Here is a 71,508-nt window from a genome sequence, read left to right as displayed (position 1 = left end):
GTGCTGCCCAAGCATTGAAAGAGGAGAAGACAGAATCTGCTCCAGCCAAGCCATCCGGGCCTGTTGCAGAAACATTCAGAGTTATTGAGGGGGCCATGACGGAAGAGAATGTGAGAAGTACTCAGGGCGTCTTTCAGTTTGAATTATCTGGTAAGAGCATCAAATGGGAAACCTTCCCTAGCAAAAGGCACTCAGTGATTTCAAACAGAAGCACTCACCTTTTCAAGTGGATGCCGAAACAGAACAGCTCCTCTCCTGTTCTGCTGTGATGCTCCTTCTCAGGACCTCCAGCAGGCACAGGGAGCTGCTGCCACTCCCGCCGTAGGCGGAGCCTTTGTCACTGTCGCTGCCCTCCCTCACAGGGTTGGCGTGAGGACAGGCAGGGGTGCTCCCAGGGTCTCCTTGAAACACCCGCTGCCTCCAGGTCTGTGAGCGAAGGGCAGCCTTTGGGCTCTCCTGCCCGTGTCCCCACATGGGCACGTGGGGCTGGGGTCACCTGCCAGGGGTTGGCTTTGCCTGCCCCCAAATGGGAGGGAGGGCAGAGCGCCTTTGCTGCCTCCTCACCTCTCTTCATTCTCTGTGCAGGTGACGGTGGAGGCACGTGGTATATCGACCTGAAGAACAAGGGTGGGAGCACTGGCTTTGGGAAGCCTCCTGGGACAGCTGATGTGGTTATGAGCATGTCGAGTGCTGACTTTGTGAAAATGTTCACAGGTGAGGGACAAAGGCCTTTGTCAGACCGGTGCCCAGAAAACCTTCTGCTGATGGGGGAGGAGACTGGCATCTCACTTTCTGATCTGGGATGGAGGAGCTTTCAGCTTTTTGTGGCTCAGGAGAAAGTACAGGCCAGAAGTGCTTGCATTTTTCTGGACTCCTGTGTTTTGTGAACAGGAAGAGAATAAAAGCTTATTCTGCTTTTATTAACCAGGTATTGACATTTTAGCAGCCAGCGTAGCTTCAGAAAGAATCCAGTCAATGTGTTGTATCTGTGTTCTGCGCATCTCTACGCAGTGTTTCCTAAATGTGCACTGCTTTTACAGGAGGACTTGGTAGGATAATAACCTGATTTCTTTCACTTCCCCTGAGACATCTGAGTTATATGGTCTTTTCTCCATTAAAATCAGTCATAATCTAATAATTTCACTAAGTAACAGGATACAACTGGCCCTCTTACAGTGTGTTTTCTGGCTCTAGAAAAGGTAGGTATTGGTGAAATTCTGTTGGACAAGAGGCAGTATCAGAACTTTCACAATGTTAAATTGCTACACTTCTTTGTAAGTGTGATTTTTGCATTTATCACTATTCAAAACAATTCTGAACCTTCTTTAGCAAGCTTCAAAATGAAATCAGAAGAGAACAGATTATTCATGAAGAAAGAATTTATCCATTAAGTTAATCATTATAATCAAGACCTCAAAATACTTCTACAAATGAACTGGAAAAGTAAATTCTATTTTAATTAATCAGCCTCATCATTTTCAGCAAAGGGCTTTCCTATTGTGAAATATAGATAGATAGATAGATAAATACATTGTTAGACTGAGAGATTTTAATTGTATGAGATTTAATTGCAGCATCTGATTTTTACCCCATGGATAAAACCATGAAGTATATTCCAAAGCAGAATTTCTAAAGAACTTGAAGATCTTACTCTAAGAATATTACTGTTTCCTCTGCACAGCCTATATCCAGGTCCTTTCCATTTTCTAATGATTCTGTTTCTCTTTTTAGATAAGCTAAAGCCATTCATGGCTTTCATGTCAGGAAATTCTAGTGTTAAAGGTGACACAGTTCTACCGTCAAGTCTGCCACAGATAAATTTTGAACACTAGCAGAAATACTGGCCTTTCATATATAATTACAGTGCTTTTTTAAAGTGCCAGTCATCATTTCTTTTTGATGGTGTATAAGTATTCAATAGATTTTATAATTTTTAGAGAAGTTACAACTCAGTTTGAATATAATATCCAACAGAGAACATTTTTAATAACTTGCTGTAATGATTAAAATAAAAACTGTGTCCCAAAATTCTGATGTTTCAAGCTTATAGGAACTGACCACCCCTATCAGATGTTATTAAAAAAGGCTGATGATTTCAAGCTATTGGAAAACACAGTGTATGTGCTTGCATGAAAAATATGGCTACATATATTTTATTTCTTTAGGGAGCCACCTTGAAATACTTGAAATACATCTTTTGAAATCTACTGATTCTAGAAAACATTTTTCAAGTGAACATGTATATTCAAAGTACATTTTCAAATGCCGCTCTGTGACACTTAAAAAACTGAAGCAGATGACAGAACTTGGCTATTAGGAGCAAGCTTGTTTAATTTCATACCTGTTTCACAAGCAACCCCATGTCTTTGCAATTTTCCTTTCTGTGCAACTTTTCTGCCAAAGAATTTTTGCTTTTCAGGGTTACTGGGGTGGAGAGGAAAGGTGTGCAGCATCCAGTACGTTAACTGTGTCCTGGCACCTGAAGACAGAATGTGTTTATTTGCTTCCCTGGCTATGTGGGTAGTTAATGGTGCATGTGCTTCTTGTGTAGTCAGTAATACTGCTCTTGCATAACATGGCTGATAACTGTAGTGTCATTTGGCGAGGTACTGTGATGCCTGTGACACCTAGAGAAAGGTATCATCTTCAGAAGAAAAGTGCTTTTGTTTCAGATGGATCCAGAGCAGCACAACCTGCCTCCAACTGGCCACTGTGTTTCTTCTCTCTCTAACATATCAGCAGTGGTGCTTGCATGGTGGAGGAGTGGGAGCTCACCAGGGTCAGAATCTTTAGAATAAGTGGTGCGGTGGCTGTGCCTTGCCATGGGTACTGTGGGACCCAGTGATCCAGAGTGTTAGGGATATTCGATCCTTGCATTACAAATTCTCATATTATGCCATTTCTGGAGTTTTTACTGTAAAAAAAAACATGACTGAAAAACGAGCCAGTCCACTGTGCACTGTGAGGACAAGAGCTAGAATGGGTGCTACAGTAGAGGAATTACTGCAGGTATTCACATTCTGCAGAGGATTTTTACATGAGGTCAAAACTGTGTTGCTTTTTAATCCATTGCTCACTTCACAGTTTTTGATACCCATAAAAATGAAGTGGCTAAACAAACTGTGATTGTTTCGCTACTGTGGGTAACTGGTTTTCTGGATGATGGTAAAACTACAGGTTTTCTGGGTGATGATAAAGGAACAGAACAGCTCCAGGACCTACGTAAGGCACAGACACGATCTGTTTGCTGCTGACGGTAGTGAGCAGGACTGATGGCTCATCCATCACACTGGAAGGAGATGTAAACTCATGCCTCATGTTCTCAAGGGATTTGTTTTGATGTCTTCTCTCCCCCGTCTTCAGCACAGTTCCAGCTCCTCCGGCGGAGTTTAGAGGCGCCGGTACCGACGGAGCGGCCGCTGCCAGCAGAGGGAGCAGGCAGCCCACTGCAGAACCTTGCCTTTGGGCACCCAGCGCTTCCGAGCGCTGCCAGCGTTGCGCGGGCGTCCTAAAGGGCCAAACTCGCCAAAGTGCAGCAATATCTTTTCTGCTCAAAGCAGGGGTCAAATGTGCGATAGGGTAGGATACCCAGATTTGCGGCAGCATCAAAATCTGCGTCTATGCCTTGCAGCCTCTCATGTCCCTCCCCCTGCTTTTGGTACAGTCCCTGCTCCAGAAGGGAGAGGGTGTACTTCTAGGTGACAGAGCACCAAGACTTGTCATTCTTATCTCTCCCACTAAAATAATCAGCGAGGGTGTAATACTTTGTTGTTAGGGACAGCCTTGGTTTGCAAGAATATTGGTCTGGATGCTTAAAACTTTGACAAAAATTAAACCCACTGAATCTCAGTCCATATAATGGAGTGTTGCTTAATCTTAGTTCTGTGCAGCATTCTATCCTGGAACAAGATGTTGCTTTATATAACAAAGCTAAGCTTTGACTAACTAAATATAATTAGCTCAAGCAATAGTACATAGAGTCAGTATTTTTACTGGGGTGGACTATAGCTAGCTCTGCTTCCCTCTGTTTCCACAAGGGGCTGAGGATAAGACCTTGCCAACTATAATCACTGTATCATCACACCTCTTGAGGCAGGTTTACCTGCACAGACTTTTATCGGTGAAGTCCACACATCAAGTTGGAGTTACCATAAGGAAAATAAATGGAAAGAGAAGGAAGTGCCTGACAGTAGCCAGCCAAGAAGTGAAGCAATGTGACCCCAAGAAGAGTGTCCTTTCCAGAGCCTGCTAGCAGTAAGGATGAGGAAGATGTATATAGTTATTCTTTTCAGGCTTTTTCCTCTTTTAACTCTGTGCTTGGTATTAGGACCTAGCCAAGCTACCTCTGGGTTGTTCCTGTATGTGATGCTGTCAGTGCTGACGAGATCCCATTTAATCAGTCACAGGTGGTGCATGTCAGTCACTCCACTTAGTGCATATTTATGGCTGGTAATGCTCACTGAATATTTACCTGATTATTATATACTTTTCTATTTGCTAGCTCTTATTTTTCCCCTAATGTAACCTAAAGTTACAAACCAGATATGAAACACAGGGGAAAGAAATGGTGGATTCTCAGACTATCAGCAGTTGCTTTCTATGAGAACTTATTAGAATACTGAGGTTTGCAAGTGGAAGGCCATGAGGATAATATCACAAAAGCAATAGCACAGGAAGGAGAAGGGAAAAAGCCTGCACAGCAATTCAGGTGGAAGGCTGCAGGGCTGCAAGTGAAAGGCAAACTATGCAGGGTGCATGGGAGGCCCTTGGTGCAAAGGTGAAGGCACTTATAGTTGTCTTTGTGCAGCAGCTGATGTGTCTGGCGTTTGCTGCTCAGTGCTAAAGGAGTGTTTATGCAATGAAATTGTGATCACAAGGTTGGTCTCAGAGGCCACATTAGAACTTCATAACCAAGGCAGCAGGAAAGTGCACACAGTGTTTCTGCATGGCTCAAGCTCTATGGTTAAGCTCAAGTTCTATGATTAAGCTTACCAGAAAGTGAAGCAAGAAAGAAAAAGTATGTTCTGTTAAATTTCTTGAATGGTGTGAATGGTGATTTTAGGCTTATTTCCCTGTTCTCACTCTCCCACTGATAGGAATCACAAAGCATGAGCAACAACTCTGAAAACATACCTTTCAATCCATGGTTAAAGCTTTAGCAGGGTGAGGGATAAATATCATATCATCATTATCTTCAATCGTTATCTTTGTTCTAATGGAGTGTGAGTATGTGTGAGATGTGGTATTGGGTGAATAAATAACACAAAATCAGGGTATGGAGTTCTAGACTTTTTTTTACCTAGAAACATAATTAATATGATTCATAACATTTTGTCCAGAAGGATATTGTGAGCTCTTTCTTTATAAGGTAAGAGCTTACTATTTCTGCTAAATAATTAAATGTGATAGAAGAGAATTTTGTGATCCAGAATTTACTGTAAAAGCAGAGTGTCTAGGTCACATCTATTCACTGAAACAGGTCTCTCAAACTTTGAAGTTTACCAGGCCAAAAATGGAGGGAACAAAAGAATAACATGGTTGCCTCATGTTGAGCAATACAAGTGGGTGAAGAGCATGACCCAGTTATGTTTTAAAGCCATTCTCGGTGTTGTAAAGTGCATTAGGGAATAACTTGAGGCCACAGGCTGAGACCAAAGCATCCTGGTTTCTTAGACATAGAAACAGCCATTGTCCTTATCTCATATACAGAAATTACACACTGTATGTTCTTGCTGTCAGCCAAATTTCCATTGTATAATTAGCACATCTTATAGTGACAAGTCTCCTGGTTGCTTTCAAGTGGGTTTCTTGTTAAGCTGTTATTACACACTTTTACCATACTCATTATTCAGATTTTTGTTTAAATTGCTCTGCCTTACCTGTCATGCAACAGCTGACACTTGCACACTGTTGCCACAAAAAAACCAGGTGTTTCTACTGTCATTATGGGAATTCCCAAAGCAAAAGGAAGTTGCTATCCAGTTAATGGAGAACTCCAGTCCTGTTTTTTTCTATCTCAACCGCCTCTTGCAGATGGCTGCTCTGGGGAAGCTGTACAGTATACGCAGTTCGTCAAGGCTTTCTATGACTCTGCTTTTTTATTTTGCAGGTTAGTCTTTTTTTGCCTGTGAGACATGTATGTTACTCACCTATGACATCACCTAAAACTGAAATAATTTTTAATACTGAAAGAAGATAATTCTTTACATTTTAAATAATTTTTGTAAAAGCTCTGTCTTCTAAGCAAACATTGAAGAAATCAGATTTTCTGTAATGCAGCAGTTCGTATTCTGTCTGATTTACACACAGAGAGCATTGTCAACATCACTTGTTCTTCCATGAGAAAAAACAATGGAGACTGCTTAATTTGTGTAATAAAAGTGTAATGAGTACTGACAATTCGACTTCTTGGACTCTGTGAAGCCATAGCAGACAAGAGGAGCCTGGAAAGTAAACTAAATTAAAATCCACAGGAACTTAATACAAAACAGAATTGTATGGTGACAACTCTGAAAATGCACAGACTAGCTTCTCAAGGGTATTTCAAGCCTCTCATGAAGCAGCACAGAATTTTCACAAGCACCATGGGGGCTTATCTTCATATTCCTTTTCCTGTGTTACTACTAATTGTTAGTTGCAGCGTGGTACTATAACTAACAAAGGAAGGACCAGCAGCAAGTTAGTTCTGCTCTGATATGCTCGGGTGTTACTATGAAATATCCTTGTGATGACCACAAGGACAGGATTTGTCTGCAGTGTTTCCTACAGCATTATGCACATGTGAAGGAAAGGTGGCTGCCAAACATGACAATCCGAGGTCTTAGCGGAGAAAACTAACAGGTACTTCTGTCTGGTTGTCAGCTGCCCCAGACAGGGTGCGAAAAAATTTAGAATGGACCCAAAGGCTGGGTGTTTTTCCTGGGTTACACCAGCCTAGCTTTGCTGCACTGCCACTGAAAACACAGGGATACAAAGCCCTCTGCATGGTCCACAATAGAAGGACTCCTTATACACTAACCCCCAATGTTCCAGGAGAGTGTTGTAATACCCCACCTCCACTCGTCACACCAGTTGTCTGCAAGTCAGACCACTTGTTTTCCTGCAGTTCTGAAGGAAAGTGCCACCTACCTTGCTGTCCTTGACTTCCAGTCCTCATGGCTGGGTGTCTGTGATTGTACCTGCCCCACAGACATGCCTGTTGCTCTGCCTTCCAATGCACTGATGTCCCACCAGGGAACCCACCCCTTGTCCAACCCATTAATACTGGATGGCAGACACCTGTTTCTCACCAAGCCCTTTCATCCAGAGAAGTGTGTGAGCAAAGGCTGGGTGGATCTACCTTGTGTTTAATCCTCTGAGAGGGACTGCAGGAGTGTTCCAGACTAACACACAGACTTTTGGGATGGGAAGCTGGCTCCCCAGATTTTTTTGTGCTCATACCTTTGCAATCCGTGTTGAGGTGGAGGAAGCCTCAGTGAAGATCCAGGTGTCTGCTTGCATGCTGGAAGGCTGTCTGAAACAGGCATCCCTCACAGTGGTACAGAGGAGGAGGCAATGTGGAAGACCACAAGGTTCTGCCAGGCACTGAGCTCTTCTTGGGCTTTCTGAGACCCTCCAGATACTACTCTCTCCATGCTCCAGCTGACCGATGGGATAAAATCATGCTTGGGTCACAGCTAATGAAGTCTAAAAATGAAGAAGAATCTTTTAACTCACACTGCTGTTTCAAGGGGTTGCCTTTTTCAGCAAGATATTGGCCGTGCAGCAATTTTTCCTGTCTCAAAAATTGTTCCAGCTTAACTTCTTGAAGCTATTTTGGTTGGGCACACATTCCTCTGAGGAATATACCTTTGAAAAACACAGCAGGGTATTCCTACTGTGATGAGACAGTTTTGTGATCTGCATTTGGCTGATGCCAGCCACAGTCAGCAGCCATTGGAGGAGACATGCTAATGGGAACCTGTGGTGAACTGATGCAAACAACAGCCTATTGTGGCAGTGGCCTGATCCTGCTCTTCCTCCTGTGAAGTAATCAGTCTTGATTTAAAACCTACATCTGGTCAAACAGACCGTTCTTGACCTTTCTTGTTTTTCGCTCTCAACCCAACTGCTCTCGTCCTATGCTTGGTCCGTAGCATATGGCCAACCTTCTGCTAAAAACAGAAGTATTTCTGATTGCCCCTGTCTTCATCCCAGGTTGTTCATCACCTCCCAGGGCAGCTTCCCTCCTGTGAGAGCTGGGGGATTTTACCTGGGGTGCTGTTTCACCTTTGTGTTTCAGCTGGCAAGGTGTCTGGCACAGGATCAGGCTCATGACTGCTGGTGGGGACCGATGGAGAGCCTATGGGCATGCTGACACACCCTTCTCATCTAGGCAGGAGGGAGCAAGCACAGCCAGGGCACAGACTATAGGGGTGTGACTCATTTGTTGCTTTCTTGCTGTGTGGGTCAAACGCAGGGTAGAGCTGGGTGGCAGAAACAAACCACTCAGCTTGAATCCCAGTTCACCTACCAGTCCTGCATGAATGAGGAATATGCCCAGTCGGTGGACATCTTATCTCACAAAGGGTATCACTGGGAAAAGCCAAGCTCTGCTCTGTTCCTGGTTGATCAATGCGGTGCTGAGGGGATGCTGGGGAAGCTGAGTGGGTTCATAACAAAGCCATGCAGTCACTTGGTGTCCCCATGTTTTCTAAGAGGTGGTGGCACCTGCACTCTGATGTAGATGTCAATCACAATGGCTTTTGGACCTCTCTTCAAGCAGACAGTCAGGTGTTTCCAAACAAGAGGGCAGTGATTCCTTTCTCTCCTGTTAGACAACTTGTGTCCTATTTCACAGGCACTGGCCCAGCCAGTCTTTCTCCGCAAAAGGCTTGGTTCTTGTGGGATCTGAGATGCTTTTGCACTTGCCCCTTGTTTTTGCCCTCCTGGTGGCATTGGTGTTAATGGGATGGCAGGTTACCTGTCAGGGTGCCCAGGAGTTCTGATGGGCAGAACATGAGCTTCCACTGAGCACCATGAGCAGTAGTTTTCCTGGCACTGGGGCCTGAATGAGACAATTTACCCTTGTCACACAGCCTGATAGGGCTAATAAATGGTCATAGTACAGATGGGTACACACAGGTTAGTAAATTATCAGAGGTCACAGAAAAAAATTCATGTCAGATCTGGAATGACGATGTGATACACCTTCTTCCTCAGCCCACTGCATTAATGACAGGACCCTGCTGCCTCAGCTGGGCCTGCAGAGGTGCTTAGCACCTCCAGCAGGTGTCCATGCCAACACTCAGACCTCTGCCTCAATGTGTTTTATGCCAAGTGAGGAATAGGAGCAGAAATGATCAGCAATAACACCTCCTCACCACAGCAGTCCCTCAGCTTTGCAGAGGCAGGGCAGTCTGTCTGCCCACCTTAGAGCAGCCAGCACAGTTCTGTCATGTCAATAGCAGCAGCTTTCCTTCCTGGAGAAAACCTTGCTTTCTCTGAAACCTCGGCACACATGATCGCTGCCCTCCCAGTGCAGTTACCAATGCAGACTGTGAGCTAAAATGAGCTCATGCAGAACTGCAGTTCTGTGCCTAGTGCTGGTGACATTATTCCAGGCTAGCTGAGCTCTTTGACAGCAAACACGATATGAACCAGAACACTCTGATGCAATTACAGCCCTGTGTACAACCCCATGATGATAATAGGGCACAATAGCCAAGCAACCATGTCAGAGGTTTGAGAAGCATTTTCAAACCTTCTTTTGATTAAAGCGTGCGGAGACAGCATTGACCTGGGGCTGTTCACAATGAGGAAGTGAAGAAGGAGTAGGAAGAACTGAGGAAGAAGGTGCAAGGAAGGTAGGCTTGGAGGTACTTTGTCCTGTTGCCATAAAAGAGCATGATAGAAAAAGAGAAAAGCAAAGAAAAAAATACAAAGGAGTGAACAAGATTGAAGACCAGTGGTGAAGAGCAAACCCCTTGTGTTGCCTGAGCGCAGCTGATGTGCCTGATTGTAAGGATTCCAGAGATAAAGGCAGTCCTTCTCTTCAGGAATTCCTATTGTCATAATTTTTGAAAGTGTAACTATTTGACCTTTAAAAGGCAGCCCAGCAGCTCCCATCTTGGAGGCAAACAGAGCACTGGTTTCAACCAATATAACTCACGCACTCTCTTGCCCAGGAGATGTGTTTGATGGCCCATGGAGTGCTGTGGGAGCATGTCCCTGAAGAGCAGCTCATCCCTGCCCCTGGCAGGACCTTGTGGGCACAGCAGAGTCCAGGAAGGTTGTGGTCTTGTCCTCAATATTGCCAGTGCTTTGACTATAGGTCTTCACACTAAAAGCAAGATGTGGAAGCAGGGTGTCACATGTTTGATCATGATGGACAGAGGCAGACTCTCCCTTGACTCCCTGGAGTAGTTACTTTTTCTTACATTTAGGGTTCTCTGTCTTTAGGAGTCTACCACCGAACCCTTGATTTTAAAGTATTAAAGGCCTTTGCTGAGGTGCAGCAACATGACAATGACATCTTACTAAAAATTAAAAGAGCAGAAGGGATGGCAATCTTCCCTAAGCAAGCCTAACACTGCTACCAAATTCCCCTGCTGCATCACAGGCAAACCCAGAAAGAGCATTACTTTTGGCATGAATACACTTCCAGATTGCCTCCATTATACTCTTGCATAAGCATTGTTGCCATCGTAGCTGGTAGCATGTGTTAGCCCATTCAAGTTTTGCAAATGTTGGCATAAGGAAGATGAGGAAAGGAAACCTCTGGGGCATGAAGCAGCCGGCTTGGAAGGCTGATAGCCAGGCCTGTCTCCTTCTGGAGTGATATAACAAGGCAGAGGAAAAAAGCCCAACTGAGGAGATGAGTAGAGTTTGGCATGTACCTTACTTATTGTGGGAGAACCAACACCCAGAGAAAATGCTGCAAGCACACGTGAGCCCTTGCATGATTAATTGCAAAAAAATCCAAGTGTGAGTAATGTTGCTGATAGGATCTGTACTTGCAGGCAAATCAAGAAAGTTGTCATTTTCACAACAAATAAACTGCAGTTTTGATTGCCCTATATACAGGTGGAGGATGAGTGCACGTGTGTGTGCACATGTATATACTCCACGTAAAATTAATGCATTGTGCTGTACCTATGATCTCATTAAAAAAAAAAAAAAAAGATTAAGTAACAGTAAATCGTGTATCTCTGTACCTGCACGAAGCAACCGAGTGGCAGCTTTTTGGACACAACTACTTTGAGTAACTCAGCCGCCGTTAAGCCAACAGACCTTCACCAGAGTAATAAGAATTACGTTGTTTCATGTCAGTGGAGAACGTGTTCCTTAGTGGGACAGCCCCCGTCTTCACGTGCACGCATTTCCCCCTGTTTTCAGAAGGAAGCACCCCTGCCCACGGCAACGGAGGGAACGCGGCTCCCTTCGCCCGTGTCCGCGCAGAGCGGCACGGCGACCACCCCGTCCCTGGCCCCCGGGGGTCTGTGCCGCCCCGCGCCGCACGCAGGGAGGGGCCGTGTCCCTGCCCTGCCCAGCGCCGGCCGTGCCGCTCCTCCCGCCGCCCGCCCGCCCGTCGCGGTGCGGGCCGTGTGCGGGGCCGGTGTGCGGGTGTGCCATTGCACACTTCCTGCGGTGCGGGGCACCGGGAGCCGGTTTCCGGTGGCTGACAGGAGCTGGAGCCCACAGCTGCCTCCTCCGGCGCGGAGTACCACACACCCCCGCACACACCACGGGAAAGGAGGAGGAGGAGGAGGAGGAGGGGGAGGAGGGAGCGGAGCAGCCCCCCCGCCGCAGCCCCCGAGCGGTATCGCGGTAACCCCCCCATGCGATACGGGCGGTGCAGCGCAGCCTCCCCGCCCCGCGCTCCCCGGACAGGCACCTGCAGGTACGTGACCCGCACCGTGTGTGTGGATGCGTGTGCGGGGGGGTGTGCGTGGTGCATCCAGCGCTGCCCGCCGCGGGGGCGGGCGACATTCCCCGTATCTCTCTTTGTGCGCAGCCAAGGGCTCTCCGGGAAGCCTCACCGGGCAGAGGCAAGGCCCCCCCGGCCTTGTGGCCGAGCTCTGTGCGGTGGCAGGGGTCGGTGTGCCCCCCTGGGCTGCACAGGGGGTGCCGGTGCAAGGAGAGGGGGTGGGGCAGGAGTGCCTGAGGGGTCGTGGTTTGGCAGGACGTAGGGAGCGGGGAGACACCTTCCCTCCCAGCCCACATTGCATCTTCTTGCGAAAAGAAAAGCGACCTCCCTCCCCACACTCTACCTCTCCCCCCCACTTTCCCCCCAGGCTGAAATGGAGGTGGGCAGCCGCGGTTTGGGGACCAGGAGTCTGGCGGCTGCACCGAGAAGGGGGCACGGGGCCAGTGCCTGGCGATGTAGTTTGGCCCCATTCGAAGTTCAGGCCCTCCGGCACCTCCTGCAGAGGGGCACAGAGGGGTCTGTCTCGTTCCTAGCCCGAGCAGGCAGTGGGGTGAACTCTGGGAAAGGCAGCTCCTCACAAACTTGGCTTGCCACTGACACGAGGCAGGAGCGATAAGGGAAGCCAGAAAACTGTGAATTAAGCTCGGAAAGGATGGTTCAGTGCAAGGAAAAGAGTGAAAACGATGGGGAGCTACATTGAGCCTTCTGCAATTCAATTGCAGCTGTGAGAAACAGAGCCACTCTCCAGCCAAAGGAATAACTATGACCTATAGGTTAAAACTCACCTTCCATCTACAGTGTTAATGGTTATAAATATCTCCTGAACGCAACTGGCAGTTCAGTAGTACTAGAGTAAGGCTGTTTCCATTCCAGCGAATGAAGATCTATCATAGAGACAAAACAATACACCTGGTAAAATGACGTCCCTGTATATGGCTGGCTTTCAACATTTGAATTGTTATCTGTGAAGTTTGCTTTTGCCTGCCTTTTCTGCCATTCCCATACCATCCTTCTCAGAAATACACACTCTGCCAGCAGTGTTGCAATGGTAAAACTGCGATAGATGCTAAAGCTTGGCTTTGAACTGGCACAGACTGTAATGGTTTTCATTTTTCTGTTGATTTGAAGAGAAATGGGACCAAACGCTTAGCATGCTTGATAGCAGCAATGAGAATTTGCATAAAACACATGATGACATCCCTTTGCTACGTTCAGGATCACAGCTTTTCAGGTCAGGAACTAGGCTTGTTTTTCTTCACTTTTTTTTCTCCTTTAAACTGAGTAACCCCAAAATGCCTTTTCAGGTCAGGAGTGACCAGTTCCTGTTTCCCTCGTGGCTGCTTCTGTTCTCTGTATAATTCATAGCTCAGACTGACAGAGCTGTATTCGTGTGGTAGTGCAATTAACCTAATAACCTCAGCCAGCAGCATGCTGGGCCTGCGCGCCTACCCCACAGCACATATGCATCGTTTCAGACTGCTTCCAACTGACTGGCATTACCAGGAGCTGGGTAAAACGGCTTTGGGGGTCAGATCTGCCAGTTTTCTCAGGCTGATTTTTCAAAGGTCATTTTAGGCTTGGCTAAACCTGTTTCTCCCCACTTCTAAAGCCACTCAAAAGTCAGAAGTCACGTGATTCTTGCACTCACCTGCTGTCTTGTGCTCAGCCTGGCACTCAACCTGGCTAAATGATACCCAGATCCCCTCTTCCCCTTCGGCCTATGGATTTCAGCAAAACACTGTTTTTCAACAGTGTGCTCAAGTTTGTCAGCTCTTTGAAGTCCTTCATAGGTAAACTAATAAAGGAACATAGTTTAAAAACCTTGCATCCAAAAGAGTAAGAGAGAAAATAATTGGCAAAAAGATATTGTGTGATCTAAGTATTATCAGAAAGTGTCGAGGGGTTAATAGGTGCTGTTACATGCAGTGTAAAACTTGTGAGAGAGATACACCGTGGAGTTACTATGTCTACTGTTGCCAGTAGCTAATCTCAAGAGTGTAGCAGAGGTCTTCTTTGCGTTCCACTAAAATAGCTAGGTTTCCAGGAGGTGACCTAAAACTTGTGGAAAAACTGTTAGATCTCACGTACTTCTCTAGCCATTGTTAGCAAGCTGGTATTTAAGTTTGGCTTGCTGTTTGTTATTTTTGAGTTTTTTTTAGCAAATATATATTGGTGTTGTTCCTATGCAGATGCATCTGTGCACTGGTAGTTGGTGTTATACCAGGAAGTTTCCTATAACTGAACTTACTGAAAGTTTCAAAAGCACGGTATAAGTCTGTGAATTTCATTCACGCAGTGATAGTGGGTTTATAGTCACAAGTTCCTAAAGCAGCAGCAGTTTGCTGCCTTAGCAGTTCACACCTGGCAGTCACTGGGGGTACCTCCCTTAAGTGGCCACCAAGCATCGCCTTGGTGCCACTTTGAATGGGCTGCCATGTGTCCAATGCACTGCAGCTCCATGGAGACTCCTAGAGTTTCAGCAATAACATCTTCCAGTATTTTCGGTTTCCCAGCTTTATGCCTCTCTGCCCCCCTTTCCTGTTAGTTATAAAACGCAGACAGAAGAGGTCTGAAGGTCTTAAATGTGAACAGACATGTAATCCCAGCCTTGACATTCACTTCCACAGTGCCATTGTGTTTTGACATCTGCATTCTGGGAGGGATAACCTGTCCATGGACGGCTCACAGAGGTGGTGTGAAAATAAACTGCTCTTTATAAGGCACTTTCGCAGAATGGTGTGTGGCAATTAGTCCTCTTGAGGACTGTTATGCATCTGGTAATTCAAGTGTAACTGGCTGAACATAATGCTCTGCTTCCAAAGGTTATCACTGCACACCTCTTTGCAGAGTAAAACAGGGTGAGATGAAGGGTAGTGACTTAAAAGTAGAGCACATTTTTATTGTCTTTCTGGTACTTTTCTGTGAAAAATACTAAAAAATGAGTGTTATTTTGAGTCAAATACTTCCTTGATGGATCTGCATCATAAGTCATAAGTCCAAGGAACTTGAAAGACTTGTACCTTAGTACTATTAATAACAAAGGAGACCCATGGAGCCTAGCTGCTTCATATTCAGTTACTTGACCTTGGCTCTGATTTGTTGATTTACTAACTTTATTTATTGGCCGGGCTGGTATATTCTCTTGCAAGACAGAAATTACAGCTTGTCGTCCCTCTCTTGTTTCCATGGCAATGAATACACCTCACAGATTCTGTAATGAGACCCTTGGCTGGCCACTGGTTTGTCTGCGTTTTTCTAGTTTGGTAGTTCCAGGCCCTGAAATAAATAAAAGGTCTTGTTCATGTGACTGTCCAAACTCAAGCATTCAAAATGGAAACAGAAATCAAATAATAGATGACTTCTGCATGGTGATAATGTGTTGTAACTTAGCCTCAGTCATACACGGTTGGGATGTAAGCAGATAGATAGTGTTCAGTATTGTTGTTTCTTCTGAGAAGGGTATGGTGAAAGGGACCTATCCAGGATCTTGGGTTTAACTTGATCTTTGTAGAATATCTTCTGTGGCTGAGTGATATGCGTGCAAAGAAGTTACTTTGCATGATCTGGGGGCCATTCTCAATTACAGGTGTTTTCCACATTTTCTGGGCAGTCAGTTTTTATCACAGTTTTTATGTTATTAGAGAGTTTGTTCATATTGCTTTAGAGTTCGTTCATATTTATTCATTCTCTTTTCTTATTTATTGTTAAGCAATAGGCAGGATCTGCAAATTTCGTTCACTTGACTGATGCTAGCTCAGAGACATCACATGAGTTCTGTTGGACCCAGGCACCTTAGGGTTTTAGTCCTGTGAAAAGTTACAGGAACAAAAGTTTTCCTTTAAGTGCAGAATCATGGGATTAGATTCATGGTATTCACTGAATGAGCACTGTGACATTCTGCCAGTTTTTATTTCCATTGTTCAAGGTAATTATTTTCTAAAAGAAATCATTGTACCTTAAATATTTTACATATGTGGTTTACAAATAGTATCTAAGATAACTGGAAGAGATAAGGGGAGGAAAGAGATTCCTTTCCCTTTTTCTCTCCAGCTTTGTTTATTTCATCGATTTTTTTCATCATTCTTTTTTACATGGTCTGCCCTATTGTTTTCCTCTGTGATCTTCAGTATACTGAATGTCTTTGGTCGGTGTGGACAATCAGGCAAAAAAGCCCCAATAACTTTTTTTCAAAACAGGAACATAAGCATATAACAGTGATCAAACATCCAAACGCACACGATAATTTACTGTCATCTCAGCTCATCTAGTCCAGCTGACAAAACTCGCCAGCACTATAGTTTGAAAGCTTTATTGTTCAGTCCCTTCACCTATGAACAGCTGCATCTTAATGAAAGCAATAGGCAAGAAATGTATCCATGATATAATTATCTTCTATAGCAGTTTTTTTTCAGAATATGTGTAAAGCTGGCAGCAACTGAATTTAGTAATTTCAAATTTTATTGTCTATCCTGTCATGGGTTAAGACTGAACGAAAGAAAAACCTACTGATGATCTAGTAGGTTTACATTTTGTGAGGGGCTAACAAAAAAGAAAAAACTCCTCAGGACAAAGAAAGGACACGGGGTGTCCAAGACCCTTTGTAGAAATGTCTCAAACGCTCTTAAATGGAGCAACTGGAGCCATACCATGAGATACGCCATAAGATACATGACTAGGGGATTTCCATGAGGCGCCATGAGATGTGTTGATGGTGTGCTGAGGGGCCGTCTGACCCTCATCCCTGCAATCAGCCAGGTTAAAGGAGTAGTGTTAAGGTGACTTCCGGCCTTACGGAAGACCCAGTCTTTGTAATCTCTTTGTTACTCCCGATATTCCTCATTTACATATAAATTGGCTGCCACCCCCCACCCCACTTAGGCACGGAGGAGGGGTTGCCCGAAGCAACCAACATAAAAAAACGACAGGGAGCTAGCGTTATGTGAGACTTCAGGACATCAAAGACCCCCAGGCTGGCCCAACGCTGGATCCAGGACCGGTGATCTCTCTCTCTCTCTCTATTTATTTTCCTTTTTATCAAAGTTTGTCAATACAGCCATTTGCTAACCGTGTGCCTTTGTCATTTTATTAAGCCATTGTGAGTTTTCCTTCAAATAGAATTGTTACCTGTTAAAGGACCACCAGTGTTGTTTCACTGCATCTCTAGCCAAAGGTATTTTCAAATCTGAGTAACTTTCTTTCACCTCTTGTGTTGGACAGTCCTAAGGGATACCGCTGGTCTACCCAGTAAGTGGGGAGGGAGAGCTGGGCATTAGCCTCTCAGCTATAAACCAGGAGAGGTTTGAGCAGTACCAAGACAATGGCTTCCCAGGAAAGGGCAGCTTGACTGCTACTGTGTTTGAAGTTATCTCCCTCTTATATAATATAGTCTATTAGTATGGTATATATGCTTTATCACTATGCATTATTATTATTAATAATAATAATAAAATGATGATGATTATGTTCTATTCCGTAGTCAGATGAGAGAAAAGATAGATCTTGCAGAGAAAGTGTCTGACTTACAGGGTGAGAGAGCTGTGGTTCTGCTGGAATCTGTTGTGCTCCCAGTCCTACCTGGTGTTTTCCCCAATGATACAGTGGAAGAAATAACTAATCTCCCTCTGTGTTGCACCTGTGCAGAGCATGAGGCCAGAAAGAGACATAAAGACATGAGAGCACAGATTCAAATTTCAAACTCATCTCAACAGGTTGGAGATCTGGACTGGAGATGACAAAGTGTGAGTTGTAAAACTGTGTTTACCAGTTGAAAAACTGGTTCTGCTCTATGGAAGGTGAAGAAAATGCTGAAATTACAAGATGGGTAGCAATTTTTTGGTGTTGGTTTGTTGGGTTTTTTTGGTTTTTTTTAAGAAACAGGTGCTCTGCAAAGGGTAGGGAGTAACTTTGGTCCATAGCCATGATGGATGGGAAACAATCGTTTTTGGTAGGAGGGAAGGTCAGGGCTAGGGATCAAAACATGTGCATGACACAGTGTGATGTGGGGATGGGTGTACAGAGAGATGTCAGTGGCATGAGAAGGAAAACACTGCGATGAGATGAAAACACTTCTTAGTTGGCATATCTTCAACTTTGTCCTTGTCACTGTGCTGAAATCTGCCTGGAAGCCATCATGGTGCAGAAAAGTGCCAAAACAGTTAGAAACCTCCTCTGTTTTTTGAACAGTAGACTGGTTGGTATTTACACCTTATCTGGGTTACGGTCAGGTACTTCCATGCAGTTGTACACTGCAAGTTTCCAGAATGTCAGCCAAAATTAGGGAAAGATTAGCTTTTGGTATGTGCCTTGTGTTTTCTTAACTTTTCTCTTTGTCTGCTCTTCTTAAACCTGAAGTCAGAGACTGTAATTTCTATACTTCTGGTATCTCTGAAGTCTAAGTATGGAGGGGAGAGGATATATTTATGTTCTCTGCTAAGTGTTCTCGTGAAGCTCTAGAGAAAACCCTCATCGCCCTGTGATAGTTTGCAAAATCTGCTGCAACACACCATAAGGAGCCAGCATATTTTAGCTGGTAACACTCCAAATGTCATAGCTTAGAATTTGCAAAATATTGCAACATGAAAAAAAATTAATGAACTATTCTCAAAATGTAAAAGCTGACACTTTTTTTTTTTTTTTTATCTATGAGATTTTGATCCTTGCTGTTGAGCCAGCCTTTCAGAGAAGACACTGAACTACTCATTCAGTGGAATATTTTCTGTTCTCCATCATGTGGATCGTCCCTACAGCAATCCATAGTCATACCAGGTCATGCCACTTTACTCTGTGAGGTTAAATATCTACTCAGATTTTGTCATAACTGAAAGCTTTTTATGGAGTTGGGGTTTTTTTCATATTTAACCAGGAAAGTGAGTATTTCCTGTTCAAAATTTAGATTTCATACGGTCTTTTTTTAGCACTGTTAGGGGAAAGAATAATGTCTGGTTTCTTTTTTTTTAACGTTCTTATCTGCAACTATAAAAACAAGGGTGTGTTTTTAAAAACCGAGCTCTTACAGAGCTGGCTTTTAATTTTCTAAACCCAAGAGACAAACATTTGTTGTGTAACCAGTAGATTGCAGTTGAAACTGTTCTATGAAGTGGTTGGCATATTCTTTGCCAGATGTGTGTATCCTAGCAATTTTACCAGACTTGATGAGTGCTGATGACTTAATTTCAAACCACTCAAGTTTAACATTGCCATGTCTGATTTCCAAAAATACAGATAACTATTGTGGAAATAAACTGGTTAAAAAGAAGTGTTGTGTTTGTAACAATTGATTATTAACTATCCACTGTCAGGTGGATCATTTCCAAATCTTCCAGATTTCAAGTTACATTTCAGTGTAGATTCTCCTTACAAGTTTAAAACTTGTACCTCCAAGCTAAGACATGCAAATACCCTGTGTCCAAAACCTCTTTCAGTTAAATTCCGTTTTCTGCACACAGCTTCACTTCATAACAGTATACAGCTAAGAACCCCATAAATGGCAGATTTTCTCCGAACTCAATATTGTGAACCAGTGTAGGACTCCACCCACTTTGTCTGACCTGGTGCTTGGCATCACCCTAAAAATCAGGTACAGTGCTGAGTGTTTGCTGAACAGGCAGTGTGGTTTGATAGAAATATTGGTGACGAAGATTTTTTGGCAGGGGAGAGCTGGGTCAGATATTCTGATTTTACAAATCTGTCTTGATTTGAGGAAGACAATATACTTATTGTGAGGGTGCGTGGAGGAAGCCAGAAAATTATATATGCAATATATATATATAAAAAGTAGATTCTTTTCCCTTTGTCTAAGGATTCAGTCCTCTATCATATTAGACATTATGGCACTATGCAGCAAAATACAGGTGAGTTATTCTCCCAGAATTAATGCTTGCAAGTTTTAATAGACAATTGAGTTCCACTTTTTTCCTGTTTGTTGTTGTTGTTGTTGGTTTGTTGTTTTGTTTGTGTTTTTTTTTCCCCAAATAGTCTGTGAATATGTTTCCCCTCAGCTAGTTTTTTCGCTCTGGTTAGATAATCTATTCTGAAATAATGAGACTGATTGCAGTATGGAAATCCACAGAAGCCTTTCTTAGTTATGCATTCACATGTATGAAGAAAAAAAAAGGCTGTCTGGCAGAGAAAAAAAAATTGTAAATTTGGATTTACCATTTCTTTTGGACCACAAGGGAATACATTATACCGAGCGTCGCACATAAGTCATGTTTTGGAACAGCTCCACAAGATAGTGGAGCATTACTGAAATACAGCATCAGGCAATTTATATGGAGGATGGTTTTTCACCTGGCCCTTTATTTGCAAGAAACATTCCACACTTAAATTGAGCTCTCTTCAATATGCTGCACCTGCTTTAATGTGCTGTGTTTGCTGTATGCATTGAACAGTCTCATAAAGATGGTCAGAATTCGTTTTGGTCTAACCAGGAGTCAGGAGAAGTAGGAGCTCGGAGCCATATAGCAGAGATACGCACAATTAACCATTACAGTTTAATTTTGTGTTTGTATGTGTGTGTTAACATTCAGTGCTCTCCTGTTGGATAGTTAACTCTGTAAAGCTAAGTGGCCTCTTTCAGTCAGGTGTCTCTAAAACTGTCTTCACCTCTGCTGACCTCCTAGATAGTGATTAAACTGTTTGAATGTGTTTGATTAGCTTAGTCTACAGACCTTTTAACTGGTGCAGAAGTATTTACATGGGATAATATTGTGAAGATTAGGATGGAGGAAGTAAAAATGTGGAACCACTTCAGCAGGTTTTATGAAACAAAGACGTATGAATCCAGCACGTATCTGTGTATTTTAAGATCTCAGGACTTGCCCTTTGGGGTCAATGTTTTATTTTTTCCTCTGGAGGAGAAATCGCTCCTTCAGTGGAAGGTAATGGTTTCCCTCATTGCAGCAGTTCTCTCATGGCTCTACCCTCATGCTGGTGCCCTGCCTGTGGCTGTGAGATCCACACTGGGCATGAGGAATATGCTTTTTAGCAAGGTAAGAGCAGAGCAAATTGCTCTGTGTTTTACTTCATTAATATTGATGTGCTACCACTGTCATAGTACAATTAAAAAGCAGAAAGTCTGAGTGAGCACATCTGGACATCAGCTGTTTGGTGTCTTTCCTTGTCTGCCTACACCTGTGAATTTCACTACTTGCCTACACTGTGTTGTGTTGGAAGATAGGTTTGCTTGTTCCCTCTGGCATAGATGGAGTAAATTTGTAACATTATGTTATGTCTGTCCTTTTCATTATTCCAAGGGAGTTACCAGTCCTTTCAGTCTTTTTTCCTCTCTTGAGGTTTTTGTTTGTTTTGTTGGGGTTTTGTTTGTAGACCGTAGCTCTTCAGAAGAAATTGGGGTGATCAGTGCACATTCCCTTTCCTACTAAGGTTATTCTTCACAGGGCACTTCATTTTGCCTCTCAATAAGGAGATGGAGGCTCTTGAAACTGCTGTGAGGAGGAGGGAGCTGGAGTTTTTGTGTAGATGAAGTTCTGACCTGGCTCTCACAGATGTTATAGTCAGAGTTTGGGAACTGGGTTGGCAAGTCAGTAGGAAGGCTTGCAGGACATACCTGTTTGCCCTGGTACCAAATGAATCTTCCCACATAATTAAGGCAGCCTTTGGTAGACTCGGGGTGGAGGGACAATAGGTGAGAACACCCTGACTGTGCAGAAGGACTGGGACTTTTGTGCGGATGAACCTAGTGTTCCTCTGGGTTTTGTGTGGATTGCTGATCTTGCGCGCTGCAGTTTGGAGGTGCACTGAGTTTCCTGCAGTCTTACATGGGCTTTTTGTTCAGGGCTGGTGTTCCAGGAAAAGCTTCTGGGACTGGGTTGAGCAGAGGTCTGCAGCACTGACTAGTGTAAAAACCTCCTCATAGCCAACCAGCAACTGGGAGAGTTGGACCCAGGCCCCTGTCATGGTTTAATCCCAGCCAGACATCAAGCTCCTGCTTGTTCACTCCTCTACCACTGGGATCAGGGAGAGAATTGGAAGGCTAAAAGATAGAAAACTTGTGTGTTGAGATAAAGAAAAGTTTAATAGGGAAAGCTTGTGCACAAAGCAAAGCAAAACAAGGAATCAATTCACTGCTTCCCATGGGCAGGCAGATGTTCAGCCATCTCCAGGAGAGCAGGGCCCCATCATGTGTAAGGGGGACTTGGGAAGGCAAACATCATCACTCCAAACATCCCCCCCTTCCTCCTTCTTCCCCAACTGTATATACGGAGCATGATGTCATATGGTCTGAAATGTCCCTTTGATCAGTTTGGGTTACCTGTCCTGGCTATGTCTCCTCCCAACCTCCCATGCACCCCCAACTTCCTTACCAGTGTGGCAGTATGAAAAGCAGAAAAGGCCTTGGCTCTGTGTAAGCCCTGCCCAACAATAACAAAAACTTATCTATATCATCATCCTTGTGTTCAGCAAATATCCAAAGCACAGCCTGATACGAGGCACTGCAAAGAAAATGAAGTCTACCCCAGCCAAAACCATTACTAATGCCAGAGCCCTCTGTCAGGAAGGTCCTGCTCACACATCAGGAAGGTCTACTGTTCCCATTGCAGAATGCTCTTTCATGAATTAATGCCTTCTTCCTAAGGCATGAGGTATATTGTCAAAGTTTTACTGAGGTTCAAGTAAATTAAGTTATATAGGTGATTTTTCATCTGCACGATTCACCTTTCCTCTCTACCTAATGACCACTTTGAAAGACTCTCAGAGCCCTCGGCGGTCTAGCAGTTTCCCCCTGCGACTGTTGTACAAGTGTGATCCTCTCTGGTTGCATTTGCTCTAAGTGCTGCACTACTTTTAATGATGCTCTGCCTGTGCAAGACACTTTTTCAAAAATAATAGATGTGTATCACTTTTGCTGAATTTATAATTATACTATAAGGAATCCAGGAGGATGTCAAAGTAAAATTTCTCTTGATGTGACATGCTATTTGAGAAACAATGTCTTGGTTTTGTTGTGTGGGATGGATTTTTTTTTGCTGGTTTCTGTCAGGGACTAACAAAAGAAAGCGGCATTATTGTTTTTCACATGGTTTGACCCATTAGATTGTTTGGTAGAAAGTATTTGAGTAGGTGACAAATTGAATTGCTTTTACATTTCCAAGACGCTTAAGACAGAAAATAGAAAAGACAGCACTAGATAAACATGCAGCATATATAATAATATTACTGCCAAGGAAATTTAATTCAGTCTTCAGTGATGGGTTTGGGCAGACGTTTTGCATTCAACTAGAGATAAGGTCATGTATGCAGTGCAGTCTCAAGTAAGTAGGAAGAGAATGAAACTGATATTTTGCATTAGTTGTGTATTATTTATTGTATTTGATAGAAGTGTAGAGCAGACACCTGATACTAACTAACACCATCTGCCTGGTATCAGAAGAGTAGGGCAGTGCTGTATAAGAGTTGCCTCAGAAAAACTTTCATTTTGTAAGCTACTGCTTTGCCAGTGTTTTTCTGGTTAATTTGCTTTCTTTGCTAAGGGTGTAGTTCTGGCATTAGAAATCAAGGCTGGCATTAGTAGTTGACTGTTAGTGTGCAGTGGTCCCAGTATTTTATATCAAGACAATGAAAAGCAGTGGTTATGATCAACTGCAGTAAGAAACCAATATTTTTGTTCTCTGAGGGCAGGAAACTGCAGGAAGACAGTTTTCACAGAATCATAGAATCAAAGAATATTCTGATTTGGAACTGATCAGGATCACTGAGTCCAATCCCTGACCTTGCACAGGACACCTCAGGGATCACACCATGTGACTGAGAGTATTGTCTGAATTCTGCTTGAAATCTGTCAGGCTTGATGCTGTGACTGCTTACCCAGGGAGCCTGTTCCAGTGCCCAGCCACCCTCTGGGTGAAAAACCTTTTCTTGATATCCAACCTAAACCTCCCCTGACTCAGCTTTGTGCCATTCCCTTGAGTCCTGTCACTGGTCATGAGAGTGAGTTGATCTGTACCTGCCCTTCTGCTTCCCCTTGTGAGGATGTTGAAGAGAGCAATGAGGTCTCCCCTCAGTCTCCTCCAGGCTGAACAAACCAAGGGACCTCAGCTGCTCCTCATACGGCTTCCCCTCCAGACCCTTCACCATCCTCATTGCCCTCCTTTGGATGCTCCAAGAGCTTAATACCTTTTTTGTGTTGTGGTGTCCAAACTGCACACAGTATTTAAGGTGAGGCTGCCCCAGTGCAGAGCAGAGCAGGACAATCCTCTCCCTCAACCAGCTGCTGATGCTTTACCTGATGCCCCCCAGGACACGGTTGCCCCTTCTGGCTGCCAGGGCGCTGCTGACTCAAGTTTTGGGATACTTTGTTATGAGAATATACTGTGGAGGGGAAGAAGCCAGAAGTTTTGAAAATGTCCTTTACTTGAGTGCTCTGAAGAGATAGGTGTCAGTAATATCCTTAGACAAAGAATGAAAGAAGGATGAAAACAACACAAAAATACAAAGAAGTTTCCAGCTGTTCAAGTCAGAAATAATCTGATGGAATAAACTATCTAGGTCACTGGGTAATCTGATGGTTATGTTCCACTGTGGTGTTTAGGTGGAAGGATGAGGTGGCACTCTCAAACTTGAGTTTGTCTCAAAAGCCACATGGCTCACGACTGGTGCTTCCAGAAGGAGCTTACTGTATTTTGGTATAAATCTCTTAAGGGAAAACCAAGTTTTGAATCAGATTCTCTGGATGGGAGACTAGTTCCCTCTGAAATGGTGCACTGCACTGCCTTGGTTCTGTCCACTCTTCATCCAGGTACCCCTGTGGTAGATGTGAGACACAAAATGCCCTTCACCACAAACAGAGCTAAAGCAACACGTTTTTTTTAGTCAGAGAAGGTAACAATATCCAACAGTGTCATTTTGGGGCTGGTACCTTAGTCAGTGGTACGTTAAGGAGAAGGGAACTACAGCTAAACATCAAAAAGACAAAAATGGGCAATGGAAGGCCTAACTGGTGCTGGCCGATGCTTGTCAGGAAGTGCAGCTTGCTTTGTGTGATGCATGTGACCCTTGTGCAATCCACTGCACCTGCAGCATGCAAAGCACTATGCCTGCATTCTGCTGACAGGAATGAAAAGGTTTATTGCTCTTTCTTATGAAATGCATTGCTTGTGTTCGTAAAGGTTGCTGACGTGCATGCTGGGGATTGAGTGGGCTGTGAGTGTGAAGTTTCAGACTGGGGGAGAACAGTTTTTCAGGAACTGCTGCTATGGCCTGTCTGGCTGCTTCTTCACAGTTAACAGAGAAGGTTGTCTAGAGACTGCCATAAAGGGGAATCCTTGATTTTCTGTGACAAGGGTGATTTCAGAAGATTTATGAGGATTGTGAATTTAATTTTAAGAGGTGTGTGTGCATGTTGGGCTCACTAAGAGTGCTCTAAACTGCTCCCTCTCTGCTGTGTGGCATGGAGAACACTGATCCAGCACTTGGACCTGACCAAAATCCTCCCTAATTTCAAAAGTGTGCTGGCTATCACACTAGTAAGTTACATCTTGTTATGTTAACCTCAGTGACAAAGGGGTTTAATGTGGGGTTAATGGGAAAGTGCAAGGAAAATCAAGTGAATCTCCTCATTGTGCATCACTTAGTATCTGGCATATGACTTGACAGTGACATGCATGGCAGCAGCATGTGTGGTGAAAGTGCAGGGAGGGAGCTCCCGAAGTTGAGCCAGGCTTGAAACCTTCACATTACCTTCCACTAGTCCCTCTGGATGAACCTAGATGTCTCACATATTTCACCATGCCTTTTTGCCTAATGGTAGAACTGCTAGAAATGCTGAGTCAGTCAGATGCTATGAGGAAGCATTAAGAAAGTTACAGGCACATGTGAGCCTTGCTGAAACTGACAGTGACTATTTGAGTTAAACAGCTGGGGAAAGGGTGAATTTCTCGATAGTAATTTTTAAAGTGGGTCTTTAACTTTCTGTGGAAGCACGTGTTAAAGCAGAGGCAGGTGACAGCATTGTTCAGTTTCACTGAGCAGTTGAGTCCAGTGATAATACTACAAGGGACTTTTGTTTAAATATTTATCTGTGTTTTGCTTTTTTGCTGGGCTTTTTGCTGACGTTCATTTCTTCAGTCGGTCTTTTCCTGATGTTAACTGCTGGTACCTTGGACATTGTACATTATTGGCATCAAAAATATTCCATAGGTAACAGAAATGAACTGCTTGTTTTTAAAGAAAGAAACTCATAAATACAGTACAACACCAAAACAGGGAGCCCTGAATGATACTGCTCTAGCCAAGCCCAACATTGGATGTTGCATAGCTATGGCTGTGGTTCAGATTTGCATCCTGTTTGAGTGATAAACATTTGCAGCCATCCAGATGAGCAGGTGAGTCTCACCAGGAGCACCACCTGCCTAGTGGCAAGGTAGTCTCTAATGCTGTCCCACTCTCTTGCCCCTTGATACTGGCCTGATGGCCTCCATGCATTGGAGGACAACGGCAGAGAGGGTTTCTTCTGCATGTCTTGTATTTTTGCATGGTTGGTTCTTCAAGTATCACTTTGAGTTGCTGGCACAGCACCAGTACTGCCTGCCAAACAATGTATTTATCCCAGAGGCTGGTCTCCTTCTCCTTGCCCCACACTGCCCTTCTTGCCCAGTCTGTTGGATTGGATTCTGGATGTGAACAATCAGAAGTTTACCTTTAAAAAAAATATTTTTAATTGCTGATTGCCAAACACAGAGCTCTTAGCTATGAAATGTTTAACTTGTGCAGCTGTGCTGTGGAGAGAGAAATCTGTTGACTGCCCTTTCCCTATCTATCATCTTTCAGAAGTGTACAGCCAAGAGATTTTCATTTCTTGCCTTTTTATCTTTGGCAGATTTATCCTTGTGCTGTACAGCTATTCTAAACACAAGCCTTTTAAAATGCTCTGAGAGGCCTTATTTTTGTTTGTATCTCTTTTAGAAGTATTCCTAGCTCCATTTGTTCCAGTCTGGCAGGCAGCAAGTAGGCTAAATTTCCCCTCACATTTGTGAATGTTTTGCTTGCTTTAGCAACCACGAGGATAGACTCCTCTCTAGTGTGTTGTTGGTGCAGCTTGAAATGAAAGCTGGTTTTAACAAAGGTTGATGCACCTCCATCTCCAAAGGCCAAAGCGAAGAACATACTTTGTTTTTAACTGCTCTAAAAGCAATTTCATAAAAGACATTCACAGAATCCACAGGATTACAGAATCAGCCAGGTTGGAAAAGACCTCTGAGATCATTGAGTCCAACCAAGGGGAACAGAGCTGTTCAGTTTTGTCTCCTGCTGCTGCTGGGCTTTATGAAGCTGGTAATGTGGAGCTGGCTCTTTGCAAGTATATTTTGGGTTGCTTGAACTTCTCAGATGTCTTGTGTTTTGTAAAACCTTTGAGTGTTTTGTTTCAGTGCCATTATTTCTATGAATGTTGGTGGTTGTAATTCAGCTACAGACAAGCACAGTTAGAGAAGGGCTAGCATTCATGCCCCATCTGAAGCAGCATTTCAGTACTTGCATTTCCACTCTAGTGAAATGGTTAAATTTTGAAAGGTGATTGCAGAAAGGTCAGCTTGTCGATATTTTAGATGGCATAAGGAAAAACAGGTATGTCAGTCCTACAAGATTTAAGTGTTTTCATCTGTCAGGCATGGCAAGATTTCTTTTTCTAGCACTACAGGAAAGTGTGGGTCAGAAATTGCTTCCAGCCTTTTGTCTAGACAGAACCAGGGCATGCTGAGCCCCCCAGGATAGTAAGTGAAATGTGCCCTTCCATTTGGCACACCAGCAAAGACCCCACATAGAGAGCTGCTTTGCTAAGGGTTGGCTCACAGCATCGTCTTTGGCTTTGTACATGTCATGCGACTGTGGCCGGAGGTGCCAGCTTGCTCTGGCCCTTCGATGTAATCTCAGTAGACAAACGTTGTTGAAACCTTAGACTGAACTGTCAGGATGAGGAGCATTAGTAGGTTGAACATAGCAGGGACTCTGCGAATTTTTCAGTGATTGCAGTGGTGTATTAGGGAGGGTTCGAAACGTACTGAAACTAGAAAACCATGACACCGTTAAAAGCTTAACAAAAACCAGTATTTATTACCAAGAGGTGGCCAACAAAACCAACAAACCCAAAAGGGAGGAAGGAGGAGAGAAATAAGCCCCCAGCACAACCTCCCCAGTTACCCAGCTTTTGCCCATAAAGTTATCTTACCAATCTAGCATGCCTATAATTACCCATAGCAGAAACTGCATCCTTGGAGAGTCAGTGAGTTCACAAACTGGCAGGTGTCCCTGCCAAAAGGCAATGTTGTCCTTGGTGTGAAGTTAACTCAGCTTCCAAGAAAGCACTATCTACTTTTATACAATTAACTGAGTGACCACAACCTCCCAGGTGTGGCCAGCACCGCCCAGCCCGAGGCCCTCAGTCCCACCTCCTGGTTATGTCAGTGCATCTCTTCTGTGCACGCGTGAGAACTTTGGAAATTCCCTCACGCACGCGCAGTATGCTTTGGGGGTCTTTCTTAATTGAGTCTGGGGGCCTACTTCATCCTCCTCCTCCTCAAATTCTCCTTCAAGCGACCTTGGAGGAGAATTAGCCAATCACAGAAGACCAATTAAAACAGTTTATACAGAAGTTCTCCCTCCAAGGACGAATTCACTGTTTTATCAGTGAACTTGGCAGGGAGAATACAAACTACTGCAGGTGGCTGGGGCCAAACACAGACCAAAAGTATCAGCTTAAATTCCCCCTGGTACATGTGGTAATACTCAATCAGCACTCCCACCCTTCTCTTTGCTGCCAACATGCACCTTTTACTAGCAATTGGGCAGGTGGAAGTGTGTGTGTGTGTGTGTGTGTCAATGTATGACTAGACTTGCCCTTCAGATCTGGAGGATCTGGTTTTCGCTTTTCTTGCACATAGCAAGTGACTGTTGAGATGCCTGAAGGTAAAGGTGAAATGCTGTCAGTGCAAAGCAAGGGTGAAAATCAGCTCAAGGCTTAGATGTGATATAAGGCAAGGGGTAATTGTCCCTCTGGCTTCTTTCTGAAGTTGCAATGGATATTGCAATTTGCAGCAGGCTGAAAGGGCATCTGCCTTGGCAAAGTCAGAAGAAGTGCTGTCTAGAGAGATATGACAACAACATCACTGCTGAGTTTGCTGGTAGTAACTCTCACTACTCCCCTCCCAACTCTCACTAGTAACAGTTTGCAACTGGAAGGAGCCAGCCAAATTTTCAGACACCTAAAAAAATGGTGCAAAACATTAATACAATACACAATACAGATTTTTCTGTTTTGGACTCAACATACTGGTAAATAGTCAGCTGCTCTGACTGAAGCAGCTCTTTCTGAGATGAGATAAAGCTGTCCTAGCACATTGCCAAAGCAATCCTATTGGAAAAATGTCAGCAGAATTTAAAGAAAACTGGTCATGGCAGTTCAATACACTTAGCCCCTGTATAAATGTCAACATGTTCTTTTTCACCTTTTCTCCTTTTTGTTTTAATTTCTAAATAGAAGCTGGTGTCATCCTCAGTATAATTCCAAAAATACCCTTCTAGGTTCTGTTTTATTTCTCCAAACAAGACATGACCAGGTATCTGCTGGATCTGCATTAATAGATAAGTGTGACAGACCTGTCTGGCTTCAAATGCAAATACACTCCATGACACAGTTGGATGAGTGAGCATCTAGTGTGTGCATGTCCTTGCAAGAATTATAGGTTATTCATATCTAGAGAGAGTTAGAAGAAATTAGATATTGATATCAACGTCCCTGGAATGCCCATAGGGTATGACATTTCAGCTCATATTTGTGGGACAAAGCTGTGGGTGGGTTTTGCCCCTTTTTTTTTTTAATGAACGAAGGCTTTATGTTTTCTGCTGGTTTATTCGAAGGCTGGACTAAATGCAAGCACAAGAAAGAATTCGTTGAAAACCCTGTGAAGTTGATACAGTAAAGTATCTTCTGATATCTTTGAAACCTACTGTATTTTAATAATTATTTTAGTTTATTATCTGTCATTTAATTGAGAAGAGAGAAGAGAGGAGGAGAGGAGAGTCTGAAGTATCAGAGATGGAAAAAATTATATTTTTAAGAGTTTTTACATGTGGTATTATCTTTGGAGAGACTAAGAAGTTTGCCTGGATGCATTTTTTGGAGGAGGATAATGGAGGATAAACACCTTAAAATAAATTACTATGCTCCTGGTAATTACTTTCATTCATCTGTTTTTACTAGCCTGCATTTGTCCAGGGCCATTTCCCACTCTAATGAGATGAACCAGTATGAACAGAAATGGGTAATTTTGAAAGGACTTTCCTCATCTATTTTTGGTACAATAAATCCAGCACTAATAAAGCATAGCAGGGACAGACTTTAATGAATCACAGAATCGTGGAATGGTTTGGGTTGGAAAGGACTTAAAGATGGTGTAGTTCCAACCCCCGTGCCATGGGCAGGGATGCCACCCACTAGATCAGGTTGCTCAGAGCCCCATCCAACCTGGCTGTGAACACTGGTGCGGATGGGGCATCCCCAGGTTAATGAAGACATGCAATGCAACAATGTAACAACATACGCAACACTATATTGAGTTTTTTCCTTACACACCCGTTTCCATTTTACCGGTTGAGTGATTTTTAAAGTAATATTTTCACTTGCTTTACCAAATATTGAGCAGTGTACGTAGCATATTGTTCTGAACTCCAGTTGTCTGAAGGCTACCGTTGAGGTTCTGAACCTCCAAGAGGACATAAGGGAGAGTTCTTGAGACTCAGTCCTCCATGATAGATAGAGCTCTTCTTCCAAAGACTTTTGCATGCCAGCTGCCAGTGCCTCTATATGTAAAACATGAATATTCTGGGGTTTCTCTCTATTTCTTAATCATGCACCATCCCTAAATCTACATGTTGTACATGTTGAATCTTGCACTGATGTTAATAAGAACTATGCTTGCTTGAGAATACACATTTAACTCTTTTGGCCGAAGCTTTGGAACTTGCCTAGCTAAAGCTTTCATCAGGGTTTTAGACAGTCAGGGTCAGGTTTTATAGATGCTTAGTTTATATGTCTGCATAGACCTCCAAAGATCCCATTTGGTGCTTGTCCATCCTTTTGATTACATAAATGCTTCTAAGAACTGAGGCCTGGGTTGACTGAGCCAGATAAGGTCAAAGGGACCTTTTCCATGTCCAGCTGTTTAAGCCTCTGCAGCTCCAGTCCCACTGAACTCAGACCTGTAAGCTTTCAAAGTGCAGTGCAGAGTGGCCTGAGGAGGATCAGTCCCTCAGAACTTCATGTTGCACTGTGACTCACTCCCTGCTTTCTCCATCAAGAAAACAGTAGGTCAGGCTGCTTGTCCTGTGGGGTTGCCACCAACTCCTCACCTGTATGTGGGTAAGCATTATGAGATGTTGGTCTCTTTGTGTACTTTCAGGGAACCCATCTCAATAATCTTAAAGTGTAATCTATTTTAAATCTTGGTTTAATTTTAATCTGAATTGATCAGATGCTAGAGGTACACAGCTAGATATATATATATATATATAATATATATATATATATATAATAGAAAATTTGGATGGAGCATTTCTAATTTTTTTATCCTGTGGCAGTTGACTACAAGTTGTTACCCAGTATTTCTGGCTGGTTTATTTCTGAATGAAAATCCTTCCTGGTGCATTTCTAGGGCAGCTTTCATATTACTTGTTTTTCTACATCATGTCAATTTCAGGTCTAGGAACTTTATTAGGGACTTGTTTGCATGTGATCTATAATGCACAGTTGGATACAAGCCTACCAATCAAATAATCTGCTGTCTTTATGCTTCTTGTATGTTTTTCAAGTCCATTCTCCAAGAACAACTCTTTTCTTCATGACAGAGAGTTTTTTTTAAAGATTTTAAAAAGCAACTGCAGGAGAGGATGACAGTCTGATGCCAGTGGTTTAATGATAGCAATACTTGTTGATATTTCAAAAAGCACATTCTAAAGACAGTTTGAGAATGTTTTTCTCGCTGAGAATTAAGTCCTAGGAAAATCATTTAACATCCAAAACTGTCTCTGTGTCAAAAACAGGGAAAACCTAAACCCTTAAATTCTAGTATAGAAAGTGGAATTTCATCCTCACACTGAAATACTGAGTTTCTGCCCTCGTTCTTATTTTCTGTAGGAAACAACTCCCTTGTATTTTGTAGATATTTAATACTGTGGTTTCACTGACACTATTTAGGCAAGTAGTGCATGTTTTTAATATTGCCATAGTGGCACTATTCCAAATTCCCTTTGGTTTAGAAAAGCCTTGAAATGAAAGAAATCCTACAAATAAAAAATGCAAACCAAATCTGGCACAGTAGAGTCTTTCATCCACAGAAGCCACTTGTGTTTGCTTGTAAGGAATAGCATGGAATAGTTAAGTTGTCTGGGCTGGAACTGAAGGCATTGGTTTCCCTCTAAGAAGATGGGAGAGTTTGGTGTTCATAATTTCTGTGTAAGTCAATGTTAATATTCCTGTTTTCTTTTTAGTAAATTATGCAGACTTTTTCTTAATACAATTTATAGGAAAATGAAAGGCCAGGGAAAACATCTTGCCTTCAGGCTGTGTATGCTTCATTCTTCTCATTGTAATTTTAAAAGTAAAGAGGGTACACACACTTTGTTGTACACTCAGGAAGTGATGTGTTTTGAAGATTTTCCAAACATGTGGTGCAATTTTTCCGTTAAAGAATGATTGTGACCTGCATGCTGAGGCAAATGTTAGTGTGTCTAATATAATGCAGTTTTATATCCAGATCATCATAAGAAATGGTGTGAAGACAGATGCAATTTTGGAATGAATTTTAATTAACAACACAAAATATCCAGTCCATTATAGATAAGCTCTCTGGTAACTTAAGAAAATTTAGACTTTTTCTTTTTTTTTTTTCCCACTCAGTGCTCAGCACCTTGAAATCTTATCGTCGATATACTGTTCAGTAATTATTTTCCAGAGAATGTGTTCTTTCTTTAAAAATGTTCTTTGCTGAATACAGAGCTACTAAAATATGAGAGATGGCTACAGTAAAACTCCCATGTTTTGCTAATCCTAACGTGCAGGCACCTTCTCAAGTACTCCTCTGTTCTGTCCCATTGGTTGCATGGTGTAGCAGTGTGCATTGCATTGGTGTCACCATCACATTTATGCTGATGTTGCCATCAACACTCATATTGACAAAGCTCATGGAGGCACTGTGAATACCAGGTCTTTACCCTGGCACTGCTTCAGCAGAACTGTTTAACTATTATGGTGTTGACTGGATGCAGAGCTCCTTTTCACTGTCATTTTTGCCATTTCACAGAGCAGGTTTTATCCCAGAGGCTCCACATTTAATGCTAGATGCACCTGAGAGTCCCTGCTCGGTCATTGCAAGACCCAGTTCTGGCAAAAGCAAAAGTAAATAACTTATCCTGCTGGCTTTTTGTTTTGATTTGGATTTTTATATTGTATTTTGGTAGACAAAATGTGAACTCGAAGCAGGAGAATCAAGATTACTAAAGGGAAGGACTGGTGACTCAGCTAAAAAATGCCATCTACCAAAGATAATTATACAAAAATTATATAAATTTAGAGGTATATTTGAATCAGTTTTGGTTTGCCAAAAAGCAGATATCAAAATTACAGGATGACAAAATCAATTAGGTTGGAAAAGAGCTCTGAGATCATAGCGTCCAACCTGTGACCAAACACCACCATGTCAGCTAGACCATGGCACTGAGTGCCATGTCCAGTCTTTCCTTGAATACCTCCAGGGACAGTGACTCCACCACCTCCTTGGCCAGTACGTTCCAATGTTTAATCATCCTTTCTGTGAAGAAATTCCTCCTAATGTCCAACCTGAACCTCTCAAGAGACTGTGTCCTCTTGTCCTATTGCTAGTTGCCTGGGAGAAGAGACTGACTCCCACCTAGCTACAACCTCCTCAGGCAGTTGTAGAGAGTGATAAGGTCTCTCCTGAGCATCTTACTCTTCCGGCTAAACAACCCCGGCTCCCTCAGGTGCTCCTCATGAGACTTACTCTCTAGATCCTTCACCAGCTTTGTTGCCCTTCTCTGGACACACTGCAGCACCTCAGTGTCTTTCTTGCTGTGAGGGGCCCAAAACTGCACACAGGACTCGAGGTGCAGCCTCACCAGTGCCGAGTACAGGGGGACAATCACTGCCCTGGTCCTGCTGGACACACCACTGCTGATCCATGCCAGGATGCCATTGGCCTTCTCAGCCACGTGGGCACACTGCTGGCTCATGTTCTGCTGCTCTTCAGCAGCACCCCCAGGTCCTTTTCCTCTGGTCAGCTTTCCAGGCACTCTTCCTCCAGCCTGTAGCACTGCCCGCAGTTGTTATGACCCAGCACTTAGTCTGGTTGAACCTCATACAATTGATCTCAGTCCATCTATCCAGCCTGTCCATTGATTCACCCATCCAGGGAAGTGACTGCAGTGGCATTATTCCTTGGTCAAGTCCGAGCTCATAAAAGAGACATTTGGATCTGGTTCTATGGTTACTGAGCTCAATAGAGTCTTCACCTTGGTAGGTATTAATTAGATCAAGCTCTTCTATACAAATTTGGTAGTGGATAGGTTGGCTGTGTCACAATATCTATTTCTTTCTGTGCAACAGTGATCCTACCTGTATTCAAGGAATGAGCAACAGTGCAATAATAAATATGTCAGAGCTGGAAATGTTCATTTTGACTTTGCTGTAAAAAGACACTTTATGAAATCAATGGATTGGGTTTGAAGATGTGGAAAAGTTTAGTGTCAGACCCATTATAACCTCAATGGAAAACAGAGCCAAATTCAAACCATTCAAGTGGTAGTTGCACAGTTTTCCAAGGGCTTTAATGCAGGGTGGATTTTGCAGTGACTGTCATTCTTGCGACATCATCTCCACTGTTCCTAGTGGAGAAAGCCATGAATACAACTGAAAATGTTTGCCCTTGCAATGCTTTTGCTCTGGAGAAGTTTCTACTGTTCTAAGAGTAAATGCTGGAATGAACAGTGAGTATATGATTTGAGCTGCCCCAGATGGATTATTTTTATTTTAAAAAATTTATTTGTATAGAAGCATTCCTAGTATATATGTGTTGGATCATACATACATTTGGTCATTTTTGGCCATTGCAGCAGGCAGCATTCTGAAATGTAAATGTAAATTTGATAGGAGCTCAAAGAGATGCAGGGCTTGATTCATCCTAACTTCAGGAGGAGTCTGGTGCTTTAGGAGTTCAGTTATGCAGGACTTGGTTTCTGGGTTCATTCAAGGCCACATAAAACTGATTGTGTTTTCCCTGTATCAAAACTCTGCCATTTTTTAAAGTGCATTGAAAATTGTTATATGGGAGCAGCCTTCTGAAAACTGGTTGGAGACATGATGAAGACTTGATAGTTCCTTTCTACTCCTTTTCCCTCTCCAGGCTTGGAATATGACGTATAGGCAGAAATAAATCCACATAACTGCACTTAGCACACAGTTGTGCTCATTCAAAGGTACAAATATTTGCAAAAAACCCCCAAACCAGCAAGCCCCGAACAGTTTTCCAGGAGTGTGCTTATTTATTAAATTCTGACACGGAAATGCTACTTGAACTGGAGTTATGAGGCAGGAATGACACAAGCAAGCTAGATTTCATCAGAGGTCTGAGCAGTTACAAGTGGTGCCCAGTACTGCATGTTGGTGAGGTGAAACGCTGAATTTGAATGCAGCTCAGGGAGTGTAAGTAGAAGAGGAAGTGATTTCCATGGTAAGTCCCTGCAGTTCCCCTCAATCTGTATCAATAACCTGGGAGCACATAATGGTCATTGGATAGTTCATCCAACAGTCTGTAAGTCCACAGAACTGCTAGTCCTAAAACTTGCTTTCAGTTTTCAGTCTGAAGAAACACAGATTTCAATCCAGGTCACCATCCATGTTGTATCTCAGGTCTTGTATCTCCCTACAGACCACAGTGAGAAGTGTCTGCGTTAACAAAATTAATTAGGTTTCACTGAGGCTTTGAGAGAAATTTTCGGGGGTGCACTTGCTAAACACTGAATAGAAAAAGAGGATTTCTCTGTCTTCACACTACTTAAAGACTATCACTATGTTTACAGTATTTCGTGCTTTCAAAATCCTAAAATCTCTTCTGGGTTCAGCTGTACACTGCTCAGTTGTAAGCAGCGTGGAGTGTTAATATTTTACAGGGTTACATTAGTGCTACAGAGCTTCTGTGAAGCACGTGGCAGAACATGTCCTTTATGGGATATGTAAGGAAGAGACAGGGTAAAAAAGATGAAGGAGAGCACTGTCAAGTGACCCTTCAGCCACTCTGTACAACAGCAAGGCTCACATAGCTCCTGTTTAGTAGGTGCTGGGGGGGAAAAGAATACAAAACTAGAAGCAGTGGTGCCTGTAGCATTACATTTAGGTTAAGGATAGAGCCCCCAAACAGTTCCTTAGTCCCTCCTGCTGCTAGTGGATGAATCATTTTATCTTGTGAATGAGGCAGGCTCTTGGGAGGCTCTTAATCATGTGATAGTCTTCCACGTGAAAAGGCAAGGGAACCCGCAAATGCTGTCCCAGCCAAATCCTTTTCTCTCTCAACCAACTGAAAGTGTTTCACCAGCAAACAGGTTTTGCTGCTTTCCTCTGGCTTGTGATGACAGCTGCAGCTGAAGGTGTGCCACACTTGGCAAGGAAAGCATCTAACCTGAAGGCTAACTTAGAAGGAGCTGTAGCCTTGTGGAGCAAATGTGACAGACAACCATGAAATTTTTCTGAATGGGGAACAGCATTAACTGCCCAGAAACATGTGTATTATTTTTTCTTCCTACTACCCCCTGCACCCATCTCTCAGGAGAGCATTCTTGGTGGTTATTGTTGATAGAATCATAATTGTGGTTCACTGTGGGTAAAACTCCGTCCTGCTCATTAAGTAGCAGAACTCCTAATGACTTCAGAAAGCCCAAGACATAAGCACAGAAGCTCTGAAACACACAGAAGGGAAGTCACTTGCTGCATTTAAGTGACTGAACTTATGTAAAATGTGGGATGAGCCTAGAATTGTGGAGGTGGAAAATTAGCATGAAGGCTTTATTTTGTTCCTACCATACATTCCTATTTATTTCTCAATAAATACAGAGATAAAAACATAGGCAAATAGAATACACTTACATAATTTGGAAATAGTGATTTTGTTGAGGTTAAAGGTTGTTTTTCCCTTAAAGATACCAGCTGGAGACTGGTACAAAAGTGATAAGGCACAGTGACAAATGAGCATAGCTAGAGGAATTACTCACCAGTTTAAGGATACGTGACATTGCCAAACTGCCTCATGGGCTTGTAGAACTTCCCAGAATTTGTGAGCCTTTCCTCTGTAATATACACCCTTTTGTCTTCTAGAGAGACGCTCAATTAAAAACATGTTTTCCTAACTAAAAGGAGCCATGTGCAGTTTGTATCAGAGATGGAAGTCAACCCCTTTCCCCCATGTAAACTGGAAGACCTCGTTGATTCACACCTTGCCTATAAGGTGTCATTATTTCTACATGTTTGTTTTCTCTCCCTCTCTGCTTCTTCTTGCTTCGTAGTCTTTCTCTCAAGCAAAAAGTAAATTCAATAATATTTGGGTTGACATAAGAGTTTTGTACTCTTGAAGTCCACAATTAGAGAAAATGCACTGACCTATTCCCAGTCCTTCCAGTTTGCTGGCCTGTTTTGGTTGAGTAGTTGTCCATCCTAGTCCTTTGACAAGTTGATGACACCCTTAGCAGTATCAGTGGAGAAATCAAAACACTGGGGCAAAGAGGCTGAGCTTTAACTTCACTGTTAGTAGGATTTCCCTCATAGGAAATAGCAGAGAAGGTGATTGATTAGCAGTGGCATGATTTTGGGTGCTCTGTTGCACAGCTGGGGCCCCCAACATTTGTGGACCTCTATCTGAGTTAGACTGCAGCTCCTGCTGAGTTTACTTCAGCATCTTACTTTATGAAAGAGAAATACTACAGGTAAACCTGAATTTGATGGCTGGCAGACTTGTGGTAATGCAGCAGGACCTTGTGGGGACCTAAGTACTGCTCTGCCTTCTCTGGTGAATTTAGATGTGGATTTCTGCTGTTGTTGACCTCAGTCATTTATCAATGCTAAGCACTTGGCTTAAGAAATGCTAATAATAAGAGAAGGCCTAATATTGTCCATTAGCTAAAACAGTGAATGAGACAGATACACCACGGTGGCTAAACTTCTAATGCTCTCAATCTGTTAGCTATCAATTGTGTTTTCTTACTTTTAAGTAGGAAAAGATAGGTCTTTTAAGAAATGAAGCAGTGCTTCCCCTTCAAATGGTGATGAAGTAACACCATGGTAAGTTTGGACAGGGTGGAGGCTGAAAACAGAGAGGATTTAAAATATTCTGAGCTTCTTTTGCTGGTATGAGAAAGCAGAGTCCAAATGCTTTCAAAGTTTTTTTGAATGTAAAAGCTATTAAAACATTGCTTCTTCATAAAACCTCTTTAACAGGTTTCAGCTGTTGCAAGATTGGTTTGGAAACCATACTGTTTAAAATGAGTAACTGCAGGGGTATTTACATCTATCTTTTAATGTTTTAGAATTCAGGTTTTAGAATTTTTATACAGCTGTGTGATTAGAAAGATTATTTTTTATTATTAATGAAAGTAATTTTTGCATTGTAGTCTTACTTGAGAATCTTTGACTTCTAGAAAATTCTCAGAAGGATCAGTCTTGGCATCATGTCCAAGAGGTTTGTTAATGTAGTCCTGGCGATACTGTTCCTTTGAAAAAAATCAGCATGGAAGTGCTAATAATCAGTAGTGGTAATAGAATTTCAAACATACATGTGTGTGATGCAAGTTAGTCTGAATCAACTTGTCTATTATTACCCTGGGAAGGAAATCCATTCCTAACTACCCGAGCCTGTGAGAGGACAGGATCCCAATAAGATTTCTTTCCTTCTTTACAACAAAATTCCCCCATCACCCTCCTGGAGCTGTAGGTCCACCAAATGCACGGTCCAGGGTACAGACCCTGCTGGAAGACACCCACTTCCCACTGTACACTTCTGCATCATCCTGGTTTTTTCCATTCAGCTACTTCATCCTTCATCCTACTTCGCTGCCTCCTCACCTCTGCTGCCTCCTTTCTGAGGGAGCCACATCACAGATTTCCCTGTTTGCTCTAAAGAATCTCCCATGAGGTCCTAGTCAAAACTCCACTCTATCACTCTCATGTGCAAGGAGCCAAAGGAGAAAAGGCAGTTGAGGTAGCCAGGTCTTTGCTACCCAAACGTGTTTGTTCATTCTCTTCATGGGATAAAGGAAAGGTTTCATACTTGCAAGCTACCAACTGCTATTGCTCCTGGGACTTGCCTGGTGTCAGTGCATCTTCTCTGCATCCTCGCAAAGGGCCTGTTGCTACTGCTGTGTGTAAAATCAGGAAGAATTTTGTCTGCATCAAGCTGGCTAAGCCAAGTCCCATCCTAGAACACAGAAGAGGGCTACTCATTAAAGGTTGCTGTTCCTCATTGCCCTTTGGTCCCCAGGTAGATCTATTATGACAATACCATGGTTCTGGATATACAGAAAATATTCCCTTTCCCAAGTCAAATGGTGTTCCCCTTAATGCACTGACAGATTTCAAGGAATGGATTTGCAACGATGCCACTTTCTCACATGGCACATATTCTGTACACATTAGTCATTATAGTGACATGTTGTAAATGAAGTCGTAAAAGCTAAAAAAGCCTTAAAACTGAGCTCTTACTTTGGGGTCCAGATAGCTGCAGTGACTTTCCAGTGCCTAGACATGCTTCACTCTGAATTAGATATTTATAGGCTCTAAACTGCAGAAAAGTGCAATGGGAGGCTCCTGTAATGCTGTTAAAATACCAGTGTTATTCACATTGAAGCTATAACGTGTTTTTGCTAGTTACTGTATGATTTCAGAGTTATCATGTTAGCAGGCTATTAAGCATGAGTCATCTTATCAGATCTTACCAGTTTGAATGAAGAACTTATATAATTTCTGAAATGCGATTTAGCAAACAAGAGCAGACTGTCAGCCAGCATCATACTGTCTGACTGAGCAGACAAGTTCCTTCTTCAGGAAACCAGGTAGATAATGATGCATTTGCTGTGCTTTCTACAGCATGAGTCCCTCTCTGCTGAAATGCCATTGGCAACTTCTGCTGCGGTTGGTAAACTGAAGACACAGTGCTTCTGAATAACTGTTGTCTTTGGATTTTCAGCACAATCTTGACCGTGGCAGTCAACCTTATCTCATTTCCCTAAGGGGAAAATGGTTCTTCAGATGAACTGGGCTTTCTGTCTTCCCAAGACACATCTCTGGTCATGCAGCAATTGAGCAGTTCCATGATATCCCACGGGTTTACACTGAAGCAGCTTCGGACTATATCACTGACTATAGCTTTCCCCATTCTCTTTTCAGATTCTGTTCTTTGCCTTGTGTGAGTGTGGTGTTCCTCTTCCGATCTTTTGGTGTTTCTTCCGTGGCAGGCTGCACTGGAAGTACATATCTTTGAATATCTCTCTCAGAAGATATGTGGATGCCTTGGGGGTTTTGACTCTGTCAAGACTTGACAGTGAATCTTTAAAAGGTTTAAAACAAATAACATAAAAGAGAAGGTTTAGATATTTAAAAGTTGTATGTTTGCAAAGGGGAGCCTTCTCCAGTGCCTAAAAGGCTTACAAGCTGGGGACCTTCTGCATTTATTATACTGCAGAGAGGCACTGGTCATGCAAGGAGCTTTATGTTACAGGTCATGCAGTGAGATCTGTACCATTCCTGTGGTTTCATAGAAGCTGGAATTTGAGTTATTGCAGCAGTTGTTCTCTCTTGAGCTGCTGCAAAAACAAGCTTAAATTTTACACAATTTTATCTGTTTCCTAATTATGTGCTTCTTGCTATTCATCCATTCCCTCCATGTCATGCTTAATTTCAAAGGTGTTGTAAAAATACCTATAAGTTTTTTAAGTATGTAGAAATTCCCATCGTTGCTTCATTCTTGACCCCACCAAAGAGTCACAGTGCCTGGGTAGGGTGGAAAGACCCATGAGAAGCCTTGTGGAGAATATTGTAGGCAGTACTTGCCCATTTTGTTTCCAGTTTTGGTTTGCAAAGGCCAACCTTTGCCTGGTGAACGGGAATGAGTGAGCAGGAATGTGCAGGCTGCAAAACTGTTGAAACACAGCCTCCTCATCTCCCTTGGCACAGAGCAAACTGGCTTTCTGCAGCTGACTGGCAAATGATGTTGAAGAGCAACTATGTGAGCAGGTAGTAATTTGTGTGGATTTTAGGGAAAGCATTCTCTAGGGGCAGTTAGCCATTGTGTAGTTGTCTTTTTGAGCCATGACACGGTTCATTTTGCGTCTAAAAATGCTTATGTAGAAGAGGATAGGGAACAAAATGAGGTGTAACATTGTCATGAATGCTGCATTTCAGCTGAAAAAAATGTAAAGAGCTTTTCTGCTTATATGAGAATAGAATTGAAACGAGATCAACAGAAACTCCAAGACTTGTAGGTCCTCTTCGCAAAGAACAGGAGAGAGAAGATTAGGAAGAGCCTCTAAACAGACCTGCAGAAATGAGTGGAAGTTCACAAATACTTTATCTGTCTGAGGTCACTGAGGTGACTTCTTTGGCATTAGGTGTGTACAGAGACGCTCAGACCTTGCTTTGATCTTGTAATTGCCATGAAAATGGTTAGTGTTTTTCTTGGAAAATGAACAGTGTGATTAAAAAAAGCAAAATGTTAACTCTCAGAGCTCAAGGAAGGTTATGTCTTAAATCTTTCAGGTCCTTTGAGTTTTTCTTAAACCTTTGAACACCTGACGATTATCAGTACAGCACAGTGAAGGGTGACCCTATTTGATTCTTCCTTATATTGAAAACTCAAATTCAGGCCTTCACTTTGATGCCTCTCAAATTCAGTTGAAAAGGAGATGTTTGATTCATTTGAGAAATGTTCAAAAATTACGTAAAATGTCATAGTTTCTTCAGATCTGGTGTGTTTGAGTTAGTGCTTGATTGCCACCCTGGTGCTCAAGATTAATTGTATGTTTTAAGATTTTGTTTAATTTTCATTTCCTAGGTATGAAGACACAGTCAACATCTTTTGGGCTGCATTTATACTTTGTCAGAGATTTAAGCTTCAGATCATATTGCCACTGATACTGAACTGACTTGTTTGAAAAGCAGTTTTATCTTCAGTTGTATATTGCAAGGATGTTCCTCCCTTTGGGTTTAAAGGTAGGCTTTTTGCAGGCAGAATGAGGAATGTGGCTGCTTAAAAGCAGGTGAAGTTTTGAGAAACATGTTTTGAAGGGCATGAGAATGAGAGTGAAATGGATTTAGCTAAGTTTACAAATGTTTCATTTGCCTGTGCAAATGTGGTTGTACTCTGGGATTGCTGAAGAGTGGGATTTTGCTCTCTGTTTGCAGGTAAGCAGCAAGCATGAGCTTGGCAACATGCGACCATGAGTGCCAGGACCGTGTGATCTGAACTGCGTCTTCCACTGACTTCCCAGCACCGAGGTGTTGTTGATCCTGTGCTATGGAGGACTGCCTTCACACCTCCTCCGAAAACCTCTCCAAGCTGGTGAGCTGGGCCCACAGCCATGGGACCATCTGCAGCCTCATCCCCAACCTCAAGCACCTGCTTTCCGAGGGGGCCCATGGCAACCTGACGGCCATGTGGGGCTGTAGCGCTGGCCATGCGTACCACTGGCCCCTGGCTGCCACTTGCCGGGCTGGCTCCCAGGAGCGTGTCTGCTTCCAGGACAGCCGCAGCTTCAACTCGGACAGTCCCAGCATGCTGGGTGTGCCATCAGAGGCACAGGCCAGCCCCCTGGAGCGCTACCCCGGTCGGACGGGGAAGACCAAGCTGGATTGCACCCGCACTCGCGACTCCTGCGACTTCTCCTATTGCAGCGAGCCATCGGAGCTGGGTGAACCTGTGGAGGAGTACGAGGATGAGGCCACTCTCTTCGACATGGTCTGTGAGTCCTCTGTCACTGACGAGGACAGCGACTTTGAGCCGCACCCCCACCGTGCCCCCGCCGGTCCCCGCAAGCGTCCAGCTGCCGGGCTGCCCACGGCTGCCCAGGCGCAGCCTGCTGATGAGGGTGGCAGTGACGTGCTCCTCAAGAAGATCAAGCAGGAGCTCCCTGAGGACTACTATATAGTGGCCAATGCTGAGCTGACTGCCGGTGCTGACGGGCCGGCCCTGGCCCTGACGCAGATGTCCAAGCCCAAGCCACAGCCCCCGGCTGGCCCCTCCTGCCTGGTACCCACCAGGGCTGTACCCCAGCCTGTCGCCGGCCCTGACCCCGACCCCCAACGCCTCTGCTCCTCCCCACCTGGCCTGCCTCGCATGGCCCCACAGCGGCCGCCCCGGGGACCCCTGGCCTCTCCAGCACGGGGGGCAGGCAGTGGCCCTGTGGCTGCCCTGCAAGTGCCAGCCACCAGCTCCAATGCCACCACCACCACTGGGAAACCCATCAGCATCCCCCTCTCAGCGCTGCAGCTGCCTGGTCAAGAGGAGCCACCGGCCGCTGAGGAGACTCTCCCATCTGTCCCACAGCTGACTCCAGGTGGTGAGGTGGCTGGCTCGCCCTCGGTGAGTGCTGAGCCTGAGGTCAGCTCCAGCCAGCAGCAGTCCCATGCCATGCCCACCACCACTCCCGAGGCAGTGGTGCAGTTGATGCCAGGTAGGACACTGGGCGGGAGGTGAGGGGCAGCAGCATTTTGGGGGTTGTCAGCAGGCATGGCTCAGTGAGGGGGCAGCCTGGGAGGATGCATTGCATCAGGGTCCTGCTGGCATATAAGTCAGTAGGTAGAGAACCTACACACACTTGGAAGAGGATTTGGAAGACCTCAGCTAAGCAAAGACCATGAGGAAGTATACTGCAGCCACAGGGAGAATGCTTTTTCAGGTCCATTTTGGTTACACTTGTTTCATGGTAGAGAGCATGCAGCCACCTTGCTGTGTGCGTGGGTCAGGGAGGACATGAAACCAATGCACTCTTTTGATGAATGAGAAAGAAATGGCTCATCCAGTGTAGCCTGGAGGTAGGGGGTCAGGTGTTGCCTTCACCCTGTCCGAAGAGTGACATTGGACATGGAGAGGCACAGAGCACAAGGAGAGTACCAGAAGAGAGGTTTGCACTTCAGTAAATCATTAAACTATTTTCATTGCCTGTAAATCAGAGCAGTCTGTAGAGATCAGAAGTATTACTACCCTTAACCATGAAATTGATAACAATTTAAGCCATAATAAAATTAATTTTTTTCCCTTTTCTTGGTGAGAGCACTCATGCCCCATGTCCATAATTTTTTCATCTCCAGCTGCTATCAGTGCACAAAGAACTGGCAAAACCAGATCAACATTATCAGATAAAGAGCATGTTAAAACAGCTTACTTCTGCTGAATGATTATCTGATGTGCAGAATAACTAATTGTTAACTATAGGTTTTCAAGAGGGAGTGGAAATCTTTCTTGAGCAGATTTGCCAGCTCCCTCTTGACGTGAGTGCAGACAGTGCTCACTTTGCTCTTACAGTTGGTGAGTGGTGCCACTCTTTGAGGAGATGTGGGCAGGAGTGAGTTCTGCATGTGCTCCCTTGCTGATTCAGCCTTGGACTGTCTGATCAGAGTACAGCCAAACAATGAAGGGGGAAAACACTGCTTATATACAGTCCTGGGCAGGTAAGCACTGAAAACAATGACTTTAACAGAGTGGATGATACTTCAACCTGGACATCCTGAAATCTGATTGAATACTAGTAAAGCATTCAATTGGCAAGAGCCTGCAAATCTTGTTGCCAGATAAAACAACAGACAAAGTTAGATACCGAGTTCTACTAAGTAAAACCCTGCTAAGCATAAGAAATTAGAAAGGATGATAACTGTATTAGTGATACCAAAGTATATTCTTCTTTGGGACCCATTTCTGCATGCCTGCATCTTTGAGATGTTATTTTGCAGTAGTCCTGTCATGTAGCATCCCCTGTGGAAATTCCCTTACAAAAATCCGTCTGGTTTAGAATTGACTTCCTCAGCTAAATATGAGAGAGGTGGGATGCCTGGCGCCATTCAATCCAAATTGTGTGGTAAATCTATTTATTCTGCCTTCCTCAGTTTGTAGTCAGTCATTACTATATATACTAGAGCTGGTTTCTACCAACGTGCCCTTGCAACTTGCTTAGTCTCAGACTTGCAATCTGGGACAACAGAATAGAAACCTAGGAAGAATTTTTTCGTGTTAGATGTGTGTTACCTGGGAGAATGATTTACTTTTAACAGATCCATTAAAAAATCTAAAGTGTTTTTCCAGGTCCTCAGAAGCCAAATAAGATCAACAGTTGTTACTGCTTAGGGTTAAACCTTACAGGCATGCAGCACCGCATTTTCACTTTTGTAGAGTTTCAAGGGTTGGTCCATGTCTGATGTCTTACTGTTAGGAAAAAGTGGGATTGCTCCTGGACAAATTTGCCCACTGTATAAATCAACCCTCAAAAACCTTCTAGTGCATTTTGCACTAGACAAAGACAGTGATGTGGTTCTCAGAGTGCTGTCCAAATTCCACTTCAATCAGTTATGTTCTCCGTAGATAAATTTCTTGTGCTCTTCCAAAAATGTGTTACACAGTTCCTTTCCTGATATAGTGTTGTTGGCATATGCTGTTATCTACTCAGTGGTAGTGGCATTTTAATTAAGGTAAAATGATTGACATATGACTAGAACTTGATACATGAGTGAAGTCTCCCATTTCCATAGAGCTTGCTCCTTTGGGAAAGAAGGGCTGTCATTAATAAATCTTCAAGTTGCAGAAAAGTGGGCAAATGCAGAAAAGTGAATTTATTACAGATGCATAATTCTGCACAGCAGATTCTTGATAAAACATGGTGGTTTGAGTAAAGATTAGATTACGGTGATTGTTTGTGTACGATGATTTCATTAGATTGTCTCTTAACAAAGAGCAGTGTACTGGAAGTGGTTCATGATATGTAAAATTTGTGCTATATTGAACTACAAGAAGATGTTTATCTATCCTATGCAAAAATTTTCTGTCAGCTAGATATAAGGATGAGTATAATTCTTATGTAAAAAAAAGGCAGGAACTAATTACATCGAAGAGCCTAGAGCTTTTATTCTTTTATAGGCTCAGTGCCTGCTTCAGAAACAAGAAAAGATTCAGTTGAAAGTAAGGAGGGAATTTAAATTCTCTCTTGTCTCCTCCAAGGTGTTGGTTAATTTTAAAATAATATGTGAGGCCTTGTTCCTGGTCCCATTAGAACTGATAGTATAAGGTCTAAGTAGGCAACTGGTAGTATAAGGTCTAAGATCTGTAGGACTAAGGCCTTAAATAAGTTATGATTAAAGGCTGCAGTCTAACCAGCACTTTGAGTTTTAGCTGAAGTAACATGTCCTTGCATTTGTACCAGCCACAGCTGATAGTTTTCATGCATGCTAATCTCATAGATCATGAAAGTTTGAGTGAGATTCTCCATGAAATCAAAAATCTTGATGATATATGTTAGCTTAGGCCAGTTTAAGCAACATTATGCTTTTGGACTAGTCACTCTTTCGAAGAGAGTTTTATTCCCCCTCTTTTACTCTCTTTTAAGAGTAAAAGGTTTTAATGATGGCATGGTGACAGAATGTATAAGCAGGGACCTTACAAAGATATTTTCATGTCTCAGAAGAGAGGTGGCATCCCAGTGAAAATTCAGTTATGTTAGGCACTGATTTCTGTTGGGTTTAGGTGTCTATCTAAGCACTGTGGCATATACTGGATTATTTTTTGTTACATTTCAGCACTAATAAGTTGACATTTGCCTGTGAATTTTCAGGTCTTTCATTACCACTTTATTAGCAAAGCCTTCAAGAATATATGTATGTACTATTTAATCCTCCTTTTCTTTTTCTGGAAAAACTGAGAGGACCTACATCTGTTAGGAGAGAAATTTTTTGCAATGGTGGAGAGCAGGAAATTTCTGCAATTTGTATTTCCCAAACAGACTCTTTTGTCCTTTGCTTTTGCTAACACTTGGCCTGCTTTTTTGTCTCCAAGAACCAACAAAGGCAAGGTAGATCACATCAGTGGAGATTGAAGATGAGTAAGAAACATCATGCTTTAGGTTGCAGTACATGCAGCTTAGAGAAATTAGTGACATTTTGATGTCTAAAACCAGGAATGGAAAAGATTTGGTGTTATTGCAGAAGGATATGGAGGAAGACTATGGCTCAGAGAAGGGCAGATCTTGTTTTATATGAAATAAGTTTTGATTCTCAGAGAGGCAGGACTTACTTTGCAAACAGAATTACTGAAGAATTTAGGAAGAATGCTTGCCTTTCACCTGAAAACTGAGGGTGAAGATGTGCTTTGTATTAACAAGAGAGTGCAGCAAGGTATCTCTGGTCCAACATTAGTCCAGCACTATAAATAGAAGAGCAAAGAGCTCCATGAAAAAAAAAAAAAAAAGATAGCAAATCCATATGTACAAACTGTGCAGAACACAAAGAGTAGTGAGATGTAAAGTGAAAAATCATCTAAATAAATTGACTAGGGTTGTTGCTTTTGTCAGAGATGTGGCAAATGATATTCTGTGGTACCATCACAGTGCCACTCACTGTCCTACCATCATGGTTATTGAACAGTATCAGCGTTTGAATGTGTGCCATGATGGATCCTGGTCTGTGGTGAGGGCAGCACTTAGCTTTGCTGGCTCTGATGTCTCTGCTCTGACATCCTCTCCATTCTTTTATTTTCTCTAACTGGTGTGTCAGAATGCTAGATCAATACCCGATAATCAGCTTAGCCTGTGCTCTTGTCACAGGAAGGTGTGAGCAGGGATTGCAGCCTTTCATGATTGACATGTAACCTGGTTTGGCTCTTGCTCTGCTCTCAGTGTGGACATCCGTGTTGGTTCCAGGTGTTCATATAAATCTTTGTCTGAACATGACCATTATAAAATGCAGTACGTCTGGGGGTTGTCTGATATTTGTGTACAGCTCTTAGGTGGAATATTTTAAGTATTTTTCTGCACTTTTCTTTTGTACTTCACATGGGGTTGCTGAAACAGAAAGGGAAAGGCACTTGATGGTTTAGGTCAGGGTACATTCTGAGAGTGATTTTCCACTTTATAGAAGGTTGGTATTTCAGTAAATAGGCCTAAGGAAGTAATTATTCCCCTGTACTTGGCACTGGCGAGGCCACAGCTCGAATTCCCTGTTCGTTTTTGGGTCCCTCACTCCAAGAAAGACCTTGAGGTGCTGAAGCAACAGAGGGCAACAGACCTGTTGAATGGTTTAGAGCATAAGTCCTATGAGGACTGGCTGAGGGAGCTGGGGTTATTTAGCCTTGGGAAAAGGAGGCTGAGGTTAGACTTTATCACTGTCTTCAACTACCTGAAAGGAGGTTGTAGCCAGGTGGGGTTTGATGGCAGGCAACTACTGACAGTAACTGGATGTGTTCCTTTTGATCAAACTCAGGATGACTGTCAGTGACACTGTGGTCTATTGTAGCTTTTCATTAACTAGGTCTTCATGATGAAAACATCACTTGAAACCATAAAACAATTGATTAATAATATTTAATTAATTGCTTGCTGCTTTACACTTCCAGGGGGAAATGAAAGAAGAAAGCTGGCTGTCTGTTTTGTTCAGAGAAGGAAAACATTTTCTCTGAACTATTCTACTCAAGGTCACAAAAAGCTCAATGTGCTGTATTACTGAATTATTTTAAGCAGGAAGCCTATACCCAAAGATCAAGCCTGTGAAAAATAAGACTGTTCATCTCTGATCCTTGAATATCTTGGTTCAGTTTTATGTTTACGCTCACCTCTCTCTTAACTGGGTATCTACCTAATCTCTGCTTTACTACAGTGGCTGGTCAAGGATAGCAGTATGAACGAGCCACAGAAGCATTGATGTTTTTGTATGGAAGTAATTTCATTTTGTCCACAATTTGGAGCACTCTTCTGATTGTGATGGGCTCTATCCTTTAGTCATGTTGGTGTACCAGGTTATGGTTTGTTTGTTTTTTTCTATCCTTTACTCTTGGCAAATGGAGCACTGCCACTTGTTTGGAACCTGATTTCTCTTACTGACTATAAATCCAAGAAAACAGATTAACAAACATGAAGACTGTTCGTGGCATTACAGCACACCATTCATGCCTGCATGCTGATATACATTTTGCTTTTTGCTCACAGATTTCCATTTTATTTTTTCAGTCTGTATAAAGAAGTGGCTTTTTGCCTCTCCTTCCTGCCCCGTGAATTGACACAGAGCTCAGAAAACTTGTCCCATTTACCATTCACTTACACAATTGTTAAATGCATCAGACTGTTTATTATGCTAGTGCATAATAAGATAGCCATATATACATATAACATACATCCACAACTTATCCATTAAACTACATTAATTAGTTTCTGTCAGTTTTGGTATGAACTCATTCAGTAGCAGGGGAACTGATTGTTCATGTCCTGTATAGAAGAACATTTTTATGGAATAACAGTACAGTCCTGACAGGAAAACTTTGACCGTGTAAATACAGAAGAGAAATAATAACAATATTCTTAGCAGCAGAGAGGTATTGTAATATGTATATGCTCTCTGAGTAGCTAGAAAACATTTGAAACTCCTCATTTTATTTAAGGAGGCTTTATTCAAGTAGAGCTGCAAAATGTGGCTAAATATTTACTCAGTGAAACTATGATAAATTAATTTTAAACATTTATTCAAGGACAGAAATAAATCAGTTGTGCCATGAACAACAGTCTAGTTCCTGATAGATATGCTTTTCTTATAGGTTTGTCTCCTCTCTGTGTAGAATTTCCAGCTGCTCCTGCACCTCTTGGGACTCCTTGTCCTGGCAAATGCTTGGACGTACCATGGCTAATCGTGTGTGTGCACTTTGGTCTGCCAGGGTGTTTGAGCAGCTGCCTAGCAGAGTATCTAATGCCTGAGGTCTGTGGTCTTTCTGCAAGCTGGGATGTATTCCCAGTTTGTTGAGTTTCTCCCAGCCTCCTAAGACCTTTGCATCTTTGAACTTCCATCCCTTTCTAATATGATGAGAGTTGTGTTTGCAAAGGTTAAAGTAAAGTTCAAAATCACCATTTTTTTTTCCGAAGAGTACTCTCAGCACAGGCTCCAAACAGAAAAGCAGGCTAAAAGTCTGCCTTAGAAGCCATTTCACTTGAAGTGTTGAACTTCATCCTCTCTGGAGAACTGTGTAAAGAACTGGTCCTCAATACTGCTTTCTGACCCAGTGAAGGCAAAGGAAATAGGTGTTTTAAAAGTGTGCATGGAAATCAGTTTAACACAAGGTTGTAAATTGTGAACTCTTCATAGAGTTTGTGCCCTTCATAGCCACTTCACTCTGACTGGAGATTATGTAGTGAAAGGAAAGGTCTAGCTGGGCAAAATCACCAACAGAGAATTTCAGAAATAAAACTGCAAGGTCAGTAACAAGTCAGTTGGAGTACTTTGCTAAATTAAAGATGGGGATGAGAGAAAATATACTGAAATGCAGTTCTCTGGGATGTGTGTGCTGCAATCTGTTCCCAGAAGTAAATGGCACGAGCTGTCAACAGATGCTCTTACACCTGCAATAGATAGTTCAGCCAGAACAGAGAAGGGTAGCTTTTGATTCACTACCAATGACACTTTAATAAAATAGAGAAAAAAATGTCTGCAGTCTCTAATAAGCAATATATCAACCAAGTACTGTCAGCCTGTGTAGAAAGTTCACAGCATGATTTATTATGTTAATTACAGTCATGTGGTCCTCATGCTCTTGAGTCTGCTCATATTCTCAGCTTGATTTAAGGATACTCTTTGGCCAAGACTTAAAGTGCAGCTTATTATGATTAATGTAATAAAATATTTATTACATTCTCCTTTTCTTTGTTTCTCTGCTTGCTGCCCCAGTTAGACTGCCTCATTTGAAACACTGATATAAATTAAATTTCAGATGATGACGAACCTCATCTGGTTTTAATCTCTCTCTTCAGTGTTATGTTTTTTTTCACATCCTTTGTTCTTATTTTCTCTTCTCTCCCCCACATCTTTATTTCTCTCCCTATTTCCCAGCTCTGCTGCTCAGCTGCTGTCTAAAGTGAATCAAAAGCCAGCAAACTTCATAGCCCTGGCTCATCCGTTCAAGATCTCTTGCCTTGCTTTCTCAAATACGCTTATTAAAGTTATTTCTTACATGCAATGACATTAAAACTGGTGGTATAGGCTGTAGCTGAGAACATGCTAAGCCTCTGGTGATGTGGGGTGGAATGTTTTACGTGTTCTACATTTACATTCTCCTTAGAGAAGACTAAACTGTAAGGGGATGCATGCTTGGGCCCAGTTTCTCATTCTTCTTCCACAGGGCTTGCAGAGAGGCACAAAATTCCACTGTGCCTAATTTTCCAAAATGCCATATAAATTTATACTTGTTATTTTGTGCAAACCAGCCCCCTAGTTAAATTGCTGGCTGAGCAATCAGTGTTCTGAGATCTGTATACACATCCACAAATCCGAGTTTCTCTGGATGAGTAAAGGTGAACACCTTTCTGAAAATTTAAGCACTTAGCTTGGTTATGTAAGACATGGGGCTTTGCCATGAAAATCTGTATAATTTTTAAATTATAAGCTTAGTTCAACAAAGGAGGTGTGTCTCAGATCTTTATGGGTTTTTTCTCTCCGCATTTTTGTTTTTTCTTCTTGTTATTTTCTCTTAGCAGCTTATGAATCAAGTCATTGCATGCACATGAATGTTGTTCAGTTGTACCCCTCTTCCACCTTCAAAACATATAATGACTTAGTCCAGTTTATTGCTACACTACTACAGAAGCATATACTTAGATACAAGGACTCCAGTCCAGAATGCACTTTTAATATGCTTTTTGGATTGGAAACTTATTTGGAAGAAAAACTGATACTCTGCTGAGGATGTGTATACAACATTTTCTGGAGTGGTGCCAAGTCCTTTTGGAAAACAAGTGCATCCCTTCTGCCATGCATCATCCAGCTTCCAGTTCAGAGGGTAGGTTAGGCAATCACAATCATTCCTTGAATTCCTTCTGCCACAGAGCATGAAAGTAACTAACATACTTTGAAAGGGCAACATTTCTCTATATTGCTAAAAATTCCTGGATAAAAAAAAAGAATTTTATTTTCTAGAGTTAAATATGTAACCTGAAGAAAATAATTGGCAAAAAAGTCTCTTTTCTTTAGTCTTAAACTGAAACCAGTACTTTGAGTTTTCTAATGGTGTTAGCCATGAATTGTATGGAACCTATTAGAACATTATATGGCTGAATGCAAAGATGCATGCTCCACATAAAGCTGACATTAGCTTCACATTCTGGGTAACGTTTTGCCACTTACGAGCTCCAGCAGCACTTCAATTTCACCAAACTATCTGATTTATTTAACTTGAGCTCCGAAAAAATAGCAATTATGTTTTAGAAGTAAACATTGTTGAAGAAAGTTTAGTCAGTTATTTTGAAGCACATGGGGGTTTACATTTTTTTAAAGTTTTCTAATATTTTTGGGTTTGCAGTATTGAAAACTCTAAGCACGACTTTTATATCCTCCACCTCTATGAAGAGTTGAGTCCCTGAATGTCAATTATATAAAGGTCCAAATAATTTGTTTTTATAACCCTCCTTTAAAGGTAATAGCTATGGACATAAGAGAGGGATGAGGCAGGGCAGGTAGACCTGAAGGTGGTTGCCGGCTAGGTTATAATCCAGGTGGCTGACCTGGAACAGGGCAGCTAAAATGACAGACTCCAGTCCAACTGTGAGGTGAGTATATTTTGCCTGTGTATCACCTAAGTACCAGATATATGAATTTCTTCTGTACTCTTGCAAAATACCTTTTGTTTTTGCTGTTCTCCATAGTGTGCCCCAGGGAACAGCTGTAGTGTCCTGCTGTGCAATGCCGCAGTGTTGGGCAAGCCTGGGAGAGCTGGAGTTGGTGTATTTGTTCCTGACAAATGGAGATGGAATCTGGGTAAATATCCCACAGTTGAGGCACAGAGGAAATAAATCCCATTTTGCATTGCAGCAATTTATGGTAGTGCATCTCAGAGCAACTGTGAAAGGAGATAGGAAATTGCGTGGCCTCATACCCCAGAGATGCCACTGTAAGTGTTCAGTGGAAGAAGTCAAATGCGAGGTAAAGATGGCATTCAGCACTTCTCTTTTCCCTCTCCCTGATGAAACCAAAACCAGACAACTAGATGAAGTAGAAATCATACTTTGAACAAATGAAAACATTTTTTTATTTAGAAAATGCATTTTTAGAATCTTTGTGCTGCAATGGCTCGTGTACAGTCAGGTGGAGAAGGAAGGAAGCCTTGTAGAAATCAAAGTCCCAAGAGCGCTGCTGTTTTGTGCTGTTCATTGGTGATTTCCAGTATACACTACCTAAAAAGGGTGATCCAATCAGTCTTCATAGGAGGAGATAAATTCTTATTTGCTTGTCATAGCTACAAATTTCCTGACACGTGAGGATCATGCAGTAGTCCCAATAAATGTGTATTTTACTGTTGGCTTTGCCAGCAGCCAAATTGCATCTCATATCTTTTCAAGCTGTTGTAGGAGGAAAGTAGTGAAAGTGAATGCAAACTGGAAACCAGCGCTAATATCTGAGAGAGCATCCACTTGTCAGACCATTGTATACCTTGCAAAAAAATATACAGGTGACTGAATTGTTCTAGTGACTCAACTTCATGGAGACCGATGAATGAATATTCCCATGCTCATTTGCTTGCAATCTGTGTCTTTTTTTTCTCTAACAGATATAAAGCTTTTTAATTTTAGAGTAATAAAACACTTTGCTGATAATTTTTTTGGAGGAGGTCAGCTGAATAGAAGTGTAATTTTTTTTGTTGAAACCCATAAAATTTTCCCAAGTGGATATTAATAAATAAATTTTTCTCATACTACAGATTTTACATGCTGATGAAAGCCTTTTTTGAAAATGTTAAACTACACAGAGTTTGATTTAATGTAGTGGAAACAGGGAAATTTAACTGTTAAACAATTTAAAGAATTTAGTAACAACATCAGATAGGTAGGGGAGCAATTCAAGAAAAATACAGAAACACTTTCTTCTACTTCAGCAATCTGCATTTGGCAAGGTTAGATCCTGTTATCCTTCAGAGCTTTGAAGCTGTTAGATGTCAAAAACTAATGAAAGTGTCCATCCAGTCACGGAGTTTTCCCCCCTCTTTTGTCTCTGACTCATCAAGCTTAAGCTTAAAATTATTATGGCACAGAAAGTGTTTTATTTGGCCTTAGGACTTCCTAGTGAATTGGTTATTGCTGGGTTTGAAATAATAACATTAAAACATGCATATTTGTGACTTAAGCCTGTGACTGCTGCATGTGTGCAGGAGTTGCCCCAAGGAAGTTAGTCTGTACCAGACAGTAGAAGTGCCAGAAATGTCATTCTCCAAATGTTTAGCTCTCCTTGTCTCTCAATCTCATGGTGTTTCTACAAATGCTTAGAGGCACTTCTTCTGGGGAGACCTTCTACTCTTACCCTCACTCTCACTTTTGGCAGTAAGGCAGGAGAATGGCCTTCACTGGGTTATTCCTGTGATATGGTGATAAACAGCTGTTGGCTTTCTAGGTTTTACATGCAAGAAAGAGTACTGATGCTCAAGGATGCCATGGTATGACAGTGGCATTCAGCTGGTTCTGACAGGGAAGCAGTAGCACTGCTTCCAGGAGGGCACGTTTGTCAGAGGGTCACACGGCTTTTCCCCTCTGTGACTTGACCAGACCTCCCTTGCACAACAGCGTGACCTCTGCTCACTGTGGTTGTAGACTCGAGAGTCGTTTGCCTACTGACAGTCTCTTGAAACAGGAGGAGACAGGAGTAAAGAAAGGTAGGAGCAGGCTGTGGTTTACTTGAACTTTTTTAGTGGGCTGCATATGGCCATGTCCCAGAGGTTGGCTACTGCTGCTTTCCAATAATTGCAGAACAGGGGAAACAGCCAACCTGCAAAGTCTGGGGAGTACTTAGCTCCAGCTAAGTATCTGTAGTAATATGGAGATATGCAGTGCTTTGTGTGTGATTAACTAGGCTTTTTCTCTTGAATGAAAGCATTTTGGTGGAGGCACGCCTGCTGCGGAAGCATTTTTCTAGTCTGGACACACATTTGGTAGAGAAGACTTTAGCTAGAGATGTGATTACCACCAAAAAACCCACCTCACTTTTAATGTATGTCTGTGAAATCTCGGTGCTTACAACTCACAGAGTTTAAGACTGTTTGCAATAATAACTCAGGTTTGTGACTCCCACTATTCTTACAAATTTTCTCTGAACATTAATAATCTCCATCTGTCTGTCATGAAAGCAAGAGCCTTTTCCCCACCATATATAATTACAGATATGTCCTTTTCAGGGAATCCAAGTGTATGTATGTGTGCGAGCTGAATAAAACAACCCTGAGTTTGATAACTCTGCTGATAATATTAAATCTTGGCTGCATTAAGATCAGATTATGAAAAGATCAGAAAACAGCTGTTTCTCTGTGGGAGAGACCATCTGATGGTTATGAGCTATCCTGGAACACTTGGCTCCCACTGGGTTGTCTGTTTAATCTCTCCAGGTCACTATCTGTTTGTCTTTGTTTAAACTGGAACATCTTAAATACTTGGCACATTTTGAAATTCAAAGTTGGAAGTTTACCCTGGATCCCACAGTAGGGTGGGTTATACTGGCTTTTTCTGCCACGTTCTGATTTTCTTGGAAATGACGCTCTGATGTGGTCCTTTGTGCAGTGATGGAGCTGAGGGGGCAGGACCTCAGGAAATGCATCTCCAAGTCAATTTATTTTTTCATGTTTCTGCTGTAGTCTGTAAAACAGGTAACAGCACTACCAGCTCCAAAAGGTGCACTATGACAAGGAAAAAGAATTAAGAATAGTGTGTCTTGGTGGATCAATGACAACAATTATTTTTGGTTAGTTGGTTCTGACCATCTTACTAGCTGAGAGTATTCCTAAAGCCTAGCAACAGACACTTACAGAAGATTTATAAGAAAGGTGCAAGCATATATAACACCTCCCCGTTTTCCTGTCCCCTATCAGTTTACAGCTCAGGCCTTTCTAATACAGAGGTGTTCCCTTGCATTGAGGAGGGCTTTGTGACTTGTTTTTTATGCTTTTACCCAGTTTTGGAACCCATGCAAACTGAAGAGTTGATGATACGGTTGATGGTGAGCAGTGGAGGTCCACAGGTTTATGTTTGCAGTAGTCAAGGAACTAATGTAGATCCTCACCAGTGTTTTCAGTAGTTTCCACCAGGTCTACAGCACATTAAAAAAAAACATTGCAAAAGAACTTTTGGTCTCTGTTCAGCAAGATGCAGGAAAGTGAGACAAAGCAGATGTCTGGTAACTGTTACGCTGGAAACTCCCTGCATTTGTGCCATGCTATGATACATCACCAATACTTGAGTGGTCTCATAGGAAGAGAATAATCCACTGCTACCATTGCAACCTGGATTCAGAGCCAAAGTAGAGGTAGAACTCTCCTGATGTAGCTGCATGAGAAGCTGACCCCATTATTTTTTAGCATTTTCCACCTGCCTTGTGGAGTAACAAACACCACACCACAGCACTGCAGGAATACAATGTTTCTGGGGTACTGTTTCACTCATGTAACTTGGGGAGATCTTTAATTCAGCCTAGGTTTTATAGCTGTTAGCTGCAGATAGGGCAATTTCCTTTGCAGATTAAGGAAAGATGCTGTAACATAAATGACTGACTGGGTGTCACTGCTGTGTTGTGACAGGCTATCCTCTAAGAAGTAGTGATTGATGACATGTATAAAACTGAGTCATTATATGTGGTGTTTATATTGAAATAGTACTTAACATGTGGGCTGTCAGTCAAAGCACTGATTACTTACACAGTTCTATAATAAGTGGTAGCGGGTGCAGTGAACAACATATTAGAGTAAATGTTTGTTTTGGAGCTTTAAAGAGGGTTGTCTCTTTGTTTCCAGCCTGCATCTAGCTGTACTAAAAGGACCTATTCTGTACATTGCCTAAAGCATGAGACTTCACTGCAGGATACTAGGAGGTCTTTTTGATGCTGACATCAGTATTAAAACGAGTTTCTGAATCAGGCTGGTGGCCTTTCTTTTCCCCCTGGAGCACAGATCAAACTCTGTGCTCTGTGGCAGCATTTTTTCTTGTCTGCAGAAGCCCCCAAAGGCCTCATCTGCAGGCGCTTACTTTTCTGTGCTTTGCAGAGGATTTGAGGACCCCTCTCAGCAGGTTTCCCTGAGTGCTCTGGGTGTGGCAGGTGCTTTACAGTGAAGACACAGGACCCATTTCTGTTCTGCTGGGAAGACCTAGGGCAAGTCACTCTCCATGCCTTTCTCTGCAGGTGTGGTATGGAGGTGATGGGATAAACTTTCTTGAGAGTTAGTGTAGATGGGTGGGAGGAGAAGCTGTCCAGCATGCACCGATGTTTCTGCACCACATGAAACACTGCAGGTGGGTTAGGGAGGGAGAATGGGCTGCTTTCCTTACCCTGCTGCCTCCTCCTCTGTTAAGAGGCTCGAAGCGAAGAGGAGGAGCAAGTGTCTGAGCCCTGGTGCAAAGCCATGGGTTTGCTACACGGCCTGACATAAGCTTGGCCTGAATGACAGAGAGGCAATGGGAACTTAACCTGGTCTCATACTGCTTTGCAGTGTGTATCTTGGGTGGGAAACACCTGGTGAGTGTTACTATGGCACTGTTAACAGGACACCAAAATGTTTGGGTTTTGCAACAAAACAGAACAAAAAAGAACTTACTTTTTTAAGTAGAATAACTGGATTTTTCCTTCTTTGCATTTGCTGTTACTTTTCTAAAACCACGAAAGTTTATCACATCCAGAGTGACAGTTCCACCTGTGTGCTTGTAAGCTGCATCCTTGTGCAAACAGATAGTTTCCTTATGCCAAGAAAACAGTCCTTAAGAACACACATCACTTATACTTAAAGGCTTTTCCTTTTTATGGTTATTTTATGATCAGCCAGAAAATCAGCTGCCAGTAACAGCTATCATAGTGGTAGCATCTGAATATTGTGTTTTGATATGCCATTGATTATAAGGATCTTTGAGTATAGCCTAAGGATCTTTGAGTATAGCCGTAGAGAGCAATATCAAGCTGTTTCCAGAATTTGATTTTTCTGTAAAATGAAAAGAAATTGTCACAATTGTAATTCCACTGTCAAGGTACAGTTTGATTACACAGAGAGGCTATATAATCATGTGTTTGATCCATACCTTCGGATGTAAACATATTAACTATGTTTTTTCATTCTTGTCCATTTGTAAATTGCACATTGCTCTGTAGTAATTTAACCTGTCAACACCTTTGTTAGGATGTACTGCATTATTTTGTGCTGTACATTTCTGGCTATATTTATTTAGCTCTTTAAAAATGTACCTGATTAAAGATAAATATTACTGTCATAAATACAATGCTTTAGTATTTTTTTGTAGAAAACAAAATGAAACCAGTACAACCTCTGGTTTCACAAATGAAACAATTCAGAATATGTTTATTACTGAGACTGAGCCGTGCACACAGCGTTGGTATCTACAGAAAATCCTTCTGCCTTGCATTTGTTCTAAAAAGCAGAGTATCTGTAATCCCAATGTTTTCAACAAATCTCCGTGCACAAAACTGTCTCCCAGTGTCATGAGGATCTCACTTTAGTTTTATATCATACTCTAGTACATCATTTGTGTAACTGAAGTTGGCTTTTCAGACATGTGACAGGTATGTAAAGATGTTTTCCAGTGCTCTTTGTGAAATTGATTTCAATTTTTTTTCCTTTTTAAGGAGATTTGTTTAGGGGAAAAGCACATCACACAAACTCACTGCTTTTGCTTTCTTTTGTCTGTCCCATTCTTCTTCTTCCAGACCAGGATGAGAGAGCAGCAGAGCTCAGCAGAGAGCAGAATGAGAAGACCATTCGCAGCACGCAGACGGCTCTCCGCAATTTCCGAGAGTTCCTCATCTCCAAGTACCCCTCTGAGACCCGTGAGATCTATGTCATTCCCTGCAAAGAGCTTGATGCCTACCTTGCTTCCTTCTTTGTGGATGCCAGACAAAAGGATGGGTCTGAATATGAGCCAAACAGTCTGGCCAACTATCAGTGTGGACTGGAGCGGTATCTCAAAGAGCACAGGTATGGATACAGTATTACGAGGGATAAGGAGTTCAAGAGGTCCCAGGAAGCTCTAAAGCAAAAGCAGATAGAACTGAGGTGTAAAGGAAAAGGAAACAAGCCACACAAATCCATGAAGCTCACCTTTGCTGATGAGCTTATCCTGCGCAAAAGAGGCTTATTGAGCCGGTACAATCCTGAGGGGCTGCTGAACCTGGTGTGGCTAAACAACACTAAGGCCTTTGGACACTGCACGGGTTTCCACGGGTCTACCCTCAAGTGGGGAGACATCCGGCTGCGGGTGACAGAGACTGGGTTGGAGTACCTGGAGTGGATGGGGCCAGACAACGGAGACGTCAGTGCCAAGAGCAAGAGAGGCGGGACAGACTCCCGGGTGTATGCCACACAGCACTCCCCCCAGACCTGCCCCGTGCAGGACTACAAGGAGTATGCCCAGAGGCGCCCTCCGGCCATGCGCTACGAGGATGCGCCTTTTTACCTGTCCATCAAACCTGTCGTCAACTTGGCCGCACTTCACTGGTACAACTGCCAAGCCCTCGGGAAAAACAAGCTTGCCAAGATGGTAAAGACGATGTGTGAGAAAGGCAACATCCCTGGCCGGAAGACCAACTTCAGTGTCTACCAGAGCTGTAGCACCCTCTCAGAAGCACAGAGCAACCAGCTGGTGCTGATCTGCAATAACTTGAGCCAGCAGGCGGCCCAGTCCATGGCAAGCCACTCCAATACTGGCAACTTCATAGTGTCAGCATCCTATGACTCTTCATCTGACACGGCCTGAAAGAGGGATATGACCTGAACACTTTTTTCTTTTCCTTTTTGTTTCAAACATTGAATTTGTGCTCAATAATACACATCAACTGTGATTGTACACTATTCCCCCCCATAACCCTCTCTGCAGTGTTAAATCACTTTATAAGAATATATAAATATATAATATATTTTTCTTTTTGCAAATAAGTCAACAGAAATAGTTTAGTATTACTAACATAGTATTTATAGTGTTAATACAAAAATGAAAGGTACTTATGGATTCTAATATAAATGCAGATTTTAAAAGGATAAAAATGGTTCTCAGGCAACACAAGATAGACTGAAAATACCCTCTGAAAATACCATTTTTAACATACATATATTAGTGAGTGTAAATCCCCAGAGAGGCTTACGTAGCAATTCTGTTTCAAAGCATTTTTTCAACTTGGTATTTTAACATGGCCTCCCACTGTGGGGGAGACAGACTTTACACTGGCTGCTGCTTCTTACCTGCTGGCTTATTCTTGATCAACAAGACCAAGACATAAGAAATACATCAATGTAAGTTCACAAAACCATTTACAGCATTTTTGTCTGTTTTTTATTATGTTTTCTGAGGCTCATTTGTGCTAAAAAAATCCTGAAGTCAGCTAAAAGCTATTTTTAACTTTTGTTTTTGTTGATTTTTTTGGGATCAGAAATGTTGCTGGTTTTTAGACTAAAAAGTGTTGTTCTCAACAATATGCAAAAGTATAATGACAAAACCACTGTCATACACATAATTTTATCTCTCTAGGCATAGATTGTTAGTGTTTTGTCACTGTGTGTAGATAATATAAAATCTGTTGACTCAGAGCAGTCTTTCAGTATTCTGGGAAATGCAACAGTGCAGAAAAATCTTCAGTCTTATCCCAAACTGTACAGAAAAATCACATCAAATATGTCTTTAGCCATCATTTGAAATCCACCAAACAATAGAGAGTGGGACAATAATTTCTACAGAATTAAAAAATTTTATAGAGAATTTAAAAGCTGGTTAGTTTTAAGAGCTGAAATACAGATTTGAATTGGCTACACATCATCTATTTCCATTGCAGACAATGTAAAATGTGCATGTGAATCTGAAGGCAGAATTTGGTCCTTAAAGCCTTGAAATAATGAATGCTGCTGTTCCAGCATCTGACTTTGCAATATGATTGTTCTTCTCCAATGGACAAAATACTAACAAATTCACTATTTCAGTGAATGATTATAATTCTTGACCTTTAGAATTATGAATGGTACTTTTCAAGTAATTAAGCTTAAGTTTAAGTTCCACAAGGATGTGCTAGGGCTATAATGAGGCTTTAGACAAGTCTGCTAGGGTAATCTGCCTGCTGAAGTCAATGAAAGCGTCAGCCTCAGCTGACTTTCCCTGGGTGTTGGATCAAACTATTACTGAGGGGTTTTCTTGTTTTGAGATTCTTAATTGTTGTGTTTCTTTATGTTTGTTTGTCTTTATTTCTTCACATTCCTGCATATCCTTCATATTCTTTAGATCTGCAACTGTGCAATGACTTTAATCATCACTAATTCCAAAGAAAAGGTGAAACAAAAGTAGCAAATAGAAATAACCCACCTGGCACCTAAAACCTCTTTTCTGTGTTGCTAGGATGAAATGTTCCTGTGTGTGAGGGAGGTGGCAGAATGTCTGCACCTCACTTAAGCCTTACTGAAGGTCTGATCTGGGGATGAAATAGGTAGCAGATGTGCCACTGGAAAGTCTTAAGTGCAGAGATTTCCACTATAATAAGTATCTGTCCTCCCAGGAAGCTTTGTGCAGGTGACACAACCTGGCTCTTATCTCTTTGTTCTCCACATGTAGCAGGGCTGGTACAAAGTCTGGGCTTCCTATATGCCAGCTGTCCTGGAGTCTTGGCATGCCATGGCAGTGTAACCCCCAGCTCTACAGCCTCCCATTTACTGGTCACTGTCTCTCGGGGCTGTTGGGTAAGCAGTGGACTGGTGGGCACAAGCAGTCAGTCATATATAGCCATCATTTTATAGCTTGGTTTTGGAATTTGAGACCAAATTATGACACTATTGAAGTGACTGCAAGCTGTCTCCACGATTTTCAGTACCATGGCAACTCTGACTTGTATGTAAAGGAGACAGAAGCACAAAAAGGCTTAAGGTGAAGGACAACTGTCCAGTTTCCAGATGAGGTGAGACATCTGATTGCTGTTTGCACTGCCTTGCCTTTCCTTGCAGTGCTTTTAATGTGATACAGATAAAAATAGTTTTGCAAGGCCTGTGCTGCTCTCTGTGGAATTTCTGTGCTGTTTTCCACTGAGGACTCATGCAGCTGCTTAATATTTACTGGAGTGCAGAAAATCCCACGCCAAGGAGCTCTCTAGGGGTGCCAGGTGAGAGTTCAACCACAGAGCCTGCCACTAGGAAAGTCTGGTCTCTGTTTCTCCCCCATTGGCACTCATCTCAACATTTCCAGTGGCAGCTATTGCAGGATATGACCCACTTCCCTACATTTCCTTTCCTGTTCTGCAATATGGGGATGGGCATCAGCTGGCCTTGGTGGAACAGCAGATCTCCACTTCCCACCTCTCCTCCCCTGCCCAACAGCCTCACTTCACTCCGAGGAGCAGATCACAGGCTGTGCATGGGCTATGCTACAAGCAGACCTTTGAAGTGCTACTTCACATCAGCGCTGAAATTCAGCCCCAACACAGACCTCAGAAGAAAGAACGCTGGCACTGTTGAGTTTTGAACAGGAAGGTCATAAGAAGCACTTCCTATGACTTTGTAATTCCACATGCTGCCGAAGTTGTTGATTACCAGAGTATTAGGATGGTTTGTGCTGATGTCCAGCACATGCACTGGGTGAGGCAACGTCTCTGATACCCTTGACTTAGGAGGGCACATCACCAGCCTTTGCTTGTCTGTTTGGGGGATAAACTGTGGCGTATCTGTGCTTATTGTGATAGTCTTGGTATTATCACAAGGAAGGCCAAGGCCCAACTGGAATTAAATCTTGCCAAGGATTTCAATGACTTGAAAGGCTTCTTCAAATAAATCAAAAACAAAAGGAAAACTAAGGATAATGTGGGCTCATTAATAAATAGAGGGATCACCTTGATAACAGAGGACACAAGTTACTGAACGCCACCTTTGTATTGGTCTTCACTGACTGACAAGACCAGCCCTCAGGAATCTCTAACCCAGGACACCAGGGTAAAGGAATGTTGGAAGTCAAGGAGGATTGGGTCAGAGAACACCTAATCAAACTTGACGTCCAAAGTCCGTGGGCCCTGATGGAATACATCAATGAGTGCTGAGAGACCTCACTGTGCAGCCCTTCTGAAGGATCTCAACAGGCTGGAGAGATGGGCAGAGATGAACTGTCTGAACTTCAACCAAGGCAAAGGCAGGGTCCTCACCTGGGGAAGAATAACCCCTCACACCAGCACAGGCTGGGGGATGACCTGCTGGAAAGCAGCTCTGTGGAGAAGAACCTGGGGGTTCTGGTGGACATGTAGGTGTCCATGAGCCAGCAGTGTGTCCTTGTGGCCAAACAGGCCAGTGGTATCTTGGGGAGTAATAGGAAGAGCATTGCCAGCAGGTTGAGGTAGGTGATTCACCTGCCCTGCTCAGCGCTGGTGAGGCCTGACCTGGAGTGCTGTGTCCAGTTCTGGGCTCCTCAGTACTCCTGGAGCAGGTCCAATGGAGGACAACAAAGATGATTAAGGAACTGGAGTATCTCTCTGACCACACACTGGGACAGATTGCCCAGAGAAGTTGTGGGCTCTCCCTCACTGGAGATGCCCAAGAACTATCTGGGCACAATTCTGTGCTAGGTACTCTAGGATGGCCCTGCTTGAGCAGGCAGGTTGAACCAGGTGACCCACTGTAGTCTCTTCCAACCTGACCCTTTCTGTGATTCTGTGATTATAGGAGAATTTTTTCCTGCTTTGTGGTATGTCTTGTAATTCCAATTTACGGTTACTGCTGATTGCAGATTGCCTGGCAGATTTGGATGGGGCAGCCCCACATAGACTGCTTGTTAAAGAAGTTAAACATATATGGCCAGGATATGATACTCAAGTAGTATTATAGTCCAAAAATAAATGTATTAGCTTTTAAGGACATGTAATGCAACATATATTCAGTCTTCATTTGTGGACAGTTACAAGGAATTGAGTGACCACAGCTTATTTAATTACCATTTGTATTAAGGCCCTGAAAGGTTGTTAACTCATTGGGAGGGAGATTTAGAATTTAAACCACTTTCATGGTTTTGTCTCATACCTGTAGAAGAGTCCCTGTAGCTGACAGGGAACAACTCAGTTGCTTGTAATTATCTCCCAGTACTCCAACTGAGTTGGAGTTCCTGTTCCAGCAGCAAATTGCAAGCTCATGACAATGGTGTGCAGCTTCCATGGTGCTAAGACAGAGCAACATGGCCAGGAGCTGCTGCTGCCAACTCTTACCAGCATTCCCCTTTGCCTAAATGAAGTACTGGAGTCTCCTACCATGGCTCTTGATGCTGAGTACCTTTGACCATGAAATCAAGGGCAACTGGCAAAGCACTGTCCTGTCCCTGTCCAGCACAGGCTGCAGATGGTGGTAGGGTGTGGTGGCTGCAGTGAAGCACTGCAGGTGGCTGGCTGCATTCCTGGCTACATCATACTCTGAAGTAAAAGCTGAGCTTTTACCCAGCTGTAAGATTGTGATTTCCTGAAGCTGGGGGCAGCTGGCTCCAAAAGGGGGCTTGCTTTTCTCCTTTCTTTTTCCTTTCTTTTTTTCGTGCCACTCACCTTTATTTTACCTGGTGTTAGAGCTCTTCAGGGAGTGATTTCAATTCAGTAGCCCAGCAGAAACACAGCAAAAAAAGGGGGAAGTCAAAAACAGATGCAAAGCCAGTTGGGGAGACAGAGGATGGTGTTTGCCTACCGGCATCATAGAGTCATCGGCCTAGCTCGGCTACTGCATCCCATTGGAAACCCATCAAAAGGATAATGCAGACTGAGACTCTTCTGAGTTATTTACAGATGTATTTGATGCCTTGTGAACTATCTACAAGCTTCTGGGAGATTTGCTTAGTGCTACCAAGAGCAAAATTTGGCCTTGAACTTAAGAAAGAGTCAAAGTGCCAAAGCAGAGACCTGCACACAGTGCAAAGGAGTCTGCACCAGTGTTTGTGCTGGTTTTCCCACGTGGCCTTCTCACGACGCCAAAACAAGAGTCAAACATGGGGATTATATATGGATGTCACCAGATTGATCTGGATGCAGCTGTGCACAATACATCCATTTGGATCTGTTCACGTGATTGCACATGTAGATGGACAGAGCTGTGGCACTTTGAGTGGCTTAAGCTCTGTTTTATTAGTCACTCATGCATGTATTTATGATATTGTGGGTTTGCACAGTATTACATGTCTTCATGCAGGTAGTTGGAACTAAAATCTTTGATATCTGGGTGTTGCAAACTGCCTGTTTTATTTTAAAAAATGTATTTATGCAACAAAATGTATTTTTAAGAGCAGGAGAATGAAATACTGTCACGAACTACATTGTAAACTAAATTCCAAGGAATATGTAAAATAACAGCACATACTTTGTTCATTTGCACAGTACAAATAATTCTGTGATAGCAGCATCAGGGCTACTGGCATAGAGGACAATCTAACAATGAAATCAGTGTCCGTGTTGCACGTTCTCCTTCATAAAAATCAACACTTTCAAGCTATTTTGTTTTTAAAAGCCACTGTGCACTGTTATTCAGGCTACAGCATCGCTGCCCTCTTAGACAGCTATGTAGAGAATGAGATGCAAGCCGCGTTGTACTGTTGTGTGTCAGTGTCTCAGATGTTTGTGACCGGATCTTGTCCTGTTGTTTGTGCAAGCGATGTGAGGTGGTAAGATGGGGATCAGAAAGAGCAGGTGTTGTGTCACTCTAGAGCCTGGGCTGCCCTGAGGCCTGAAATAGCCTTAAAGGACACCATGATTCTGGTTACAGTAGGTTTCCTCCTGGTCCAGCTCATATTTACCCTTTCTTGTCACGATGTCTGAGTACATCATAAGTGCACTGACTAACTTGACTAGCACGTGCAGTGCCTGGGCTGATCATTCCTTCACAGTAAGCTGCAAGTGACTACAATTGACTGACTGGTCTTCCTCATCCCCAACATCCTTGCTCCTCCCACCATCCCTGATCCTCTAATATTCCCCTTTCCTGGTGTCTGCACTGTGGGACAGGGTGACAGCTTTGTGCAAGGCAGCTCTTGGCTGAGAGCTCCCTCCCTGACTGTCAAGTGACCTTGTGCTTTGGGGATAATGTGCTCAGGGTAGCCCACCTCGTGTTGGGTATGTGGGGGTTGTGGGATACTGCATGTGGGCACTCTGGAGGCTTGCATGTCTTGCACTCTCCTTCCCTCTTCTGCTTTATGTGAAAGAACTTTCAAGTCATGACATGAAATTAAATTTGCTCCTGTGTAGAGGACCTGGTCCACATCTGTGTGCTGTTTGGCCCTCCACTGACATCGTTAAAATAGGACTGAGACAACTGAATCCTCGACAGTACTCAACTTCTGGGCTCACTCTGTCAGGGAAAGAAATTCAACTCACATGGTGCAGACAACAGGGCATTGGAGCCCGTCCAACTCCCTGAACTTCAGAGGCAGTACGAATGTGTGTTAAAGAAGAGAACTTAGAGGGCATAGGAATATAATTTGATTTTTCTGAAATGAGCCAATTCATGCCTCTGAGTTAGGGAAGAGAAGGACTCAGCTGTTCACTATGAAACATGGCAGGAAGTGGGTCTGCACTTGTTAATGAGGGTTCTTTGCTAAATGTCAGCATGAAGAGATGGCTTCTTTGGGGCAGGGTGTGTTTTTTCTTTTCTTTCTGTGCTTTCCTGTGTGTACTGAATCTGCACTCAGTGCTGAAAAGCCATGGAGAGAGGACATCATCCAACGTAAAGTATGGCTGTATTTCTCGCCACAAAACTTGAACTGTACTTTCTGGTGATGGTTGCCATGTGCTGAGTCATGCCTTGGTGGTTGGGGACAGTACTGCATCATCAGCTGGTGTCTCCCAGCACATCCATTTTCTCTGTGCAGAGCCAGCATGAATGTCACTGCACCATTCTCCAAACAAAGAGCCCGGGGGCAGCTTACCAAGGATACCGCTGTCAGCTGGGCATCTACAAGCCAAGAAGGGGGAAGGCTCTAAGCACAACTAAATTATGATGCCTTCCCATGGACAGCATGTGACAAACACGTGAAGCTGCGCTGTGTCTCCTCAACAGCTTTTGAAGTCTACCACCCAGGAATCAGTGATCCACCTCTTTCACAGAAGCATAACTTCAGCCAGCAAGGGAGTGGCCGTTCTGAGGACAAGCTGGGGTTCTCTGAGCCTCCAGTGAGTTGCATGGTTGCACTGCTTCCAGCTTCACTCACGCAAACCAGGTTGTGCCAGTTCCTCCCCACTGCTCTCTGGCTGATGTCCCGTGAAGCTCTGCTGACATTGTTCCCCAGCACCTTGACTCTTCCTGAAAGCAGCAGAGAGGCATTTACAAATGCTATAAAGCCCCACAGTCTAGACACACCTGTGAGCTTATTGAAAAGTTTGACACTCTCCACTCACTGGAACATATTTGAAGCAGTGGTGATGTCTAAAGCTTTAATACCTACTCTGATGGGGGGGAAGATTGGTTTGGTATAAAATTTTCTCATTACATGTACTGGTGGATCTCTGTCTCAAGCAATTAATTTATTCCCTCTGTTTTCTCACTGAATTGGTTAATGTTAGTTGGTAATGCAGACAAAATTATTTTTATTTTATTCTACAAATGCCACTAAATGAGTTGTTGTCTCTGTGTTGGAAATGGACTTACTGTTTCAAAGGGATTAGGATGCTTTTGGCTAATCTTTTATTCTTTGTGCTCAGCATTCACTACACAGCAGTTAGTAGTATCTGAAAAAAAACAATACCTTTTCAGATTTCAATTTGATCTTTTGTAATTAATAGAGGTTTCTTTCACAGTATTTAAGATACTGGTGAGGTAGGTGCTATCTTTGAAATTCAGTGGGATTAAGTTTCAGTGGGAATAAGAAGAGATGTTTAGCTCTTTCAAACAATGCTTTGGAAATCCATGTATGAGTTCTTTTTCATTAGTACTGTTTTATACAGTCCATAAGTGTCAAGAAAATAACAAAACAGCCAAATGAAGGGAAAAACATCAAGAAAATGCAAAATGTTCAGGACAAAAATATTGTATTATTCCTACACCAGAAAACAAAACTCTTAAAATTAATTTTACAGATACTATCTTTGCCACTTCAGCTGCCCTTCTTTTTTTTTTTTTTTGTGAACAAAGACAGCTTTCTGACATTCCTCATGCCTAGAATTTGATCTGCTCCCTGAAGGCTGTAATCTTGTTGAAATGGCCCTCCTTACCATTAGAGCATGTTCTCAGCTGGCCTGCGTCTTGTGTAGCCCTAAGTAGTCCCTGGTCTGCCCTGCATTGCTCCTGCCAGGATTCCTCATTCTCTTTTATTATCACACATTTAATACACTTACTGTATGTAAATTTCCAGCCTGAAAACAAGCCAGTGCAGGAGACACTGCTTTAGTATCTCCTGTGGTGGATATAGCAGGCAAGGCAATAGTAAATAGCTTTGAACTGCTTTTGGTAGAGAGAAAATTATCCTAGTGACTCTGAGACTGAAGGTGCACTGAATGATGACTGCAGTGTAAATTGCTTTGTGGAGACCTTTGTTTTCTACCTGGACCTTATGGTTCAGATCTTGCAAGCTTTGCCTTCTTCAGGAGCTTTCTCTGTGAGAAACTTGAAAGATGAGGTTCCTCTGCCCAAGGCTGGGTGCATGGACAGGAAATACAGGTGCAGAAGTATCCAGAGCATTCAGAATGTGCAGACAAAAATATCTTAAAGGAATCTGAAAGCTGTGAGGGGAGGAAGTGGTGAGAACCTGATTTTGCACCTATTTATGGCAGGCTGGGTGGTGTTGCTGCCAGAGAGAATTTGGTGCCAGTTCTGCGGAGAGCTGTGGGAAATGCATCCCGTGCCCTCTGCTCCCACCCAGCTCAGGCTATTATTGCACTTCCCTCCAGGCATAGGACTAGCCCCATTGAAACAGAAGCTTTCCTGAGGTAGGCAGGAAAGGACATCCCTCAGACACTGTTGTGTTGTCAGTGCTTGCTTTTGTCCATGTGACCCATCTGTCTCAGGATTGTCTTGAGACCTGTCAGGGTAGACCAAATATTCCAGACTTGAAGAAAAAGAAGTTACAGAATATCGAAATGCAACAAAGGTTGTGGAAAGGCAGTGGGAAAGCCTGGTAAACACAATGGAAGTTTTTGTCTTTTTTGTTAAAGAAGGCAGGCATAATCCTTATCCTTTAATATCCTACTTTGTTTTACACTGGAATTAGAAAATAATTTCCATTTTTTTTAATTGTCTTCAGGGTTTAACTCTGACTTTGAAAAGCATTTTTACTATGACAGCCCTTGGTCTCATGGTGAGCAGTGCTAGGAGAAACAGCTAAAGCAAGGCTTTTATCTTTCTCTGCATGCAATGTTTAATCTTTCTAATCTATTAACATGAATGTATTTCCTGCCATTTTGTAAATTGACAAGATTAGCACTGTTTCTTTCAAAATAGCAGTTGAAAAACATATTTTGCTTAAACATAACCAAATTTCCACCTAACAATGTGAATTTTCCATAGTGACCAATCCATTCTTAGAGTTAAACCTCTAAGGCTAATGCTCACTCACTGACTTTACAACTTGTGGGTTTTTTTAAGAACAGTTTGTAAGAAAGTGGATTTTTGATAAATCTTTTGTTTTGTTAAAAAAATTTCACTGTCTTGCCTAATAATAATAATAATAACAATAATAATAATAATTCTATGCATTGTGTGATTCAGTGATGTTGCTGTTGAAATGTTGCATGTTTTCTCAATGTTCTGACATTTGTGTATATATGTGATACTTGTAAAAGTCCTAACCATTGCTGCTATAATTACCACCATTTTAGGTAAGTGAAAACTGTACTATGAAACTGTGCCAGTTAGTAGAATTTTTGTGTGTCATGCTAAAACTCTGCATTCTGCTGATCATTTCTTGTTTTATGACAGTATTTAGTGCCTTCTGTAGAAGGAATCAATATGTTGTGGTAGATGGGAGATGCCAAACTTCTAATATCTTTTTCTGCACAGATGATCACTTACCAGCTTGAAGTTTAAAAAAAAAAAAAAGGAAAAAGAAGAAAAAATAATATTTAATTCTCCATCTTTCTTTAAAGTATATTCTTAATGATTCTTACTTGAAGAAAAAGGAAGTTTAATAGAACTGAAAAGAAGCCATCTTCTTCTGCTACACCTCCTGCAGCAGCAGTCCGATAGCTGGAGGGAATGCATAGTATCCAAATGTTTCTGTTGGTGATGGATGCAGTGAATAGCCAAGCCTCTTCAAGTCATTGCAGAGCATGCTAAAGCACCATTTAATGGCAGCAGTCCTCTGTTCTTGCAGCATGAGCTGACAAGGGTTAGCCTGGTCAAGTGGTGGATTCCAGTTTGTTCTGCTTCTGCTGAAGCCACACATTGCTGCCAAATGAGACTTGGATGAAAATCAAGCCCAAGATTTTTGGTCTTTTTCTTTCTAAGTACATGGCAGAAAAGCCCTGTTTCTCAAAATTCTGACATTGCATTTTCAGTTCTCCTTCTACCCTCTGCCTAGAATCTGTCAGTCATGGCCAGTCTTTGCGAACGAAGATCCGGGAAAGGTCTCCACCCACATTTGTTACCAGTGGGCTGGTGATACAGGGCTTTGCAAATGCGGGTAAGGCCTTCAAGCCTGCGCAATGGATTTTTTAGGTGAGACAGAGTGTGCGCTGAACTGAGCCCACCCTTTAATCCTAAGGTTCATCTGCCGGGGTCGAGCAAGCTTGGATGGTGACAGCGAGGTCCTCAGGACGTAGGTTTGTTTAGAGCTGGGGCCCAGCCCCGGGCGCGGAAAGGAGTGAGAGAATGGGAGCTTCACCTGTGAGGACAGGACAGCCTAGAATCTAGCAGTATAGCAAATATGCACACTCATATGCATTCATTTTGATAAGATTTTGACAGGCTGAAATTGTATCCTCCTGAACATACAGTCAGGAGGGAAATGTGAGATATTCAGTTCTCTGGTGCATTTCCCAGCCTGGTTTCCCAGCATGGTTCACTGTACCTAGGATGGTCTTTAAAACAGTGTTTTGTATGGAAAAAAGGAAAGACTGACCATCAATTTTCTGTCTCTACTGAGAGATTAAAGTCCATTATGTGTCTTGAAAAAATGTTTCAAATCAAAAATAACAGGTTATCAGAAAAACTGCATGTTTGGGAAAATAAGAGTACATTGAATTCATCCTCAGCAGTATTGTTCTAAAGTCATCTCTGTCTTCAAGCAGGAAAAATTGCAGCCCTTGTGATGTCAAATACTTCCCCAAAAAACCCAAACAACCAAACAAATGTATGCCAAAATTTTCAGTGTAGTTGTTCCTTTTTGTGATACCAAGGACATTTGCAAAAAGCAATATTGAAGCATACAGAACA

The 71,508-nt window shown here is 42.7% G+C and overlaps 2 protein-coding genes across 3 annotated transcripts in view; both read left to right on the top strand.

Moving 5' to 3' along the window:
* LOC113951555 (hydroxysteroid dehydrogenase-like protein 2) overlaps positions 1-3,970 on the top strand; it is a 3,974-nt gene extending 4 nt beyond the window's left edge. Inside the window, exons 1-3 of the mRNA XM_027652642.1 lie at positions 1-150; positions 586-714; positions 1,732-3,970. The exon at positions 1-150 is cut by the window's left edge and continues 4 nt beyond it. Coding sequence (XP_027508443.1) covers positions 96-150; positions 586-714; positions 1,732-1,832 — 285 coding nt within the window. The 5' untranslated portion in view covers positions 1-95 and the 3' untranslated portion in view covers positions 1,833-3,970. The remainder of the gene's footprint in view (positions 151-585; positions 715-1,731) is intronic.
* A 7,851-nt stretch (positions 3,971-11,821) lies between these two features.
* On the top strand, positions 11,822-70,170 carry KIAA1958 (KIAA1958 ortholog). Of its 2 annotated transcripts, XR_003529162.1 has the most exons (4): positions 11,822-11,881; positions 42,372-43,639; positions 58,878-60,456; positions 67,013-70,170. XR_003529162.1 is itself a non-coding variant. In XM_027652449.1 (3 exons), the coding sequence occupies exons 2-3, from the start codon at positions 42,484-42,486 to the stop codon at positions 59,921-59,923; spliced, it is 2,202 nt and encodes a 733-aa protein (XP_027508250.1). In that variant the 5' UTR covers positions 11,822-11,881; positions 42,372-42,483; the 3' UTR covers positions 59,924-64,774. The 2 variants fall into 2 exon arrangements, 1 of the variants encoding a protein (XP_027508250.1); XM_027652449.1 differs by lacking the exon at positions 67,013-70,170 and having other exon boundaries at positions 58,878-64,774.
* The last annotated feature ends 1,338 nt before the right edge of the window (positions 70,171-71,508 follow it).

The sequence above is a fragment of the Corapipo altera genome, unplaced genomic scaffold (assembly GCF_003945725.1).
Source record: "Corapipo altera isolate COAL_440 unplaced genomic scaffold, ASM394572v1 61286, whole genome shotgun sequence".
In the NCBI taxonomy this organism is placed as follows: domain Eukaryota; kingdom Metazoa; phylum Chordata; class Aves; order Passeriformes; family Pipridae; genus Corapipo; species Corapipo altera.
The sequence above is the reverse complement of the archived record's forward strand: the minus strand, read 5'-3'. Positions and strand labels throughout refer to the sequence as shown.

Excerpts from the sequence above, each read along its gene's own strand:
- KIAA1958 (XM_027652449.1), top strand. The coding sequence starts at position 42,484 with ATGGAGGACTGCCTTCACACCTCCTCCGAAAACCTCTCCAAGCTGGTG. Across the intron at positions 43,640-58,877 it reads AGTGGTGCAGTTGATGCCAG|ACCAGGATGAGAGAGCAGCA; the intron begins GTAGGACACTGG and ends TTCTTCTTCCAG.